Source organism: Pogona vitticeps, chromosome 1 (assembly GCF_051106095.1).
Source record: "Pogona vitticeps strain Pit_001003342236 chromosome 1, PviZW2.1, whole genome shotgun sequence".
NCBI classification, from domain to species: Eukaryota; Metazoa; Chordata; class Lepidosauria; order Squamata; family Agamidae; genus Pogona; species Pogona vitticeps.
Window position 1 is genome coordinate 217,487,785 of NC_135783.1, and position 72,089 is coordinate 217,559,873.

Below are 72,089 nucleotides of genomic sequence, written 5' to 3' on the forward strand. Positions count from 1 at the left end.
CCTCTTCCCTTCTCTTGATTCTTTCACATTATTTTATTTATTTATTTTATTAGATTTATAGTCTGCCCATCTAGACCAAAGGTCTACACTTGACCCCAGACTTCAGCTGAATACCCTTCCAATAGAGGACCGCTCTCTGCAAAGTAAAATACAGAGCTGTGCTATTTTGTCCTTTGGATTCCAAGTGGGTACAGCACACTCAAAACAGATGGGATTGTTTTCACAGCACGATTTGAAGCTGTTCTGCTTTCTACTGTGAATAGGAATAAAAGGTAAGGCAAAAGATGGCAGGTTTTCTGACCGTCTCCAGTCCTGAACCAGACCTTGTGCATAGCCTTGTTTCTCTTTCACCTCTCAGGGTCATAAGAGCTGCTTATCTACGGAGTATCCTCACCATAGCAGTGACTAAAGAGTTACCCAGAGAAGTTAACACTGAGAAGCAAGATGGAGAGCAAGATGGATTTCCTGCAGTATCACCCATTGTTCTCTGCTCTACCTTGTCCTAGGTTTTCTTGCATTGTGCTGCCTTTGGGAATGTGACACAGAAGAGGCGGTGAGGCCATGCTACAACCTCTTCCAGCTTTCAACATACAGCTTCATGACCGCTCTTCTCTTACACTCTGCAGAGCAAACAAGGCATGGGTGATTGTTATGAGCTGTACTGTCTTGACATGGCTGCCCTCCCTTTCGTCCCTCCTGTTGCACTATATTAAAGAAGCTTAATGCATAGGACAGAGAAACAACATGCCGATGTGTTGAGGCTCTTGTACATGGCCATTATTTTCATTTAATGGTCGCCACTTGGGAACAAATGGTTATTTGTCTTTTTTTTTTTTTCCTTTTCTTTTCCCCCTGTCAGTAAGGAAAGCAATTCCTGTATTCTGCTGAACTGGCACCTACCCAGCAGTGTCATTTTACACAACAAAGTCAACACAGTGTTTGTAGCACATTGATTCAGCAGATCAGAATCCAGGTCTCATTTTATGCCTGACTTGGAAGATTTCATTAAACTTTGCATGGGCTTTAAATTAAATATGAGTCAGCTGGATATGAAAATAGTAGATCCTTTTTAATTGCTTGCTGAAGAGTTGTGAAACTGGCAGCAAGCAGTACCTGTCTAGTTATGCTCCGCAAGGGGAAAACACCCATCATATTTATGATGTAATCAAGTGTAAACACGGCAACTAATGAAAGACATTAAATACCTGCAAGTTAATATTTATGAAACCTGGCCTTCCTTGAATTGCACAGGATAAAGCACCTTACTTTTAAAACCACAAGAAAAGGAGGGAAACGAACAATATGAGGCTGTGATCTTTTACCATGTCTCCTGCATAGCCTTGAACACATACATGTGTAAGGACATACCTGTACGTGTGTACTAGAACCCAGTGGTGTAGCATGGCTTGCCAGCACCTAGGGGCAAGTCCACCAGACTCAGTTGGACAGAGGCTACCTTGATGAGGCAATCTACTCCCTTCATCTCCTGGTGCTGCACTTGTGCCGTGCCAGCAGTGGCTGGATTGCCCTACTCACTAGACAATTTGGCAGGCAGGGTGGCAGGTGGGTCATAGTGGGAGGGAGGAACAGAAAGAGCGAGGATGGACAGATGGAGCTATCCAGGCCAGTGCAGCAGCAAGATGGAACGTGCAGTGTGCGTGTTTGTGTGTGTGTGTGTGTGTGTGTGTGTGTGTGTGTGTATGTGTGTGAAAGGGCAGTGGTTGCGCTCTGGTGCGATTGCCTCTCTGGCTTCCCTCATGCTACATCGCAGCTTGAACCATCATGGAAATATAGGGCGCAAGGGCAGAGCTGGGGCATGCACACAGCACATAATGTTCTATATTATATGTGCTGGGAAAAGCTTGATCATAATTGAAAGATCTGGAAAGCAGCATGCTATGATGTCCTGCAGTTAGCAAATTTAAAATCACAATTAAGAGATTAAATGCTAGCTGGTATTAAAAGGTCCTTACCACTCACATTTGGCCAGAAATGGATATGTATGTAAAAGAAGGCAGTTCTTTCTTTCTTTTTTTCTTTAGGTCAATGAAATTTTATGTTTTATTGCATTTTTGGTTTTTCTGGCTTTTCACTGCAAAGCTTAAGCATGAGGAATAGATATTATATATAGCCAGAAGAGTGATAAAGGGAGAGGATTAGTTAGGTTCGACTGGGAGCTTCTTCCCTTATGATTCCAAAAAGGAGCAGATAGCAATGGATGAAGGAGAGGGGGATTGTGGTTTACCTTTGAAGACATTGAAGGGAACCAGGATAATAGTAGGTCAATATTTGAAGTTCTGTTCATAATCAGGAACACTTAAGTTTTAGAGGCACAGAGTTGGCCACCCAAGAGAGGAAAACAGTTGCAGAGTCAGAATTTGAAAGGAATAAGTTACAATTAATATAGTAATTTGTCATTATCCATTGGATCAGTATCCACTGATTCACTTTTCATGGTCTGAAAACATTAATAATATTAAAAGAAAAAAGAAGAGAAAAAAAAACACATGTTTTCACATGTACTAGCAGAATGGGCCATTAGAGGGAGCCAGAGACAGCGCTATGAATATTTGTTAGTGAGGAATACATAGAATGCTCTGACGCCCTCTAGTGGCCAATTCTGGTAACTTATGTGAAAATAATGTTATTCCTTTTTTTTCCTATTTTACCATGATATCTATCTATCTATCTATCTATCTATCTATCTATCTATCTATCTATCTATCTATCTATCTATCTATCTATCTATCTATCTATCTATCTATCTATCTATCTATCTATCTATCTATCTATCTATCTATCTATCTATCTAGAGCATTTGCTATCTGCAGCTTTCAATATACACAATTGGGTCTGGAACCAATCCCTAGCAGATATGCAGGTCCTACTGTAGTTAAATTTGGGTGTGCAGAAGGTAATGCTACATTTCAAAAGTAATGTAGTGAATAGTTATGCAGCTGCCCATTGGTGTAACTAGCAACATTTCCTGGTTACTTTCAAGTTACTTTTTAAGGGAATTTAAAGGCATTTTAGGGACATGGTGCCGCTGCGGGCTAAACCGCAGAAGCCTGTGCTGCAGGGTCAGAAGACCAGCAGTCGTAAGATCGAATCCATGCGACGGAGTGAGCTCCCGTTGCTTGTCCCAGCTCCCGCCAACCTAGCGGTTCGAAAGCATGCAAATGCAAGTAGATAAATAGGGACCACCTCGGTGGGAAGGTAACAGTGTTCCGTGTCTAAGTCGCACTAGCCATGTGACCACGGAAGATTGTCTTCAGACAACCGCTGGCTCTATGGCTTGGAAATGGGGATGAGCACCACCCCCTAGAGTCGAACACGACTGGACTAAAAATGTCAAGGGGAACCTTTACCTTTACCTTTAAAGGCATTTTAAAGCTGTTTTGATAGGAATTCTTTTAAGTTTTATGTCATTTTCTTATGTCCTAAATAGCAAAGGAAAAGTTTAAACATCTAAAGTTTTTTAAAAGTCCATAAGAACTGCTGGATAGCTCAGTGATTTAGGTATCTGGTTGTAGAACCAGAGGTTGGGAGTTCAATTCCCCACTGTGTCTCCTTGAGAGGGGATGGACCCCATGATCCATAGGGTCCCCTTCCAGCTCTGCAGTTTTAAGATGATGACAACCATGATCTTTGCCTAGTAGAAGGAAGCAGAATGCATTTTCCTGACTTGCGGGTCATGTTGTTATGTGCTGTTAGGTTGTTTCTGGCATGCAGAATGTTTGTTGCCCACCCCCACCCCCCACCATGAGTTTGCATGGCAGAGTAGGGCTTTGAACCCAAATCTCCTGAGTCCTAGTTGGATGCTGAATCTGATTTAATACAGTATGCTTGTTCTCACAAGGGCAATATTGCATTAAATGACCTGTATGTCTGAAAAAATGATAATGGCGACGTTCATCTGGTTGATGCATAGCGATGAGCCGTGGTGGGCACGAACTGGCACAGTGGTGGTTTGTGGTTAGTCTGTGTCCATGAACCATGATGAATCATGGCAATTCTTTTCTTTAATGAACCAATTCCTGGTTCATTCAGTTTGGGCCCATCTCTAAATGAAGAGGGCTTAGCTCAGTTACACAGAAAGCCCCCCTTCATGGGCCCCAGTACTTGCTCCAGTCTTTTCTTCCCCTCTGCTGCTACCACTCTGCCCTGCTGAGTAGGACAGTAGGATGTCTGGGGCCTTCTCCCTACCCCAGTGCTTGCTGTGAGAGGCTTAGGGTGTTGTGGGAAGTCTAGTTCATTTGAGGATTCCCTATATATAGCCTAATGCAGTGGTCCTCAACCTTGGGCCTCCAGATGTTCTTGGACTTCAACTCCCATACATCCTAGCCAGCAGAGGTGGTTGTGAAGGCTCCTGGGAGTTGTAGTCCAAGAACATCTGGAGGCCCAAGGTTGGGGACCACTGGCCTAATGGGCAGCAGAACGACACTTCCCACAACACCCTCAGCCTCCCAGCAAGCGGGGGGGGGGCATGAATTAGGTCACAGACAGCATACTCAGCTGTGTATTGGCAGTGGAAGCACAAAGGGGGGGGAGGAGGTCCAGGTGGTGCTGGGGCCCATAAAAGGGGGGCTTTCTGGAGGGGAGGACATAAAGCAAAAGGAAACACCAATTATGATAAAGTTTGGCATTTGGTTTTACTTGGTTCCCCAGTCTGCCCATGAAAAGAACCATAAACTGGCCCAGTTCGCCCTTTTTTTTTTTTTTTGGTTCATGGTTCGTGTTGTGCCCATCTTTAGCAATGAGTAATACAAGAAGTTCCTTTTTAAAAGTACTGCTCTTGGACAGAAACAATATGTTGCCAGTCCAGGCAGTCGAATTGATTCACTCAGACAAAGACCGCTTCTTCCAACACCGAGTGTGTTTACAGTAAATACAGAAGTTCAGCAGTACAAACCGGCAGCAGGACGCTCAACAGAGGAGATCCAGACCTCTTCTCCCCAGGTCCACACAGTTACACACGTGCACATTTACATACAGCCAATCAGTGTGAACATTGCGTCATCCCAGACTGCATGGTTCAGCATTTCGCACGCCTGTCAAGTAGGGCTGCTGATGATCACGGGCCTTGTTCTGCCTCAGTGTGAAATTACCCTTGACATGCTTGGAATGAAGTTAGGAGGGGGAAAAAAGAACGTTGTTCATTGGAAGTAAAGAAATGTTCTGGAAAATGAGGAGAGGAAGTGGGGTCCTTCTCTCCTGCTGCTTGGTGCGGCAGCAAGCTCAGAGGCCAGCAGTGCCCCTCCTCGTGAGTTGGGTCCACCAAGCTGAAAGCCAAGAACTCATTGCAACCGTAGTCAGGACTGCTCCTGCAAGAAGACACAAGTCCCTCCCATCCTTCCGGAAGATCAGCTCCCAAAGGTCCATAGTGCGCAAGACGGTACCGCTCACAGCAGCCATTTATAGCTAATTTATTTCACCTCAGAGATTAGTAGAATCCTAAATACATGTAATTTGCTGATGGTAAACTTGCCTAGGGCTTTTTGATCTGCTGGAAAGGCTCTTCTTGTGCCCCCCCCCACTTCAGAGGCTTGTTGTGGGGTGGGGGGTTTGAGAGAGGGCCTTTCCTGCTTGGGAACTCTGCTGGAAGGGGTTCAGATTGCCCCTCCTTGCTGCCCTCCAACTGGCTGGTGAAGATCTTTTTATTTGGGCAGAACTTTGGCAACCAGCAGGCTTCTAATCAACAGCGTTTTAACAGATGTACAGGACTGGTTTCCTTCCTTCCTTGTTTCTCAGAAAAGGATAGTTAGTACAGTGGGGTCTCTACTTAAGAACGTCCCTACTTAAGAACAATCCAACTTAAGAACAGCTCCATTTGCTAAATTTTGCTTCTACTTGAGAACAGAAATCTAAGATAAGAAGAGGAAAAAAACCCTTTCCTGCCCTTTTTTTAACCTTAGGTCATCTTAGGTTAAAAAAAAATTCTCCCCCTAGTGGTAGAGTACGTATTAACCAGCTTTGCATTAGTTCCTATGGGAACTAATGCTTCAATGTATGAACGCACCTCTACATAACAAAAAAAAAAACAAAACAAAACAAAAAAACAGCCAGGACGGATTAATTGGTTTTCAATCCATTCCTATGGGAAATTTTGCTTCAACTTAAGAACGTTTCAACTTAAGAACACCATTCCAAAATGGATTAAGTTCTTAAGTAGAGGTTCCGCTGTAGTTTCTATGGACGGAAAAGAGCAGATACGGATTAAATGGTTTTCAATGCATTCCTATGGGAAATGCAGATTCAACATAAGAACATTTCAACTTGAGAACCACCTTCCAATACGGATTAAGTTCTTAAGTAGAGACCCCACTGTATTTTAATTAGGAGGTTTTCAAGTGTTTTAATTTTAACTGTCTTTTAAGATTATACTGAGTTTGATCCTGTCTTAATGTTTGTAACTTACTTGGAGTGTAGGCTGTCTTGGGTCCCAGTTGTGAGAGAAAAGTGGCATAGAAAATAGTAAGACAGGCAAGTAAATAGACAGATAGACAGGCAGGCAGGCATGGAGAACTGCCAGCCTTTGGTCTGGATAAAACCTCCTGGTGAATTTGGATCTTGCCTATGTGTATGGCTCCACCATTCCTTCTCAAGTCTTTTCTGCCCAAGTGATGCTTTCAACCCTCTCTGGCCTGGTTCCAAAAATTAATGGCTTTCTCATTTCAGGATGCCTAACAACAGATGACTATGCATAGCTGTTCAATCAGGTCCGACATGGCCTGTGCTACTTACTCTCATGTAAGCGTCCACAGTAGAAATGGGCAGAAGCCTCAGTTCGGGAGGTTGTGCCTGTTCGTACACTCGGCACCACAGATGCCTCATGTTCCCTTCCCCAACCTCCCTGGCCAATTACCCATTCACCCGTGGAGTGTTCTCCTCGTCAGCAGTTTCACCAGTCCCCAGTAAGAGCAGTGGTTTGCTTGTCTTGCCTCCTTGTCTGAGGGGGCGATCAGCCAAAAAGATGGGTCAGGGAAGCCTGTGCTCCTGCCAGAGACTAGTCAAACTGCTGAAGAGGAAGAGGAGGAGGAGACGAGAATGTGCCAGCTGGTCCCATGTGTACAAACGAGCATGAACTTCATGCCCATCTTTAGTCTACAGCAGTGGTTCTTAACGTGGGCGATAATGCCCCCCAGGGGGCGATTTCATTTTTCAGGGGGGCGGTAGAACACAAAGGGGCGGTGTGGGGGCGCTGGAGCAGAAGGGGGGCGGTGGGGGGGGGCGCTGGAGCAAGCCAAACCTGTGAAGATGGCTGCAGCCTTTTTACAGTGTGAATGAATATATATTTTCCTCCAATTTTAATTTAGTTTCAGACTTTTTGTCTTGAAATTTTTAGTTCCTGCATTTGTTTTTATGCCCTTTGTATATTTCTTTTTGCGTCTTAAAATTCACTTGCAACTAAATCATTAAATGTTACTTTTTGGGGGGCATTTCATTTTCTTGGAATTTAATTTTGTTTTCAGGGGTCATTGGATTTAAGTGTCTTAAATAAATAAATAAATAAATAAATAAATAAATAAATAAATAAATAAATAAACAAACAAACAAACAAACAAACAAACAAACAAACAAACAAACAAACAAACAAATAAATAAATATCATCGCCGTGGGGAGGGGGGCGATGATAACTTCCTCAATGGCTCAAGGGGGCGTTTCCTTCAAAAAGGTTAAGAACCACTGGTCTACAGTATTGTGCAATGGTTTGCACAGAAGTGTTGCAGTTGGTTTGCTACCAACTAAACATGCCCAGGATTGCAGCCAAATGCTTGCAGAGACTTTGCTTTTCCCATTTGGCTTTGTAAATGTCTTTCCCCTTTCTTTGTCAACAGTCTCTGGGCTTAATTAAAGCAGTAATATGTTTAGTTTTTTTTTTTAATGGATGCCTGGACTGTTTTCTCCTTGACTGATAGTACTTGCTTAATACCAGAGAAATTTTTTATGTTCTCCTTTATCCTGTATCTGCCCTGCTACAAGATACTGTTTGTTGCAGCTGGATATAATTCTTGCTGTGGTGTTCTTCATTCTCTTGTGTGGATTGCTAGTATTGTCTCAATTATACTGTGATGTTATCAGTGAATATGATAGTTGCCCAGTATTTCTACTTTCTGAAAAGTACTGTGATTCCTTGTCTTGAAGATACTTTTTCCTTGCTTTCTCAGCTGTCTGGGCTGTGAGAAGGAGATACATTTTCATTTATTTTACATTGGAGTGTCCATTTTATTTTAAGGTGACCTTCAGGCACACACTTGTTGCTTACCAGTGACATGCATAAATTAAGTTGAGCTTCTTGACTGGTGACAATCCTTAGTAAAGAAAGCTCCAAAATGGCTTCCATTTCAGGCAGAGCACATTCACAGAATCCAGCAGCATGGCAATCTAACATATTTGCCAAAATGCAGTTGCCACAGCACAGTGCCACTTCTATGTATTTCCTTTTTTCTAAACAAACATAAAAAGGGAAGTCTCAGATCCTCAACACATTTAAGTGAGAATAACAAAAATGGATAGATAGGCAGAAAAAATGAAATTAAACATCAAAATTCTTTGACAAAAAACCTATTACATATAGCTACTCAGAATGTATGATTCCCCCATTGTGGAGATCCATAGGGCTATCTTTTTGTTCAAATTTTGGAGTGTTACAGTAGGACCCACGTATCCATGGGAGCAGTATCCAATGGTTTAACTTATCCATGGTCTGAAATATTAAAAATATCAAAAGAAAAAATCCAGAAAAACTATTTTCACGTGTATTACCAGAACCAGCCACTAGAGGAATTGGAGACGGTGCTATGAATACTTATTGGAATACTTAACATAGTCTATGGGGGTCTCTAGTGGCCAGTTCTGGTCATGTGAAAATATTTTTCTAGTTTCTTTCTTTCTTTCTTTCTTTCTTTCTTTCTTTCTTTCTTTCTTTCTTTCTTTCTTTCTTTCTTTCTTTCTTTCTTTCTTTCTTTCTTTCTACCTACCTACCTACCTACCTACCTACCTACCTACCTACCTACCTACCTACCTACCTACCTATCTATCTATCTATCTATCTATCTATCTATCTATCTATCTATCTATCTATCTATCTATCTATCTATCTATCTATCTATCTATCTATCTATCTATCTATCTATCTATCTATCTATCTATCTATCTATCTATCTATCTAAAGAGTTCACTGTTATCTACAGTTTTCAGTATCCACAGGGGGCTTGGAACCAATCCCCAGTGGATATTGGGGTTCTTCTCTATTTTAGTTGGCCTTCAGTCTCTTGACTTTGATTTGAAATTTGCAAATTGCTAGGATGTATTTGTTGTTTTGTTATTTTGAAACGATGTACATCTAAATTCTATGTCATTAAGTTTTCAAAATGTTGTGTTTTTTTTTCCTTTTGTCTTTTCCTGGAGGGCTTTTCTGTTGGACATGTCAGAGCCAACTGAAGAAAACAACCTGAATTCAGTCTTACCTCTTAGGGTCCTTAGGGTGTTGTTGATCTCCCAGTATACAGATGGAGGAGACCTTTCGTCAGAGGCCGTCTCACTGTGATGGTGAAAACATTCACCATCTTTGTTCCACCACTAATGATGGGGGCTTGGGAAAAAGAATCCAAGGGTTAGTTGGAAGAGATCAATATAATCCTTAGATCCGGAGGATCTAAAGCTCTTCTGTTTTGCTGATATAGCTCCAATAAGGGGAACAAACAAACAAACAAACGGCTGTGTAGCTGGCACACTTTATTACCCCTCTTATTGATATTAGGGGGGGGTGAGATTTCAAAAGAGGAGAGTGGGAGAATATCATAAAATCACCCTGCTCATGTCAACCTCTGCACTGGTGGGTGAAACGTAGCTCTGATTAGGAAGTGGTAGTTCCGCCACAACTTCTCCCATTCTTTTAGGATGGATGGTTTTCAACATCACCAAGATAATGACAACTGCTAAGAACATTTATAGTGGGAGGGAAAAGGAGGCCAACTGAAAACTCCTTGTGAAAAAGGCTCCAGAAAATACATGGCATTATGGCTATAAATGGAAGCAATGATATGGGGTGGGAGAAGAATCAAGTGATACGTGTTTTTTTTCTGTACCAGTAACTGAAATATTTTCATTCCATAACACTATAGTAAATTTAAGCAAAATAATGTTGGAACTCAAGATATTAATTAATTTGTTAGTCTGCTAGTCACATCCTGTTTTTTTGTAGTAGAACAACAACAACAGTCCGAGCAGTTTTCAACATCAGTGAAAGAAATGTTTAAAAACCAATGGGACAACTCTTCAATCTGCCCGGATGCTCTAGCCCTATTCAGACATTACACTTGAAAGGGAGTAGGGCTGAACAGGTCCCGTGCCCAGGGTCACCATGTCTTTTGGAAGTCATACAAACCTTCATGAGTTCAATGCAAAGGTCTGCATAGGTATTTAGCTGAACATGCTTTTGTTTCTTCTGTGATTGGCACTCCTTCTTTATGAGGGCTGCCAGTCATGGAAATGCTATACCATGTTCATTTGAACATGCTTGCAGTGCTTATGCAGATCTTCCTATCTGGTAGCTGTGTAACTCTTGTTACACAAGCGAAACCAGAAGTCTTCTTAAGTTACTCTTAAAAGTACTGTAATTAGTTTCTACTTTTCATAAATGTTCATGTCTCCAAGTACACTTCTTCAGATGAATCCATACTCCATTAGTGTGAGTTCATAAAGTCAACACATTAAGAAAGACCAAGGAAAAATATCAATTAGTGTCCTTACTCAGAATTTAGTACAATTACTTCCTTGGATTATACCTCCCAGACGCCCCGCAGCTGTACTAAACTCTGTCCCAATCTGAGCCAAAATAAATCCCGAGTGAGTAGTTGATACGACAGCCGCTCTCAGACTATATGTAGCAAACTGGATGTCACTGATATTTACAATTAGAGCTTAGGAGGGAGGAAGAACAATTCCAGCAGAGATAAAGTATGTTTATTAGTTAGCTGAAATATAATTATTAGTTTAGATTTGGCTCAGTTACAGGTTAAGATATTACTCTAGGCCTTCCTCTCAGTTTCTTTCAAAACACAGCACTGTGCCAGTTCTTGCAGCAAACTGAAAGCACAAATGCCATCTATTTATTTAAGGGAGTTTTGCCCAAAGTATAAAGCAGTCTTACAAAATAGCACACATGGTGCAAAATGATATTGCACCATACAATTATGCGATATAAAGTGTATTGCTTGTGATGTAATTGACCTGTTTCCAGGCTGAAGGAAAGGGGCAGAACACAAACAGGGCTGAAGTTAAGGCCAGCTCATGACATTTTAGTGATACCCACTACAATGTGGTGTAGTGGATAGAGTGATGGACCAGGACTAAGAAGGCCTGTGTTGAAATCCTGACCAGTACTTCTGGGATCTTAAGCTTTAATTTCCTTTGGCCCTCTGGAGGGGACAAAAGCCTTCACATCTGTTGCATCTGAGGGTGACTACACAGCGAGAAAATTACAGATGCAAAGTTTCACTTGGGAAGTTGGGTTCCCCAGGGAAATTCACCTTAATTTACCTTAACTGACCACAGAGGCAGATAGGAGGAAATTGACTAAACAACTTTCTTTGCAGCTTGTTAACACAGCTCTCTTGTAGCCCTCCTGATCTGCAGGAGGCACAGCCATGAGATAACCATCTTAATAAGCTGTAAACAAGGCTTTCATGGCAATTTCCTTCTCTCTCTCTCTCTCTCTCTCTCTCTCTCTCTCTGGTGTTAATGTAGCTCTCCTGTACAGGAAAACTGCCTTAATAACTTTTAACAAGGGTCACATGGCATTTTTTTTCCATTTCCTTCCTTCCTGTGTCTAAGTGCTCTAATTCAGCAGTGCTGGAATTAACACACACACATATATATATTAAAAAAATAAATAAATCAGATTATTCTGTTCAGAGGGGATTGACAGAGAATGATCAAAGCCTGTACAATATAATTTTTATGTGTGAACTGATGTGAATGGATCTGTCCTAACAAAAAAATTAGACACTACAGATCAGAGGAAAAAACTATACATGCAGGGGGCCTTCAGTGCTAATTTGCATTTGCTCTAAATTGGCCCAAAGCCCTCTAAACTGTACTAACGTAGCATTTCGCACATTATATGTCAATAGAACACTATGCTATGCTATGTTTGTTTGTCTGTGAGTAGATTTTAAGGCCAATAGTCTGCTTGGGCTCTTCTCCTCCTGACAAACATTCAACTACCAGAAAATAATACTTATCTCTCACTTTTTTGTCACAGATGCATGAATAAAGCATGAAAGATATTATTGTAACATCATCATGTTCTGATTATACAGCTGACTGACAAATACTGTATATGTCAGACTTGGATTTGTGTTTAATGCAGCTTTTGATAATTGCCTAGATTGAGTAAGAGAACTTCTCTGGTTATCTGCCCTTTTATTTGCACAACAAGGTTAGGAATAACACTGCAGCTAAAGCCAGACTTATTGGCTCCAAGGTCAGCAACTGAAGGAGGAAGTGCTATGTAATGGTTAGAACACACACACATGCATGCACGCACACGCGCGTGTGCACAAACACAGAGCACGTGCCTGAGAGAGATATCATCACAGGATCAACTCTCTTCACAATATATGGCGCTTAATGAAATGAAGAGTTTCTTTTAAGGGTGACTTTGCTTTAGGCACTAAAGCTATAATAAAGGAAGCGTTTGTACAAAAAAGCCCTGTGTAAGTCACCTTCCCGGAGGTGGCTGAGGAATGGGTTTTAAATTTCACTTTAAGTTGCCGTGTCAGAATCCCATGATTTAATTCAATTTCTGTTGTCCTAGACGAGTTGAAGGGTAGTTCCTGGGAAAAAGAGGATTGCAAACTCATCACGTCTTCACAAGAGATGGTGCCTAAATAAGCGCCAACTTAGACCCCCAAGAGCAACCAGACTGGTTAGATGTCAGTCTGGGAGAGACAAAAGGAAGTCGGTTTTGAGATAACCTGTAACTGATTTAGCAGAGAGTGGTAAACCACTTCTGAGTGCTCTACAACTAGAAAAGCCTGAAAACGTTCCCCATAATCTATTTGATGGCTTCTTCTTCGAAGATATAATAAGGTAAAGATATAACTTTAAAAAGGGAATCAATGTTACCCCTGCTGGCATGATGGAACTTCCATGTTCAGAGGTAGAAACTGAAGATGTTTCTTTTGGGGTTGACAGTGGGTGGCTGGCTTTCAGATTCTGGGAGATGTCTTCTGAAACAAAAACAATTATAAGGTCTGTTCAGTGGTTTATATCACTAAATACTAGTTTCAGGGAAAAACCAGAAGAAAAACATTGCACCCTTTTGGGAGGCTTTGTCTAAATAGTTCAAGGTGGTAGCTTAGTTTTCCTCCCCCCTGTTTTTTCTTCAAACAACACTTTGTTAAAGAAGCCCTCCTTCAGTCCTACTGTGTTGGATAATTATTGGCCAATCTCCAATATTCCTTTTTTTTTGGCCAAGGTTTTGGAACATGTAAAACAGTGTATAATCTGTCTGCCCCTTCCATTCCTTTACATCATGGGCAAAATAAAGTGTGGGTCTCTGTTGCTCCCATTTATCTACGAAGAGAATAATCAGAGACTTCTAAATTAGAGGGATGATACAGAGGGAGGTAATTTCAAAATGAAAGCAAAAAGCAGGTCTTCAGCTTCCAAGGCATAGGGAGTCTCAAGATCTGTGAGTCACGTCTTAGAGCTCTCAAACTGTTTCCCCAGATTTAGAATGTAATGCTCCAATGTATTGTGGTAGAAGACTTACAGTAAGGAAGTCTCTTTAAAGACCAGTTTTGGCCAACCTTTCCTCGCTAATGCACCAATAAAAATGATGTCCTCTATATGCCCCAATGGGCAAATGGTGTAACCAGAGATGATCTGAGCCTATCCACAGGTGCAGTTAATTTGAAGATTTATTAAAATCACAGCAGATAAACAGAGTATATAAGATCAATTAAATGAAGACACAATATAAAAGAAACCAGAGGAAAATCAATGAATTTCTAACACAAAACAATGCAATGCTGAAGTGCAAAGCAGAACAGCCTGTATTAAAGTATAAGATACAATTATCGTTATGCAGAATTAGCCATAGTTAGCCCTTTATGAAAAAACTGTATTTGCCTCTAAACTTCCACCAGCCCTCTAGTTGAGCTCACTATGTTCCAGCTGTTTGACCTAAAGATTGAGAAAGAAGGACATATAGCTATCTGTTCCAAAGAACAGGTTTCCTGAAGGTTCAAATGAATGCGAAAGATAATTGATCCAGGAAAATTCAGATGGGAAAAATCAGAAGGAAAAAAAAGCAACAAAAAAGTAGTGAAATCACATGTGGGTGCTGGTGTGGGTGTAAAGAATAGATAATTAAGGGAGTAAGGGAGGTGTAGAATCTCTCAGAAGGAATTGTCGACATCATTGTAAAAACTGAGGCTTCTCTCAGAATCAAAGCAAACTAAGGCCCCCAAACAGTCAAAATTTCAAAAGTAAAAATTACAAGGAAAAAAAAAACCCTGAAAATTATTTGCATGTGAGCATGGATGAGTCTGAACCTCCTTGTCCTAAGCAACAATTGTTCTTTTCTCTCCACTGATTCTCTAATTTTCCTGTGTTCTGGTTGGCTTCCTTACCTTCACCTCTAAAATTCATTTTTGTGTTGGTAGAAGGCAAGCTTGGAGAAAAAGTGCATTGGACCACTTTTCTTTATTCCCAGAAGGTAAATCACCCCTTTGTCCTGTGGCACATCTTATCATTGTTATGCCCTGGGCCTGGAGCCATTAAAGGTATCCAACCTTGTCTTCTAGCTCCACCAAAGCCTTGTTGCCACAACAATCATGTACCTGTCCTCTTTTTTTTTCTCATTCCAGACTGGAAGGAATCCTCTGCCCCTTTTTACCAGCAGGAAGCAGTCTGTCATCTGTATGAAACAAATCAAAGATTTCTTTGATGCCATTGCATAGGCAAGCTGTTCCACAGGTTGGCAATCCAATTCATAAGCAATATATCTCCAGGCCAGTTCAGTCTACATGTCCACAGGCCTTTTGCCCAGTGTGCCCTTATATCTAATATTTGAACCTGATTAACAATGGCGTCTCAGCTCCAGAGGTTCTTGGATGATGACAATGATCTAGATCAATTTCATTTTGGCTTCAGCCCAGCTCTGGAACAGAGACAGCTTTGATTGCCTTGGTGGATGACCTGTACTGGGAACTGGACAGGGGGAGTGTGTCCCTGTTGGTTCTGCTGGAGCTCTCAGCAGCTTTTAGTACCAAGAATAAAGCTCTCTTAAGGCATTTTTACAATACTAAAAATGAGTTCATATGGAAACTGAGCCAGGTTTCAGCATGAAACCTGTATTGTGGAACAATTTAAACAGGAACAAAAATCCCACCCTATTTTGTAAACATATGGACATCAATCATTTTCTAAAGAACTGTTCTACTATAAATTCAGACTCGTCCTTCTGAAATTTCCATTTCTTACCATAATAAATTATAATGCTGCGATGGTGAGGGACACCCTGAACCATTTGCACTATGGAACGATTATAAATGATACAACTACAGCTGTTTAGTCATTCCAGGAACATATAAGTAATGAAGATACTGAATATGGTGCAGTGGCTAAAGTGATGGTCTAGGAATCAGGAGGTCTGTGTTCAAATCTCCGTTTGTCTGTGGACACTCACTGGAGGAGTGGAACTGGAAAACCCAATCCTTAAATAATTACTCTGGAAGCCCTATTAGGGTGCTATACTTTGGTTCTGACTTGGCAGCATGTAACACACATAGATTATGAAATAATGGCTGAAATCCCGTTAGTTAAGGTAGTAAGTTGCAACTAGAATAGGCCCATTGAATCAGTGTAACTTACATATGAGTTGACTGACTGAATCTCCAGTGATTCAATAGGCCTACTTTAGTCTAACTTATTACACTAACAGAATTTCAGCCTGTGTGTTTATAATTGGCCTGATGAGAGCCGCTAGGCCACACCTTTAAAACAAATAGATGAACCAACCAACAAAATCCTGCCTTTAAAAGTTAATTTCCAAGTGCTATCTTCGAATGTGGAATATATAATACCATTATTTCACAAATGACTAAGTACTACAGTACCTGACTTCTTCCTGAATTATACATAGTAAAAGAATTGCATAGATATAATGTTGAGATGACTCAGTTGTACATCTGGGGAAGGCTGTGCATGGGTGCCCCAATTATGTTGAGAGGCTGATTTGGTGCTTTGGATTGGATGCCAATTCATTCTGGAATGGTCTGGGATTCTCTGTGACACCCTACCCAGGTTGGCTGAGAAATTCAGATCACTGAAGACTTCCCTTAGAAAACCAAAGTATGTATAACCTTTTGGTTTTCACTAATGTATGTCAAATGTAGAGACATCACAGAACCTAAAGAAACTAATGGTGAGGAACATCCACCCTGCTAAACTTCAGGGGTGTTTGTGTTGCACGCATTTTCAGTGTCTGCTCCTCCACCTCCTCTTCCATGCACTTCTTAAAAGAATGTTCAGGATGCTCAGTCTAACCCATTCATGCCCATCCACCCCACTTTTGTCCTTTTGCTGGATTGGAGCACACGTGCATAGCCCTCCCCAGCAGAAGTACACTGGTCAGCAGATACTGGTGGCACCTTCTCAGAGCACCTTTGGAGCCCCCCCCCCCCCAAATATACAGTCCAGGAATTGCACCAAACAAAGAGACAGTTAAAAACATGCGCTCAAAGAACGTGGAGGAGAAGTGAAAGTACTGCATTGAAAGACAGCACAGTGGACACTGGGTACAAGGCAGGCAGGCAGGCAGGCAGGCAGCAGTGTTTGGCAGAGAGGGGTGGGCGAAGACATGCCGCTAAATCAAGGATCATTTCCCCCAGGCTGACAGAGTCTCCTTCCTGGTGGTGAGCATCATGGTACAGTTTTGCTATCGTTCAGATTTCAGAGTTTACATACAGTTGCACTGAATAGTGCAACAAAGACCAAATGCAATGGTCAGTGTATTTGACTTGAAAGGCATTGGGGTGGAGGGGCACTGGATGGACAATAGGGGTTGACAGAGGCAAACGAGCAAAGAGGTAGCAGCACGCAGGTAAGCAATTCTAACTCAAGGACCCTTCTTGACTGGCATAAGCCTTCTTCCCTAATAGCATCTGCAAAGTTCACAGCTGAAATACTATGATGATGAACACAACAAGGATCACCGAGTCACCCAATAACATCATCTCATCAAGACATTTGGTGATCTGGGCAGGTGCCAGAGACTTCTGTCTTGAGACCCTCTACTGGAAGCTAAATGTGTGCTTTTGTTCTCACAAAACTATACGACTTGGGCAACAAAATTTAGAAATAATAGTGCTTGTTGTTCAGAACGCCACTCACAACATGAATTAAATGTGCAATACAAAATGCTAAATGTTCTTTGGAAATGCTTCCTGCTGAACTTAGATCAATATGCAGTTGCATGGAGGTGCTCTCAGTACACACAAGGACACCAGCAATAAGCAAGTGAGTGGGAAATATTTTTTTAAAAATAAACCCTACTAAGGGAATAAATCAAACTTCTAACACCAACTAGGGGCAATGAGATGGAGGTGGGGGGGGGAATAGCTTAAATTTCATCCACACAAGCTCACACAATATAAATAGATTTTACCACTGAGATAAACAAATTAGAAAAGCAGAGGAAGTATTAGGTTCAGCACTACTGAATTCACAGCAAGAAGTCAAAAGGTATGTTAATGATGTAGAATAAGCTTAGACCACAATCAGTGGGGTGAGGAATATTGTAAAGCCAAAATATTGCTCCTGTGACGTGGATGGATACAGATGGACATAAGCCATTCAAGTAAAAAGCCCCCTATGTGATTTAATGGAAGATGTAGATGGCCATTTAATTTTGTTTTATTTATTTATTTACTGTGCTTTTAGGCTGCCTTTCTTTTGATAGTGGGGCTCAAGGTGTCTCACAGTTACTAAAACAGACAGCTTCCAAAAAAGAGCAAATTTTAAAAACGGTTAAACAAGGAAATATTAAAATAATTGTATGAAAAGGGGATTAAGAAACATAAAAGCATTTTAGAAAGATATATTAGCAACAAACATAGGGCAACCAGTTTATTTATTTGGGTCCTTTTAAGGAGAAAGATGGGGGTATATATTCTTACCCCATCTTTCTCCTTAAAAGGACCCAAAGTGGCTTACATCATTAAAAGGGCAATATTTAAAAGCTAAAAACAAGAAGTATACAAATATTAAAAAAAGAATTAAACAATATTAAAAATGCTAAATAAAACCAACACTAAAAACACATTAAAAAACAACAGAGCACAACAATCCAATTTGAGCCCCCTCTCATGTAAACATTAGATACTAAATACATGTTGGAATAAAAATGTTTTCAACAGCTGCTGAAAAGGGTGGATGGGTGGGGGGTCAGCCTAGAAGGCAGGATTCTCCAGACAATTGCTGCAGACAGTCATGCTAGGAAAGGTTGGAGGCATCAGGAAAAGAGGAAGACCAAATACAAGATGGACTGACTCCCTAAGGAAGCGACAGGCTTGAGTTTACAAGAGCTCAACGGGGTGTCGAGGACAGGACGTTCTGGAGAACATAGAGTCGCCATAAATTGGAGGGGACTTGACGGCCCATAACATCAGCAGCAATGGCCTGTCAGATAGCCTGGGCTCAAGCCATAAGGAGCTTTATATGCCCTTTATAAACGGACAGGTAGCCAGTGAAGCTGCTGTAATAGGTTTTATGTTGTCTTTGTAACCAGCTCTGCTCAATAGTTTGACTGCATTATTTTGAAGTTTCCAAACATTCTCAAAGACAGCCCCACATACAGCATGTAGCAGTAATCTAAATGGGATGTACTGTAGCCAAATCGGATGTTTGTTTAGGATCACAGGCTAAGTGGCAACAACAAGTCTGATTATTCCATTGAAGAGTAATCTTGCCAATCAGATTACAGTACTTTTGGACTCTTTCAAAACTTTCTCATGCTTTCTGAGACAGAAAATGAATCCTTGACAAACTCATTTACTGACACTGTCACTCATAAGTGTGTCTGCCTGGCCATCCTCTCCTTCAAAGTGACTGAACACCCTGCAGCATCTAAACCAGAACAAACAGCTTTGCTAGGCAGTCTAAAAATAGCTTGACAAGTTCAACTATCATAGTTTAAACCTTTGAGCGCTTGCCACATTAACGCATCTTGCAACTGTGAAGTTTTCTCCAGTGCACTAGGTCATAGATTTGTAGATCTCCAAATGGTAAACATTCTGTGGACTCATTACCATCAAAGTCTATTCCAAAACTCAATAAGTTGAAAAATTTACTAATGGGTTTGTTTCAATGGTGCAGCCAGATCAATAATGTAAGATATGTGCCACTTGTGCAATATTCTAGTGTATTGGGTTGGATTCAGGACCCGTCTTCTGTCAGTGAAAAGACTCTACTTGTACTTGTGGAAGGCCTTTGTGACAGATTTTTTTATTTTTTGAGAGGGAGGTGGAAGGTGTCCTCACATCTATCCAGCAAAGTTCTCTGATCCTCTGTGTAGCATTTTCAGAGATCTAGAAGGGCTTTGGAAAGGCTGAGTGCATTTGCCTAAGTCTAGATACAGCAGATCAACCACATGCAAAATAAATAGCATATTTTGTTCAGCAACAACATACCGAAACATATCTTGTTCTTTGTCCTAGAAACAACTCATAGCATTTCTGTGACAGCCAAACCTACCTGGCAGAAAGCTATTTGCTCCAACTATAGCCTGCAGTTTTAAGTAATTAACATCTTGATAGTTCCATTCCTCTATCAATGATGCATTGTCACTTCGTCTATCGTCTGTATCCTCATTCAGTCATCATGACCCTTGCTACCATGGGATATATATAAAAACAGATGGCACAGTATGAGCATTCCATGTGTCTAGGAAGTGGGTTTTGTTCCATGAAAACGCACATTGAAATAAATCTGTTAAGTTACAAGATTTATTTATTTATTTGTTCATTCGTTAATTTGCTTCTTTGTTATACTTGTATACTGCCTGAAAGCACTGCTCTGGGCAGTTGACAATCAAGAGAAACATATGCCAACACAAAACACCACAAGAAAACATTACACAAATGTAATTGAAAATTAACAAACCATCAATATTTTTCTAAACTAAAAACCTAAAACTTAAACATTTAAAGGTTAAGATGTAAAAGATGCAGAAACAGGCGAATTAAATACCACCATCAACAGAAACAAATATACCAAAACCCTCAGGGGAAGATATTGTACTTTTTTTTTACAGAGCAAGGTCTTTAACAGCCTCTTAAAAGTTGAATGGGAGGGGGCTTGGTGAAGCTCTAAACAAGAGCCCATTCTATATGGAAGATGCCACAGCTGAGAAGTCTTTCTTATCAAGGTTTTCTTTGCCTTTCCCAGTGTGGCGTCCTGTAAGAGCAAAGCCTGTGAGGATGGAGGATTTCAGCTTTAAAGTTAAATGTGCACAGATTTACTAGGGGTACTTATTATGACAGCCAACAGGATTTTGGACTTTTTAAAAAAAGAATTGTACCTGTTTTTTGAACAACACTATAAGCCTTGCTGCATTCAAGTTCCTGGGAGAAAGGTAGGGTATAAATAAAGTAAAGTTGGAAGAAAAACGTTTCATTTTGTTCCTCATCAGCCTGTTTTCAATCATTTTCAAAATACAGTGGACCCTCTACTTACGGAATTAATCCGTATTGGAACGGTGGCTGCAGGTCGAAAAGTCTGTAGGTCGAATCTCCATTGACCTACAATGCATTGAAAACCGATTAATCCGTAACTGGACGTTTTTGTTCCATTTTTTTTCCATTTTGGCTTTTTTCTGGTCTGTAAGTTGATTCTCCGGCTGCAAGTCGAATCTAAATTTTGCAGCCAGAGAAGTCTGTAACTCGAAAAGTCTGTAAGTCGAGGGTCCACTGTACCTGGTAGCAACTTTGATTGTTTCCTGCTGTTAGACACCTGAAATACTTTGTTCTTTCTCAGTGGTTCCCAGCTTTGGGTAAACCAGGTGTTCTTGGACTGCATTTCTGAGAAACCCTGGCCAACACACCCTGGTGATGAAGGCTTCTAGGAACTGCAGTCCAAGAACGTCTGGCTTACTCAGGGTTGGGAACCACAGTTCTAACTCATTAAGCCCAGCTCCTGTAATCAGTGACACTTTCATCCATTTGAAAAAAAGATGCAGAATAAAATTTTGTCAGTATCTGAATTGAAAAATCAACCAGAGCAGTGAATTTTTTTAAAAAAAATCTGCACTCATTCAAATTGAAATAACCCTTTACAATCAGAATAGCAAGCTAATGGTAGAGCGGATATGGCAACATGGCTCCGTTTCAAAGGTCTGCCATTTTGAATATGTTGGCCTGAACTTTCACAAGTTTCCCCCCTAAATTGACAATATGTTACGTTGAAACTTCTACAAATCCCTGTTGATATCCTGAACAGCTGCGCCCCACCTCAAGTGACACCTACTGAATTCTAGCAAAAGCATCTCTATAAACATCGAGTTTATTAATCAATGCCTATAGTCGGCATAGTTTTTCTCTTTTACCACAAGGAAGATAGGAATCTATTTCCTGTAAATGTGACACTTTCACAAGTTAACCTTTTAAGTCCATTTTGTCCCCATGCCACATGAATTTGCAATCTTACAAGAAGATTTTCCACACAAAAAAAATCATATTCAAATATTCACTTTCTTTGAAAATATGCATACTAGTGTTCTTTTCAGAGGACAGAACTACCTTGGAACATTCAGGAAGTGCCTCCTGCATTCCAGCCAGAGCTTGAAAACTTAGGTTTCTTGGACTACACCTCCCAGATTTCCAAAGTGAGCTTACATGCCTATGCCCTGATTGCTTCAGTGAGAGCAGTATATTACATGGTGACATGGAAGAGGGACTTTTCTGTTATGGCATTTCAGTAATAGCGTACTGTTCCCTTGGAGGCCCAGCAGGTGCTGAATCTGGCCTCATTTTGATGCCAAGTTCGGACTGAGCTGTTCACCCAAAATTCTGAGACCTAGTGAGCATGGCATGACTCTGACCCACTGGGTTGCGAGTTTCTATACATTGCTTTATTCTGTCTTATGCTCAGAATTGTCTAATAATTTTAATGTTGTTTTATTTCTTAGTATTTGTTAATATTCTACTATGTTCTTGGTTCTACCATTTAGCATGGACTCATGGACCTCACCAAGCTGCAAAAAAGGCAAAACTTTTAAAAGTTGGGTTTATTGCAGGTTGCTGAGAATTCCTTGGATCCAGAAGGTGACCCAACTGAGCAGTACTAAAGGGAAGGAGGGGCGGAAAGAAATCATAAAACATATAAAATACAGAAAACTAAAATAGTTTTGTCACGTTATAAGTCAAAGTAAAATAAATGAGCAAAGAAATGTAAGAAGGGGAAGTGCTTGTCGTTGAAGAACCTGGGAGACTGGTTTGGCTGCAACATCGCCATCATCTAAAATCAGAATGGCTGAGATGATGTCCAGCCTCTAAAAGGACAGGAACAACAATAAGTTGTTTTATCATCCATAGAACACCCCAACATATCTAGATCTAGGATAGAGTGTACATATTTTAGCAAATAAAAGGTTAGAAAATAGCTGAATTCTAATAAAATCCATGTTCACCCTAGGAAGTGTAGACCAGGTCTGTTCCTATGCAAATTCACAGAGACTGAATTCCCTGATCACGCATACTCAGGAGAGGTGAGGCCATCAGTACAGTGAGTGCACTAAACATCCTTAACTGCCAAGTTTGCTTTGAAAAGAGGGAGAGACTGGAGCAGCCAGAGTGAACAGAGGTTATCCTGACAGTTCATGGGTAACATCACCAGAGAACACCCTTCCAGCACTTTCTAGTCACTAGTACTTTAAGACTTAGGTAAGGCCCTTCCTATTCAATGTGACAATTGTTGTTGGGCAGGGCAGAAAATTAGCCTTCCAAGTACAGAACTGTTGCGGTTTGTCATGTCACTTGTCCCGCCATGTCAGATGCAACATGGCTTACTCTGTGGGAAAATGTGATATGACTAATGTTTTATTTACATGGAAGATAGCTTTACTCAGATGAGGAGAGGAAGAGTTATAGTTCACCCCCCCAAAAAAAATCACCTAAAAACTGTGAGTTACCTCTTGAGTAGGGGAAAAATAATAGAAAAAACTCGTGTATGTCCTGTCCTTAACATTAAAATTCAAAGAAGGTATGACCTCCTTGCCTGCTATAGTAACTTGCGATAAATGGCAACAGTTTCATCCCCCCCTCTGAGACTTTCTTCTGTAAAGCTGTTACAGAGAATCACAACAGGAAAATTACATATTTTTTGCTCTTTATTAATGAGTCATTGTAGGGAGACGTTCTACAAACCATAACTTCTTCAGCTACTTGCCATCTTGCAAATTCTGATTCATGTTCAAGTTCTGAAATATGTGAAGGTTATTTCAAATATGACAATTCATTGCTATTAAATTATTTAGGAAGAATACTTCGGCTAATACTACTGCTGTTTCTGGTATTACAACTATTAAACAGTAATGAATTTTAGCAGTATGTTTCTTGCCATGCTATCTGATACTCTGCTGCCACGAAAGATATTCATGTACTGTATTTATTATATTTATAAACCGGTGTTTCTCTAGGAAAGTCGGAGTGGCCATTTTGATTCACAGTAAATTTAGGGTGCTTAAGCTGAGGGCTGGAATGGCTGGAGTCTGCTTTGAGAAGCACACCAACAATTATTCTTGCCATGCTAACTGATATCCCAAGTACCCTAAGTGATACTCAGTTTTTTTGTTACTTCATACATGTATTCATATACAGTATGCTGCTGTTCCCCAGGTTGCTCACCTCAAAGTTACTGTGAATCAAAATGGCCACTTCGACATTCTTGGAGAAAGGCCAGGATATGAGGTAACAAATAGTGAGCATCATTTAGGTATCAGTTAGCAGGGCAAGAAATATTACAAAGCAGGGTCCATGTTCTTTTGTTGCTACACAGATACATTTATTTCTTTTTAATATTTTACACAGAATTCAGAGTAGTGTGTGTACTAGGAACATCTTAAGAGATCGGCCTGGGTGCACTGTTGCAGCAGAGCTTAAAATGTGGCTTCTCTATGATTTTTATGTTAATACATGTTTAATAAGAAACACTTGAGAAATATCTTGGCTTGATTAAGTGTAAATCCACCGAGAGAATGAAGATTCATAGCTTTGGTGCTTACAATAATCCAGATGTAGTGTTAAACAGTTCAATTCTTTTGAATCTGAGGGTAAGAACAGATGTTGTGGAAAGCCGGTGATTTGAAAAGAAAAACAATTAAGAATCACCAGCGCATGCTTGTCACAGCAAGAGCTTCTTTCACTTCCAGGAGTATGCAAATAAGCCTGCATTGTTTAATGGTTCTTCATTAGGATGTAAGCATGGGATTTCTTTGAAATTGTGTTTTTTGCTATTATGATGGGCTCTCTCCAATGCCTGTTTATAGCTTTGTGCATACAGTATAGTGGCTGAGGAGGCTGAGTAGCTCAGTGAGGCAGAAAACCTGACGGCAGAGCCAGAGGTCAGGAGTTTGATTCCGTACTATGCCTTGTAGGAGAAAAGCCAGCCTGTGAGCTCTTGGCCAAGCTATGTGGTCCTCAGATGAACTAGAGAACTCCCCAAAGAAGGGAAAAATAAACCACTGCTTTATTTTTGCAAAGGGTCACCATAAGCCACAATCAACCTGACCGTTTGTAATTACTACAATTTTTTCTTGGGGCTACTGGGTCAACATAAGAGTCATCACAACACACACACACACACACACACACACACACACACACACACACAAACACACACACACACACACACACACACGTAGTAAAGGGTTGGGGAGTGGAGTACAGTAGGGAAATATTCTGAGAAGATCTGCAGAGATGGAGCCACCAGCCACTCAGCATGGAAAGAGGGGAAAGTGTAGTGAAGTTCAATGGCAGTTGTGACCAGATTGATTGTGTTGACTGACTGAATGGCGTTTTGAAGGCCTCAGGTGCCTCTTCTATCTAGCCCTCACTGACAGTTGCAGCAGATGGGCAGGCCGTGTGCTTAGACAAGGTGACGGCTTTCATTTGGATGTTTTGCTTTTGTTCTCTTGAGTTTCGCCGCCCCATCTGCCTCTCTTTCGCAATCCATGCATCTTTATTTCCATTTGATGACTCCTAATTGAAAATAATCCTCTGAGTGAGGAAACGGACAGGTTGGGATCTGGTAGCAGTTCTGTTTCCCAACCTCCTGTTTGTTTTTCATTCTGCCAGGACCATCATTCACGAACTTCAGACGTTTACTGGCAAGCTCCCTTGCTGTTTTGGTGGCAGAGCTTCTATCAGTCATGCAAAGACCAGCATCCATCCGTGGCTTCTGCTCTTTTACCGCCATCTCAATGGCTGCAGCAGCAAAGCGCTCAACAATGATAAATCAAAAGCATTCATTTGTACTAGGTCACAAATAATATTTTTTGTTCTGTTTAAAGTTGGGGCTCTTTCACAATAGAAAACCTAAGAATCTGCCTATAAGCTGGTTACTGCTGAAACTTCTGTCAAAGTCCCAAAGCAAGCCCACTGTGAACTGGGCTGGTTGTGGCTTGGAATTTGCATGTCTACCCAGAAGTAAGTCTGACTAAATGTAGCCCTATATACCAAGGCTACAGGCCACTGGCATCTCCCCTCAGTTCTAAGCCTCTACCCCATCTTTAAAATCACTGCAGCACCATCAGAATTTAGCAGTGTCATGGCTGGTCCTGAAAAACACCACTTTTTCTTTAAGAATAAGGTGCAGGGGAAGGATATACAGTACCTTGTTTAAGAGAATAATAGTTTCCTGAAAGTATAGTTACATTTAGAAACAAATTGCATGCTCTGTTTCTCCTTGTTTTGAATGCATCACAGAATTTTGGTTGGAGCATAGAACCTCTTATGGACCTGCCACATCTGTTGGAATTTTATTTGCAACCTCAGATCCTGCCTGTAGTTTGACTGGGAGGGATTTTTCTCAGCTGGGATGATTATCTGTCCAACACTGAACAATTGTTTCTTCCAGCCTTTGGAATTCAAAGAGAGACTGCCTCTCTGCTGAGTGTTTCTTTCCCTTTTTTCCCCTCTGTTAGTGTTAGTTGTCTGTTTGCTATTGCTCTGTTCAACCGTTTATTAAATATGTGTGCAGTAAAGAAAGCAGCATGCACAAATCTGTAACTTCAATTATTTTTTATTCTTTTTCCTACAAATGTCTCAGATTGAGACACGTGCCAATTAATGAGAGAGGGGTTGAGTTTCTGAGGAACTTGTAGCTATTCTCCTCTGTGGACATCTGGACTTCTGTAGTAGTTGTTGTTATATGCGGTCAAGTCACCACCAACGTATGGTGACTACGTTGAATGAGCGATCTCCAAAATCTCCATTCCTCAACTGCTATGCTCAGCTCTTGCAAATTCAAGGTTGTGACTTCCTTTAGGGAATCATTTCATCTCATATTTGGTCTTCCTCTTTTCCTGTTGCATTCTACCTTTCCCAGCATGATTGTCTTTTCCAGAGAATCCTGCCTTCTCATGATGCACCCAGTGTATGAAAACCTGTTTCAACCTTTTTTGCTTTTAGGGATAGTTCAGGCTAAAAGTTGTGTAGTTCTTCTGTAGTCACGACTTTGATCGTCTTAATATTCAACTAAGTCCTGATTTGGCATTTCTTTTTTCCACTTTAATTAGAAGTTGTTTCAGGTCATTGCTGCTTTCTGCCAGTAAGAGGATGTCATCTTAACATATTAATAGTTCTTCCACTCATTTTCACTCCTTTTTCATCTTAATCTAGTCTGATATTCCTTATGATATGTTCTGGATACAAATTGAACAGATCAGGGGATTAAACACACCCTTGTCTGACACCTTTGCCTATAGGAAACCATTCTGTCTCTCCATATTCAAGCCTAACGGTAGCTTCTTTTCCACAATACAGGTTACATATCAGGAGAATCAAGTGCTGAGGCACACCCATTTGCTGCCCTTCTGAGTCTCAGTCTTCTTCTGATTTCCTTGTTGCAGTATCCATTTGGATTGATGATTGAACCAAAGTATACAAAATCTCTGATTATTTCAGTTTCTTCATTGCCAGTACTGAAGTTGTTTAGTATTGGCAACGAAGTCATTTCAAGTCATTGCTGCTTTCTACCAGTATGACAGAACCTGCATATCTTATTGATGCTTGTTCCACCAATTTTGATTCCTCTTTCATCTGAATTTAGTCTGGCTTCCCCAATGGTATATTCTGCATACAGATGGAACTGATAAGACGATAAAATGCACCCTTGTCTGACTGATCCTTTTGCCTTTAGAAAACCATTCTGTCTCTCAATTTGTAGCTTTCCGTCCACAGTACAAGTTATGCATCAGGACAATCAAGTGCTGAGGCACATCCATTTCTTTCAGAAGAACCCATAGTTTCTCATGAGCTGCACAATCAAAGGCTTTGCTGTAGTCTATAAAGCATGGATTGATCTTATTCTGAAATTCTTTGGTGCTTTCCAGTAGCTAGCGGATATTTGCAATATAATCTCAAGTGGCTTTTCCTTTTCAGAATCCAGCTGGAATGTCAGGTATTTCTTGCTCCATATAAGGTAAAAGCCTTTATTGCAACACCTTGAACATTGCTTCTACTGTGTAACAAAAGGGAATTTAACTAGAAACTCCAAACTCTGCAACAACACCATCACAAAAGAGATATAAGATGATGGTATGGTAGTTGTAACAAGCTATGATTCCTGATGGATTGGAGATTTCCGATGTGACAGCCTATCCTTGGGAAGCTGTGTACCTCTGCTATTCACATTCACCTACTAAAAAATCCCATTGAATTCAACAGAGCTTACTTCTGAATAGATATATAATGATTTCCACTGTCAGTCACAGCTAAGAGTGAAGAGCAGCCAAAATATACTGTAGTTGAGTACCAGAATTTGTAAACATCCACTCTGAGGAAACTCAAAAGGTGACATTGTCTCCTATGTTATTCATAATAGGAGTCTTTCATTCATATTCAAAGAAAGCCAGATTTCCATGTGCTTGCACTGGTTGCAATTTTGTGTGGGTGGGGAAAAGATGCACCTCTTAATTTCTGACTACCGTATAACCTTACACACCCAAAATTCATCTCTATGTTCTGTTAATTTTAATTTTTCATACTACCACCCCTGCTGCTTGCTCCATTATTTTCCCACATGGCACCAAAATATACTGTATACAAGCATGGGTTAGATTTCCTTCAACAACAGGTGCTTATCCCACTCCTCACCCCTCCCAGGTTTCACACACACCTGACAAAGCAGTGCACATATTTAACTGCCTTAGCATATAACCCGAAATGCCTCCCCCAACTCTTGTCTTGCCTCTGTTTGCTTTTAGTCAAGTGCCTTTTTTTTGCTTCAGGAGAAGCACCAGCTGCACTTCAAACAGCTTGGCTTTTTCAGACTTGTCTTTTATTGCTCCTCCCCCTCCTTTATTTTACAGCTTTGTGCTGCAAGCCAATTGAAGATAAACTTGTTTTCTTTATATTGCCAATTCCAGCATTCTTCTAGGTATCATAAAAGAACCTATTAGTCTTGTTCAGACTTCTGAGTCTAAACATCTCTGCAGCAATGTTTGAGAGGTGCTTTTGCAGCCAATTCAGGGTGTTGCAGCTGAGCCTAAAAACTTCATTCTGTACCAAACCAGCCTTTTCAGCATTGTTTTTAGGCTGACTGTGTGGTAACAGACTTCTCATAGCGTGCCACTTCAGCCTAGGGCTGTGCGCTTTATTTGACCCAAGCCAGGTCTATTAACTAAATTAAAAGGTTCAGTTTGAAGCAGAATGGCCAGAATCAGTTCTGGGGGAAAATGGGAGAAATGACAAGCTAATTTGCATCCAGAGCAGAAATCAAACCAGATGGGCACAAATCACCTCAGCCTTTTCTTTTTTTAAAAGGCAAAGTATAAACATGCTACCTGCAAACCCCTAAAACATATCTGAAATGTGATGTGTTTATCATGTCACCACAATGGACATCAATGAAAAGTGAAAAACAAGATGGGCATTTTGGTTTTTCAATGCAAGTCAATGGGGATTTGCAAATCATGTTGGGTTTTTGTGATTTCTTTTTTTCCCCCCAAAAAAATTATTAACTGTGAAAATGCACAGTATCTCCCCATAATCTGGACCAGCATAGAGAAAACTTTGAAGATTTTCGTTTTCATAAATGAGAATGAAGTAAGAGAGGATTTGTGTCCTTAAGTTAGTGAGACAGTTTCTGTTCTGTAGCTGAGGAGAAGACAAACAGCAGGCTTGCAGATATTGTTCTGGGGTGCAGTTTGGACAACCAAAAGCTTTACACTTTTTCTACAGACTTAATCACTTTCACATCGAATTGTTTAATGTAGTGGTTCCCAACCTTGGGTCTCCAGATATTCTTGGACTAAAACTCTTATAAGTCTTCACCACTAGCTGTGCTGACCTGGATTTCTGGGAGTTGTAGTCCAAGAACACACCCACTCATAGAATCATAGAATCACAGAGTTGGAAGAGACCAGAGGGGCCATCGAGTTCAACCCCCTGCCATGCCGGAACTCCATCAAAGCACTCCTGACAGATGGCCATCAACCCTCTGCTTAAAAACCCCCAAAGAAGGATACTCTACCACAGTCTGAGGCAGCAGATTCCACTGGAATCTCTTTTCCTGTAGCTTGAAACCATTGCTCCTTGTCCTAGTGTCTGGAGCCATGGAAAACAAACCTGTCGCTTCCTCGACACGACATCCCTTCAAATATTTAAAAATGGTTATCATGTCCACTCTGATGGCAGAAAGTGAGGAGGAATTAAGAACCTCTTAATGAGGGTGAAAGAGGAGAGCAGGAAAAATGGTCTGAAGCTCAACATTAATAAAACTAAGATCATGGCCATTGGTCCCATCATCTCCTGTCAAATAGAAGGGGAAGATATGGAGGCAGTGACAGATTTTACCTTCTTGGGCTCCATGATCACTGCAGATGGTGACAGCAGCCACAAAATTAAAAGACGCCTGCTTCTTGGGAGGAAAGCGATGACGAACCTCGACATCATCTTAAAAAGCAGAGACATCACCTTGCCAACAAAAGTCCGCATAGCCCAAGCTATGATTTTTCCAGTAGCTATGTATGGAAGTGAGAGCTGGACCATAAAGAAGGCTGACCACCGAAGAATTGATGCTTTTGAACTGTGGTGCTGGAGGAGACTCTTGAGAGCCCCTGGATGGCAAAGAGAACAAACCTATCCATTTTGAAGGAAATCAACCCTGAGTGCTCACTGGAAGGACAGATCCTGAAGCTGAGGCTCCAATACTTTGGCCATCTCATGAGAAGACTCCCTGAAAAAGACCCTGATGTTGGGAAAGTGTGAAGAGAAGAGGAGAAGGGGACGACAGAGGATGAGATGGTTGGACAGTGTCATGGAAGCTACCAACATTAATTTGACTCAACTCCGGGAGGCAGTGGAAGATAGGAGGGCCTGGCGTGCTCTGGTCCATGGGGTCACGAAGAGTCAAACATGACTTAACAACTAAACAACAACATCACATCCTCTTCTTAACCTTCCCAGCTCCCTAAGCTGCTCCTCATAGGACATGGCTTCCAGACCTTTGACCATTTTGGTCACCCTCCTTTGGTCACGTTCCAGGTTGTCAACATCCTTCTTGAATTGAGGTGCCCAGAACTGGACACAATACTGAAGGTGAGGTCTGACCAAAGCAGAATAGAATGGTACTATCATTTCCCTTGATCTAGACACCATATTCCTATTGATGCAACCAAGAATTGCATTGGCTTTCTTGGCAGCCACATCACACTGCTGACTCATGTTCAGTTTGTGATCCACCAAGACTCCTAGATCCCTTTCACAGGTACTGTTGTCTAGCCAAGTGTCTTCCATCCTATATCTGTGCAGTTCATTTTATGCCTAGGTGTAGGACCTTATATTTCTCCCTTTTGAAATTCGTTTTGTTAGTTTTGGCCCAGGAATCTAATCTGTCAAGGTCATTTTGAATTTTAATCCTGTACTCTGGGAATTAGCAACCCCTCCCAATTTGGTATCGTCTGTAAATTTAATCAGCATACTCTCTGTTCCTTCATCCAAGTCATTAATAAAGATATTGAATAGCACAGGGCCCAGAACAGAAGAACCCTGAGGCACCCCACTATTTATCTCTGTCCAGGATGAAGAGAAGCCATTGGTGAGCAACCTTTTGGTTTAGTCAGTCAACTAATTACAAATCCACTGAACAACAGCACAATCTAGCCCACATTTTACTAGCTTCCTTGCAAGAATACCGTGGGGAACTTCATCAAAGGCCTTACTGAAATCAAGATATGCTACATCCACAGCGTTCCCTTCATCTACCAAGCTTGTAATTCTATCAAAAAAAGAGATCAGATTAGTCTGGCATGACTTGTTTTTGAGAAACCCGTGTTGACTTTTAGTGATGACAGCATTGCTTTCTAAGTAATAACAAACTTTCTGTTTAATGATTTGCTCTAGAATTTTTTGGGAATTGATGTCAGGCTGACTGGGTGATAATTATTATCTTCTTCCCCCCCCTTTTGAAGATAGGGACTACATTTCCCCTCCGCTATTCTGTGGGGACTTCTCCTGTTCTCCAAGAATTCTCAAATATTATTTCCAATGGTTCTGAAATTACTTGTGCCAGTTCTTTTAATATCCTTGGATTTAATTCGTCTGGCCCTGGAGACCTGAATTCATTTAGAGTAGCCAGATATTCCTCTACTACTACTCTATCTATTCTGTGCTGCATTTCTCCCACTACATCACCTGTTCTTCACCCCTCAGATTGAGCACTATTTTCCTTTTTGGAGAAAACTGAGGCAAAGAAGGTGTTGAGAAGTTCAGCCTTTTCCCTGTCCTCTGTTAGTAGTTGGCCATCTTCTCCATGCGATGACCCTATTATTTCCTTGTTTTTCCTTTTGCTGTGGGCATACCTTTAAAAAGCCCTTTTTATTGTTTTTAATCTGTCTGGCAAGCCTGAGTTCATTTTGCACTTTTGCTTTTCTTACCTTCCCCCTACCTATACTGGCTATTTGCTTGTATTCCTCTTTGGTGTTTTCCTAATTTTTCCATTTCTTGTACATGTTTTTTTAACACTTAGTTCAGCTGAAAGTTCTCTAGTCAACCATTCTGGTTTCTTTAGACATTTCCTGTTTTTCCTTCTTACTGGAACAGTTTTAGATTGTGCCTTAAGTATCTCCCTTTTAAGAAATTCCCATCCATCCTGAGCTCCCTTCTCTTTCAGTATCTTTGTCCATGGAATTACAGCCAATAATTCCCTAAGTTTACTGAAATTGACCTTCTTAAAGTGTAGAATGCACTTGGCTTCCCCTTCCCACTGTATAACAAATTCCAAGAGAGCGTGGTCACTCCCACCTAAGGATCCCACCACTTTGACCCCATTAACAAGGTCATCCCTGTTGGTTATGATCAGATCTAAAATAGCTGATCCCCTTGTTGCTTCTTCCACCTTCTGGACCATGACATTGTGTGCAAAGCAAGTGAGGAATTTGCTGGACCTTATGTTTTTGGCAGAGTTTGACTGCCAACATATATCAGGATAGTTGAAATCTCCCATTACTACTGCATCTCTCCCTTTTGAATGTGTGGCCATCTGCTCCAGGAAGGCATAATCTAACTCCTTGGGCTGGCTTGGGGATCTGTAGTATACCCCCACAATGACATCCCTCTTGATTCTCTCCCCCTTAATTCTTACCCAGATGCTCTCAACCTGGCTTCCTGGATTTAAATCCATTCTACTCACAGAAGGTGGCTTAACTGCCAGTTGAAGTGAAGTTCATTGATGGTAGTGCTAAACCCGCAGATAAAATTTATGATGATATCTAGAGGCAGAGTTGTTACAAGAAAGAGTCTTGCGGCACCTTAAAAGTTAACATATTCATCACTCCATAAGCAAATATACACTGATGTTTATCTTCTGTGATGTTGGCAAAAAAGGTTTGACTTCATATATACCCTGATGGGATTGGAGCTGTCAGTGATTGACCAAGAAAGAGATTGTGTGATTGAGGTGGATAGCCGGATGGAAGTGTCAGAAGGAGATTTCTATGTTAGGGATATTAGAAAAGAGTTCAAAAATAAAACTGGGAATATTGTAGGCCCCTTATGTAAATAAATGGTATAGCTGTGTTTGGAATATTGTATATATCGTTTCGGGGCACCACACTTTAGGCTAAAGAATACTATAGAGCTGAAAAAGATGCAGAGGACAGTGGGGTGGAACAACGGCCTTATAAGGAAAAGCTGCACCATTTGGGGCTATTCAGATTAAAATAAAAGGCAAGTAAGGGGAGATATAGTAAAAGTGCACAAAATAATGCATGGTGTAGAGAACGGGATTTGTTAAAATTTAACAAGGAGCCTCATGGTGCACTGGTTAAAATGCAATACTGCAGCCAAAACTCTGCTCATGACTTGGATTTAATCTCAGGTAGCCAGCTCGAGGTTCACTCAGCCTTTCATCCTTTTGAGGTTGGTAAATTGAGTACCCAGTTTACGGGGAGGGGGAGAGTGTGTATCCTGCATAATTAAATTTTAAACCACCCAGAGAGTGCTTTAAGTGCTATGAAGTGGTATATAAGGTATATATTCATCCTCCTTGATGAAGAATGGGTTGATCAGTGCTGAAACCATGACAGATATACAGTATATTCCCTCAGAACCAGAGAAACTGAAAGCTGGAGTAAATGAACTTTTAATCTCATTCGTCATAGCTGTCCTCATATGCCCATGCATCTGAGGAAGCAGATTGAAGCCAGCCAAAATTTGCTTCTGAGTGTCTCAGAACTCATACATTTGTTTCTGCCGCAAGATTTCTGAGACACTGTTTACAGTGTCTCTGAACTCTTACTATGTTTTATTATGATGCTGCCCTTGGAAATAAGGGCCAGTGTGGTACAGTAGGTAGTGTTGGACTGGGATTTGGGAGACCGCTCAGCTGCAGAAGCTCACTGAGAGTGGGAGGTGGCAATGATAATCTATCCCCTGATGATCTCATGTATCGTACTTAGAGGCATTCAAGGGCTATATGGACTGCCCAAGGTTTCACAGACTGACTCTTCTCCTGGGAATCAAACTCTCAGTTCATAATGCTCAGCCTCAAAATGGCTGCCACAAATAAGTAGCCTGTCACAAAATGGTAGTTCCATGCAAGGCAAAATTGTGAAACTGAGGGCCAAATTAGCTATTAAGAGAAATGTAGATTCCCCATAAATAGCCTATTACTCTCCCCTAACAGGATATCCTCAGCAAGATACACATACATCAGCGGATTTGAAAATGAAGTGTGTCTTTACCTTGCAGTGATCAGTCAATTACAAACCAATGCACACTAAATGCAGGATATATAGGTGAGGAAAATCAGGTTATGACAAGCAGATGTACCTACGGAGCAGGGGGAGGGATCTCTGCATAAGAAGTTTTTAAAATGCCAGCTAATTTGATTCAAGAAAACAAGAACCTAACTACAAGGCAAAGGTAGACTCTGATGTCCAAAAGGTAGAATCTGATGTCCTAGACATGAAACCAGTCTTCTCAAGCTGCAGTTTTTTGTTTCAGTAGAATATCCTTTTCAAGACAAAACCAATTACTCTTCTCAAAGCATCTCTAAACAATTTCTTCTAAAATTAATTAATTTTCAAATTAATAGGGCAATTACTTTCACATCATTTCCCTTCATTACTTACCCAGATTGTGCCCTACATTTGTTCCTTTTCAATTTACTTTAAGTTTGATCATATTCCCTCCAGCCAAACTGCCCCAAATCTCTTTCTCTATCTCTCTTTCTGTCTCTCTTTCTGCCAGTCATGTTGCTCTTTATCTCTCTGCCATCCAATGCATCCTATGTGGGATGAAAGGCTCTCTGAGAAAATTAAGATGGCGGGCATCTAGAGTGTCAGCTATGGTCTACAGGGATGCTTTTTAAAATGGGTTGCAAGGCAAGTGGTATGTCAGTCTTGGAAGATCTACAACAGGCCTCTGCTTGCACCACTTTGGGGGTACTCAGTGTAAACTGACTGGCACTGGCTCGCCAGAGTATCGGAACAGGGACTTTCCTAACTATACATTTATACGAATGATAAGCCACTCTGCCGTTCCATGCATATATACAGTACTATACTTTTAACAACTTATCAAGACTTTTGCAACTAGGAGCTTACATCTTTTAAATGCTACAGTATTGAAATCCATCCATCCATCCATCCATCCATCCATCCATCCATCCATCCATCCATCCATCCATCCATCCATCCATCCATCCATCCATCCATCCATCCATCCATCCATCCATCCATCCATCTATCTATCTATCTATCTATCTATCTATCTATCTATCTATCTATCTATCTATCTATCTATCTATCTATCTATCTATCTATCTATCTATCTATCTATCTATCTATCTATCTATCTATCTATCTATCTATCTATCTATCTATCTGTCTATCTATCTGTCTATCTATCTGTCTATCTATCTGGTTATTTGGTTATTTGGTTATTTGGTTATTTGGTTATTTGGTTATTTAGTTATTACACCACCAATTGTGAAAAAACATTCTTAGGCAGTGTACAAATGGCTAGGGTATCATATCACAATCAACAACAAAATCAGCAATTAAACATATTAATAAGCAATAACATAGTTACTAACATAGTAATAAAGAACAAGTGGCATACTATTCTCTGCTGACCTGAAGATAATGAAATTAAAATTAAAATCCCAGACTAGCATCCTAACCATCTAAACCTAGAATAATATGGCAAATGCTATGACAAGTGCTCATGGGTTTTCAGGTGCAAGACCCTTAAAAGCTGTCCCGAAGAGTTCAAGTTTTTAGCATCTTTCTGAAAGTAAGAAGGGATGGGACTTGGCAAACCACCAAAGGTAGCTAGTTCCACAATAAGGGGGCCACAGCAGAAAATGCCTGGTTTCTAGTTGTGGATTTTCTGGTCTTCCCTTGGTATTGGCACTTTCAATGACAAATGTTGCGAGGAGCAAAGGGGATGAGTAGATTGTTTCAGGGACAGCCATTCTGTTGGATACTGAGGTCTAAAGTCATTTAGGGCTTTATAGGTCTAATTCTGCCCCTTGAATTGAGCATGGAAGCAAACAGGGAAGTGCAAGTGAACCAAATTGGGGTACCTGTAATTAGTCTGGCCACAGTACTCTGAATCTGCTGAAGTGTCCATGCTGTTTTCAAGGATTGCTGTATGTACAGAGCATTACAGTAATCTGTTTTTGAGATTGCCAAGTCAAGTACTACTGGTTTTCAGGACTTTCTGTATAGATAGGGGTGCATCTGGGCATTCAGCTGAAGTTGATGAAAGGTGCTCCTGATCACAGATGAAATCTAAGCTTCCATTAATAGGGCCAAGGCCATGAACAATGGCAACCTGCATACCTGGTCTTTTAGGGGGAGGGTAACTCTACCGAAATTAGGTGAAAAAATATATCTTGCCAAGCAGTTGAGCCAATCAACAGGATAACGGCTAACTTCCATCTTGTTGGAATTGAGTTTGAGTTGATTGACCTTATCCAGTATATAATAGTGGATAAGAAGCTATGTAGAATTTGAATAGCATCACCTGCAGATGAAGAAAAGGAGAGACACAGCAAGGGCAACTATTTACACCATCCCCCCCCTCCCAAAATCTGGAGTCCTCCAAATCAGCATGTTTGATGGGGATATTAGTCTGTGGAAAGCTGTTTTTCATCAATCAGTATTTGCTCTTTCTAAACTGATTTTGTAGATCTCCACTTCTTGTTCCTTGCTCTTCTCTCACATACCTGGCTTCCCCCCGCCCCTGCCTTGACTCTTTCTTTGATTCTGCTGTCTCCTAGCCATCCTCACCTTGTCTGCTCACATAAGCTCATGCTCTGACAACTATTTCTATGATTCCATAGAATCACAGAATGACAGAGTGGGAAGAGACCCCAGCTAGCTCAACACCCAGCTGAGCCCAGAAATGACCAGCCTCCATTTGTATTTACTCCCTATCTTGTCATTTCCCTTTTGGTAGCACCTCCTGTTCTAGAAATTTCAGAGATTCATTCACATCTGCCTCCTGCTGTTTTCATAATGTTTTGCTACTCTGTTTTGTGAATACCAGAAACTCTCCTTCCCACTTATTTTATTCTGTAGCTGTAAGATACAGAAGTCTGTTGTGGTGGCTACGATTGACGCTGCTTGAATGCATAGTATCATGTTTTTGGGATGCTTTGTTCATCAAGAATACCTAGAACAGTACTTTAAAATCAATGCTACGAGTCCCTTGACTGCGAACTATCTGAATATTTATTTGTTAAGAGTGACCAGGCAGCTGAGCATTTGTATCTCTGAGCCTCATGTAAACTGCTTCCCTCTGCACATCCATTGTTTAAAAATGAATGAAAGAAACTTATGTGTCGGCTCAGGTGACAATTACTGACTCTTGATCATCATTATCCAGCTTGTTTACAGCTTATGATGCCAAATCTTAGAAGACAAGAAATATTATGTGTTTGTCCAAAATGATGGCTTTTATACGAGCAGGGCTTTTAGCCAGAGCAGGCACCATCTTTTTGTTTCTGTCCCTTGTCTGCTTAAGCATTTAGAATGAGAATAACGAGGCTGAGAAGACAAAAATGTTATGGCACCTTAACGACTAACTGCTATATTTTAATGCTAGCTTTTATGGACAAATCCACTTCCCCTGACTTGTCCACAAAAGCTCACATTAAAATACAGTAGTATTATCTCTATTTTTTTATCTCTATTTTATTATCTCTATTTTTTGCCTTCACACTTTCCCAACATCAGGGGCTTTTCCAGGGAGTCTTCTCTTCTCATGAGATGGCCAAAGTAATGGAGCCTCAGCTTCAGGATCTGTCCTTCCAGTGAGCACTCAGGGTTGATTTCCTGTGCTGTACTGAAAGACAAACATGTTTTACTAAGGACTACCACTTTCATGAAAATATAAGGAGACCCGTGAGAAACTGTTATGGCATATCCTTACTTCTTAGCAGGGCTTCTCCTGATCAGGACTTCTTTCAGCCCTGTGTTCCAAGATATTGTAAGTTGTAACGATGATATTTGAGGCAGGCAGACAGGAAGGAGTGAGTGTGTCAGAGCTGGTTTCTCAGCAAAGCCAGGAGAGTAGTTCTGGAGCATCATCTCTCCCTGTGCAAAAGGTGTATGTCATGTGAAAATGATAAAAGAGACAATGTAAGAGAGTTGGTAGATAAGAAGGTATTACAAGAATAATAATGAATGTTTACTACTTAGAGAAATATTAGTCAAGCATCTTTGTGTGAATAGTAGTCATTTAATGCAACTGCAGTAGTTGAGAAGATAGTAGCATACATGGTTTTCAAACTATGTAGAACGCTTCCCATTAGCTTCACCTTGGAAGAGGTGTTCTTTCTTGGGACCTGTCCAGACAGGAGGATTTGGAGTGGCCTAGTTTGCACTTCAAGAGTTCTTATCTTCAGTGTGATCTATTTTATCTCTCAATTGAGCAGCCCTTCCATTCACACTGAAGATATTTATTCTCGCACAAGAAGGATACATAAAAGTCTTTGGACCACTAATATACTTACAGGTAAGGAAACAGCAGTGGAGGACAGTTGCAGTGTGATAAGAAAACATTGGGGTGAAGTCGGGGGAAACAAAAAGGAGATAACTCCTCCTTGTGGGGCTGGAGCCCATAGAGTTGGCATAGCCCTCTGCCCCACCTTTTCTCACAGACATCATTCAGCTGGATGTAATGCCCTCCCCCTGTTAGTTAAAGTAAGTGGTGTATCAAAACAGCAATGCATCAACTTAGCATGTTATTAGAATTCCTCTGCATCAGTTAGCAAAATATTTCCAAAGTTCTCTGTACTTCCTTTTAATCTCATAGCCCATGTATTACATCACAGAATCGTCACCTCAGGTAATGCCACCCACTACTCTATTTGGATGGAAGCTATCAGTCCATACAGGCTGGACAATGAGCTAATTAGGATCAGGCTGAATCATAGCAAAAAGAATATGTGCCCTACCACTGTGCCAGAAAGGTGTGCAATGGCTCTTAAAGGGGCGAGATGGATCGATCTAAAAAGAAACACCTGTGGGCACTGTTGTTTGGTTTGAACCAAACCATATGAACAGCAATCCATATACTGATCTATATGTTAGTCTGGACAGGCCTTTGGAGGGTGGGAGGCATAGCTTCTTTCTAATATTCTAATCATTGCTTATGGTTGGTATAAAGCCTTGCATTAACAACAATTACTTAAAAAAAAACCAATCTGTTTTCCAATCAGTTGGTGGCACCTTTTAAATCGGTCAGAAGGTTTTCAATCAGGTGATCCTACCCATTAATTGACTAACCATTGCATTCCTGTTTAAAACAGTGGCATGCTCTGACAGGCTGCAGTGGAACATTTAATATGCAGCAGCCAGCCTTCAGAAATGGAAACATGGATTTAAAAAAACACATCATATTCCATTATGAATTCCCCAGAGCCAGCTAGTCTCCCAGTTAAAATGATTTATATTTTCTGTGGCTTCCGTAGTGAACAGACCAACCTATCATTGTTTTCTCCCCTTAATTACTTCCAGTCTTATTTAATACAAAGATAAGCATTGCTTTTAGATTTCAGGGAAAAGCTTATTTCTGAATTATCTCTTCACAAAGAGATATGACTAAAAAAAGGGGGGGGCGGTTTGGGGAAAAAATCAATTTAACTATTTAATGTCAATGTAGTAAACATATGTTTAGACTGTAAACTCCTCTAGTGTAGAAATCTATTTTTCTCTATCAATTTTGTTTTTGTGAAGCGGCATGCAAATTTATGGAGTTGGGGAAAATATGCTTAAAAAGCCATCCTAATAGTGCACTGTTAATTGCTGGAAGGGGGTTCAGTATAGCTACACTCCTCCCAATACCAATGTGGAGCTTCTCATTGAGGTCGCATACGCTGAAAGCTACAGGTGACAGTTCTTCTGCTGGTGGAAAGCTCCCAGAACAAGGTGTTCCAGGGCCCATAGCAACAAACAACAGTGGAGACTGTGCTTTTAATCCTTTTTGGCAACCTTTTTATTATGGCACTGGCTGGATAGCTCAGCGGTTTATGTATCTGGCTGCAGAGTCAGAGGTTGGGAATTCAGTTCCCCACTGTGCCTCCTGTGAATAGAGCCAGCCTGTGGAGCCTGGGCAAGCTACACAGTCCCAGGGCACCCCCAGGAGTAAATCATATCTGAGTATCTCTCCTGGGAAAACCCTCAAAAAGGGTCTCCATAAGTCAGAATTCACTTGATGGCACATGATTATTATTATTTTATTATGGCTAATATTCAGTGATGTTGTGGTTCTCCTTCTCAGTCATGTCACCTCCCGAAAGGCTGAAATCTTTACTTAACAATTTTTACCTCAGTATACTATTCAGAGGGTTGGTGAACACTGTGGTTTCACACACACATTTGGGTGGCATTAAATTTTTGTGGACTATGAATGATCTTGGAATACATTTTCTAGGAAGAAACCTTTATCAATATACAACCATTCATGGGGGGCAGATATTTGTGAATAACCCCTTGCGGTATGCAGGATCTGTCTCTTAGGAGAGAAACCTAAACAACAACTTTTTCTCTTTTGGGAGAAATGTCACTAGCTTTCTTAGACATCTGAATGTTTGGGAAAAGATGTAGTCCAAGGTGTTATATTGCTTTTGACCACTTGCTTTGTTTATTTATACAGTGGCTTTTTTTTTAATTTAAAAAAACAGTTTTGACTGAAGTTGTTCACCAAAGAAGCCTTTCTGTTCTCAGCTTTGATGTCTCTATGTTTCTATATTTTAAAAAGCAGGGACATTTTCCAAAAAGAGAAAAACTCTTTGATTTTAAATTAGAAAGTTATATCTGTAGCTATGCAACCATATCAAAAAAGAAAAAAGAAAAGAAAAAAGACCCCCCCCCATAACAAAGCAAAACAAAAAACAATCCCTCCACCCCCCAGCCCCCCAAAAAACTACAACCAGGGAAATACAGGCTACAATTTTCATCCCCTTTCCTCACTGAAAATAGACATTTTTGTGGCTTAATTTCCATCCCAAGAAAACAGTACTGTGTAAACCCACTAGCCACTCTGTTCTCTACAATGGAACATCACTATAGTGACATGGAATGAAATGAAACACAGGTTGATACATAGTTATATAGACTAGAATCCTGTTCACATAAGGGCAAGTACATAAGCATTTCTCCCTCTCTGATCGGTTCTCTTTCACACAAATTGACAGGATTTATTGTGTAACTGGTCATGCTGTCATTTGTGCAACCGGTTGTGTTAAAGAGGCCACACAGTTCCGCTTACATGAACTTAGAAGTTCTGTAGAACTTTAGTCATAATCTTTACAAGTTCAGTTTATATGTATTTGGGGGAAGGAAGTCTTGTTGTGTTTAATGGGCTTGGTCCTAGGTAAGCTAAGGGTCAGTAGTTCCCAACCTTGAGTCCCCAGATGTTCTTGGACTACAACTCCCAGAAATTTTGACCAGCATAGTGAAGAAGAATTCTGGGAATTTTAGTCCAAGAACGTCTGGGGACCCAAGTTTGGGAACCACTGGGTTAAGGAATCAAAGAATGGAATTCACAGCTTACTTAAGTGGAAGTTAAGGTACAAACAGATGAATCAACATGCCCACATTTTAAGTAAGAGGGGTCATGAATTCTTTATCTAGTGAGTACAACCACAACCACATTTTTTTCAAACTGAACATTTTTCATTGGGGCAATTATTACATGCCCTAATGCATTTAATATAACAGCGCATGTGTTTGTTAAAACTGCCTTTGCAATCTGCCTTGGGATAAAAATGAAATTATATAGGTTACAAAGGTATTAATATCTCATATTATTTATATATAAAATTATTTATAATAATATTTCATATAAAGGTAAAGGTTCCCCTTGACAATTTTTGTCCAGTCGTGTTCGACTCTAGGGGGCGGTGCTCATCCCCGTTTCCAAGCCATAGAGCCAGCGTTTTTGTCTGAAGACAATCTTCCGTGGTCACATGGCCAGTGCGACTTAGACACGGAACGCTGTTACCTTCCCACCGAGGTGGTCCCTATTAATCTACTCGCATTTGCATGCTTTCGAACCACTAGTTTGGTGTATTTCATATACAAAATAATAAATAACAATAATCCATGACACCTTGCAAAGGTTCGAGAATAATGCTGAGGGGGGGGGAGGAGAAAACATGGTCCCCTCCATTGCAATCTTAGGCAGCTCTAAGTGTGTTGTCCAGACTGTGAATGTGACAGGTTATCTGCCTCCCTTTCCCAACCTCCCCAGCACCACCTAGGACTGATTGGTAAAGTAGCACTTTAGGCTGACTGGTAATAAAGAAGCAGAACAAGAAGGGGGAGAGCGGAGTCCTTGAATTTGACACTCAGCCTAATAGCACTCAGACAGGTGACTGGGCCAGCACACAGATAATTTGGCTACCGTCCACTGTGGGAAAGACATTTTATGCTTCTATTTAATTTAAATTAGTTCCAAATTTATATCTATCTATATATAAACAGGAAATGCAAACTTGGTGCAAATTTGCACCTTTTTTAGTTCTCCTTATGTGGCAATTCATATATGGCCAGAAGGACAAGCAGAGGATGGTTGCTACCATTGTGGCCTCTTGGTAAGTTTTCAGTGGTACTTGTTTGGATTCTGTTGGAAACATAATGTTGGAATGGAGGAACTACAGTCCTATGCAGCAAGGCAACCTATCTCTTGAGGATGGTGTGTGTGTGTGTGTGTGTGTGTGTGTGAGAGAGAGAGAGAGAGAGAGAGAGAGAGAGAAAGAGAGAGAGAGAGAGAGAGAGAGAGAGAGATCACAAAGATCTGTTAAATATTCAGTAGAAATTTCTGTTTTTAACTTAGGTTAATGATGACTCAAAGGGAAAAGTCAATCCTTATTTGCAATTCCTCAAAGGATGCAGAACACATGTACGCACACCCCCTGCCAAAGGGAAACCATGTGATAATTTTTATCATCATGTAGCTGGGAGCTTTTCACCAAACTCTGCTCCTGAAACTTATTTCTTGAGAATACTGCACACATTCTCTATGTGTTCAGTTAATGGGCCAATGCATGTTCCTGATGCTAAGCAATTTGTTGTCACAGGCTATAGTGGCTATTCCTCTGTTGCCCTGCTACAGCTAAAACAACAACAACAACAACTTGTCTCCTTGTTGCATTGCATCAAATTTGCCATTTTTTCATTCCGCTGAGATTCTCCCCCCCCAAGGCATTGAGGAAGCCAACCTGGAATGGGAAGTCATATAATTACTAAACTATGAAAATTGCCATCGACATTCCCATTGAGATTACATTGTTGATAATAGGTTTCTTTCCTTTAAAGCCCTTTGAAGTCAGACTTTTGTTCCTGATGTGAAGTGACAGATACAGACAAGAACAGGAGAGTCTTTGAGCTATTCTCATTCTCATGTAAAGTAGCAGTGAAATTCTGAAAGGATTCTGTGTTATAATCCAGATTCGTTCACATGTTTCAGATTTTACTTCTTAATGCTAAACTGATGGTAAATTTTATACCCTAGTTCCAAAGATAGTCTAACAGCACACCCTGGCCAAAATCCTCTTGCAGTCTTAAGTAAGATAACCGGGGCACCCCTGCCCCAACCCCCCCAAACAGGCAGGTACACTTTAATACAAGTAACAATTTTATTGGATAAAGATAAGTAGTAAGTTGCAGGTAAAAAGGGCCACCACTTGGGTTGGTTGCAGTAGCACGGTATTGGTGCATCATAAGGAGCAAATCCCTGGAACAGACAACCTGCCTGTTTTCTGATGTCCACCCATCCCACTGGGTAACCACAGAGTTGTTAACCAACATTATGCATCCCTCTGGGTGTGAATCCACTACAGTGGGGAAAGACCCCTTGGTATTAACTGTGGGGAACTTTGGCAGCCCACATAAGCTGGAACTGCCCCTGCTAGTTCCTCCCCTACCATGCCCCCACACTTGCAACAGAGGATGAGGATATCACTTCCGTGGGATAGGGCCAAATGCCCATGTCCCTCTCTGCAGATCTGTTCCTATTATTATTATTATTATTATTATTATTATTATTATTATTATTATTATTATTATTATTATTATTATTATTATTATTATTATTATTATTATTATTATTATTATTATTATTATTATTATTATTATTATTATTATTATTATTAATTGTATTTATACCCTGCCTATCTAGTCATTTCGACCACTCTAGACGGCTTACAACATAAAACATAACAAGTTCAAGAAACATTTATAACAATTAATTAATTAAATAATTTCGCAATGGGAAAAATACAAAATAAATCAAATAAAGAGAGAAAAAAGGAAAGAGGACAGGAATTAACCGGAAGGGAAGGCCTGCCTATACATCCACGTTTTAGTTGGTTCTTAAAAGTACCCAGCGAGGGTGCAGCGCGAATCTCCGGAGGTAGGTTATTCCAGAGGCGAGGAGCCACCACCGAGAAGGCCCGGTTTCTAGTTCTTTCCTTCCGGGCCTCCCTCGGCGTCAGGCTCCTCAGCCTCACCTCCTGGCTCACGCGGGTGACATGGGTAGAGCTAGTTGGGAGTAAGCGTTCTGCCAAGTATCGAGGTCCTAAACCGTTTAGGGCTTTATATGTAAGCATTAACACTTTGAAGTCAGTGAGGAAACGGATGGGCAGCCAGTGCAGCATGGCCAGAGTAGGAGAGATATGTTGATATTTTCTCATTCCAGTAAGGAGTCTGGCCGCCGCATTCTGCACCACTTGAAGTTTCCGCATCAGCTTCAAAGGAAGCCCCACGTAGAGCACGTTACAGTAGTATGCATCAAATTGCTATTAAAGGCAGTTGGGGCCCTGCTGCCCCTGCCAGCCCTATGCTAAACTTATCGCCACTGCAGCCTCTCCAAGATAACTGTTCAAGTGCTGCCCACTGCCCAAGATTGGATGCCCAGCAGTGCTTCCCTGGAACCTCACCACCATGCAAAGGTGCCTGGGAAGAAGATTCCTGGCACAAACTGGGCCCTTGGTAAGCATGTGGAGTGACCTTGGCTTGTGTAATGTGAGCATAATGCAAACGGTATGACTTTTGGAAGCAAATTGCCTCAAGTCAAGAAATCGTGGGAGGCATTATCTGTTGTATACTGAATCATACAATTCGTCCACCCAAAGTCAGAAGAAAATGTGTGTTACGCCAGTGCAACTTTGCAAGAGGATTTCATCCACTATTTGAAGTCATTATTATTTATAGCTGATTTTTAATGTTTACATTGTTGCTGGTTTTGTTACTTTGGCATGTTATGTTCCAGTTTAGAAGTTTCTTTAATACATAAATACTTAACATAAAAATGAAAGTGACACAAATAATATCCTATATCTTGCCTTTCTCGATAGTAAAAGACATATAAGATGATGTATTCTGCCTACCCATCTGTTGGGGCTGGAGGGGCACATACGAAATCTTGAGAATGTGGGGAGGATCTGCCCATTCACAGCATGGTTGGTGTGATGGAGGAATGTCACAAAGCCCTCGCTTTTCAAAAGGCAAATTGGGGAGATGAAAAGAGAAAAAAGCAACTTGCCAAAGAATGTAAGTATGAGGGGGGGAAATTGGAATCTGAGCTTCAAAAACAAAGCCAGGTTTTTGCTTTTGTATATGTAGTTTGTTGCTCCTTTCACAGAAAGCAAATGGAAAAGGCTCAAAACAGAGTAAGTAATGCAAAGGTGAGGTCTTTGCAATAAATTCTGACTCACGTATTTGTCCTCACAAAGCAACATCCACCCACCAGAAGGTATACTGTGATGTTGAAAGAAACACACACAAACAAATGGAGGCAAAATGCTCACTTCCACCAAGGAAATGCACAAAAAACTTCCCAAAACAGGAGAACAAAGAAGGTACAAGGCCAGCTTATGCAGGTTCACCAAAACCTGCATATACATTCATTCATATGCATACATTCACATCTCTCTCTCTCTCTCTCTCTCTCTCTCTCTCTCTCTCTCACACACACACACACACACACACACACACACACACACACACACAACCAGGTGAAACAGACATGACACACTGACACATCCTACACATGTACATGAAATCCAGGTAAAATTTGCTACATACACATGTGCGTATATACATCACACATATACTCCTCCATTGTCTACATTCAAACAAACAAGCCAACATGAATATCTATGAGCCTAACTGCACAAATAAAAGCGAACCACACATACACACATGAGAAGCAAAACACAATGTCACTTCATACCATCCCTTACAGACTCTCCTCCTGGATGTCCTGTCTGAAAATGAAACATCAGTCTGCAGCCACCTGGCAAGTTCATTTTCTGCCAGTTTTAGTTTCCAGAAATGCCTCTGAGGCTACATGGGACCCAGTGATATTCTTGGACATTAAGCCAGTGTTAAGGACCAGTATTTCCTTTTTAAAAAAACAGCATGCTTGCAGTCCAACCTTTTTAAAACATCACTTTCATCTCAAAACCTTTTCAAAATAGAAGAGGACCAGAAAGCCTGGACAATGCCAGGAAAATGTCCATTGGCACATCAGTACTCATAGGCAGTATAGTGGGAACCCCCCAGTGTTACAGGATTCCCACTGCAAGAAGCGATCGGAACTGTAGCATCAGCATCAGTATACAGAAGCACCGGTTCCTACATCATGCCCTTTCCAGTCATGCTGCCCTGTGCCAAGTCATCTAAGTAGAAATGATTGGCAGGATGGGCAAGCTGCACAATCCCAGGGCACTCCCAGAAGAAGAGAAAGGTAAACCACTTCTAAGTGCCCTCTGCCTAGAAACCCCTGGGAACAGGTCACTATGAGTCAGAATTTGATTGACAGCATGTAATTATTGTTATTACTAAAACTTTTTCTGAAAAGAACTGCTCCTTGCATTGTTCTCTTTTCCTGCTCTCACCCTTTTATTCCAATTCAGATTGTTAAAGTCCCATTGTCCTCATTATCATTCATCACTTGCCTAGGTAAAGAGCTGCATGAGGAACCCTCAAGGCTATTTTTGTTTCTTCCCGGCTCCCCTTCAACCAAATCCTTAGACTCTACCACCCCCCAAAAATGTCTTATTGCTGCCAATTGAAGTTTCAAGAATTCTGATTCACCTTTGAAATATGTAACTGGGAACATTGAACATTCAAAACCACCCCATTTTCTCCAAAGAGGAAATGAATATTTGGCCATTCCCAGGGCTGTTATTTCTTTTTGACATTGTTGTCTGTTTTGGCTGCTTCTAGAAACTGCCTAGGAGAAAATTTTTCTTGAGATGGCTCAAATTGACCTCCGCAGACTTAGCAGTGTCTGTTTATTGCTGCACCTGCCATTCATGCACACAGGAAGGTGAATTAATTACATAGCTTTTCTCTTTTCTTTATTAGTCCATTGACATCTAATGTTGGATAGAGGCTTTCCTTTTTTTGCTTCCACAAATTTCTGTTTTGCGCTATTCTAATTCATGCCAGTCCTGCTGATCTTGTAAAATTCATCCGTCCATCCAATTTGTGGTCTTCCTCTGTAGTTTCTCTAATTCCTTGGAATAAACAAATTATGTAGTGATGGAGTATGAAATTAATAAAACCACATTTTCATCCTTTCATCCTTGTCTAGGCAGCAGTCTTATTGTCTTACAGCATGACAGAGAGAAGGAAATCTGTTTGGACTGGACTAAAGGAGGATAAATCAGAAGTGCCAAGCTTTTGATGTCCTTTTCCATTGATTTATATCTGTCTAGATTTTTCTAGGTTTGCCACCTAGATTGAATTCCTCTAAAGGAGTTATGGAGAGATTGTCCACTTCCATGCTGAGACTGAAGAAGCAATGCTTTCTGAGAGCAGACTAAATTCATTTTATGTGCTTCTCAATCCCAGAAGAACTTCCTGAAGTGCTCCAAGAACAAATGAATAAACGAACAAACAAACAAGCAAAGTATGTTGAAGTACACCTAAGCAGACTTGAAGGGGAGCAAGAAGTACTGAGCCCTCCCTTCGGTCAGACTGCATGATATTCATTGCCTCTTGATGTCTAGTGGCTTGTTAAGACTAGCAAAGGAGAAGCTATTCTACTGTGACCCACTTAATATTAAAATACTCTTCATGGTAAAGCAGACAGGTTTGTACTGCTGATCCAATGTATGGAGTAAGAAGTGTACCAAATACAGTGGTGCCTCGCTTAACGATTGCCTCGTTTAGCGATGAATTCGCATAACGATGTTTTTTTAGAAAATAATATGCATCGCATAACGATGTTTCCTATGGGTGATTTTCGCTTAGCGAAGTTTGGGACCATGCTTCGCATAACGAATGCGATTTTAGGTCCCCTGCTTCACTTAACGATGTTTTTTTTTCAATTAAAAAAGTGTCTTAGAAGGGTCAAAAACGGTTCTAAATGCTTGGATTCGTTAGAGGCCCCCTTAAGTCATGTGCAAACCTGATTTGGCTTTGATCTGACTTTTCGTTAATTTTTTGTGAATTATTTTTTTTTGGCCCATAGGAACCAATGGACCTGTCAAAATCTGACAGCTCCATGCTTTCCTATGGGGGAGAAAACAATTCACAAAAAATTAACGAAAGTTCAGATCAAAGCCAAATCAGGTTTGCACATGACTTAGGGGGTCCTCTAACGAACCGAAGAATTTAGAACAGTTGCTGAGTCTTCATTAATTTTTTGTGAATTTTTTCTTCCCCCATAGGAAATAATGGAGCTGTCAGATTTTGACAGCTGTCAAAAGTTGGGGGGAAAAAATTCACCATAAATTAATGCAAAGTCAGATCAAAGCCAAATTAACTTTTGCATCTGTTTTAGAGGGTGCAGAAGCTAATCCAAGCATTTAAAACCATTTTTGACCCTTTTATGACACACTTAATTTTGCAAAAATTGACTTCGCAAAGCCATTGAAATGTATTGAGTCAGCTTCAATACATTCCAATGGAGGATACATTGTTTCGCTTAGCGATGTTTCCTATGGGTTTTTTCGCTTAACAACGGCAATCTGTTCCAATTGGAACGGATTAACCGGTTTCCAATGCATTCCTATGGGAAATGGTGTTTCGCATAGCGATGGTTTCACATAGCGATTTTTTTTGAACCAATTAACATCGCTATCTTCACCATCCCATTGCAAAAGTATCATCATAGTACTACCATTCCTGCCCTTGTCCATCTCCCTAAATTCTGATATTTGAAGCAGATTGTGTCACCTAGCTATATGGTTGAGATTGACCTCCAGAGACTGACTCAGAGCCTGAGAAATTTTACCTTTTTAGCTGACGACCTGCAGAGTCTCTTAGCCAGCCTGAACATAGCTGTGCTGGCTACAGGATTCTGGAAGTCATTGTCCAGTGTTGCTGAAGCTAGTTCTTATAACTAGTGCTCTAGTTTTGCCCCGTCCTGTATACAGGCTTGTCCTCTTGTTTCCCTTTTCAGTACCATGAAATTGAGCAAGCCAGCATATTTCCTATTTTGTGGACAAAGCTATCTTCCCTTCTTTTTTTTTTCCTTTTTTATATATTTATTTAGAAACAGGGATAAAGGGTACAAAAAGAAAGAGGGGATAGAGAAGGAAAAATGATTTTGGGGGATAGGAGAGCATAAAGTATAACATCATCCAATCAATTCATATTACTAATACATATCAACTTTTTGCTTTTTCACAGTTTGATTACCCTCCTGCTTTTATCTTATCATTTAATTTTAATTTTATTCTATGTTATTCCAACATTGTCTGGTAGCTGCTGCCATTTATACAATACATCCCATCGTTCAGTTTCTTTTTGAATTGAACAGTCTTTCAGCCCATCTGACAGAATATCCATTTTTTTCACTTCCCATATTTTCACCATAAGATTGTCTGGTTTCAGTATCTCTGCCTCCTTAAGATTTTTGTCATAATGCTTTTTAATTTTGGAAGCTGCATGGGTCACTGGATAACTCTCTACTGCATTCATATTACCTGGTGTCATGTCTAATACAGACGATTCTAAAGTTTGTACAACTTCATTTAAGTTTTGTTTGGCATCTACTGTCCCCTCTTTCATCCCTTTCATCAAATCTTCTATTTTGCTAAGACCTGCATTCACTCGCTGGAACCCTGTTAATATTAGCCTTTGTATATTAATCTGCCATTCCTTTTCTATTTCTTGCACCACTATTCCAGAACTTTGGGATTGAACAGACCAAGTCTCCATTTGTTCTTTTGAATTTTTGGGGTCTATCTCAGGCTTTGGGGTTTGTATAAATACCACAATAATCACCCCCTAGAAATCCTTCCACAGTTTCCACAATTTTATCAACAATTCAAACCCCTCATCATAATCCTCCCCTTAGATCTCCCTCCAATCTTTATCCAAATATTGTAATATAAAAATCAACTTTTAGCCCAGCAAATACAATATCAAATAGAACCGTGACGCAGTTATTTCTTCTTCTCCTGGGTTCAGCAAGCTTCTGTTATTAGACACACGTGATCTGCAGTCCGACAAACAAAACAACAATCATAAAGTCTCAAACTGTCCAGTAGATTGTCCTTGGAGCTCGTCTTGTGATCTTCATTAACCCCTTAATGCTCCTTAGTCCAGTCGGCCACGTCAGCTCCTTCTCCCGAAAACCACCAGATTCTACTATTTATAGTTCCCAAAGTCCAGAGAAGGCAAAGAGTAACGTATCCCAGCCACACTGCATCCACCGAAGTCTCTTAAATCCAGTCAGACGGTGTTGCTGTCTGGGATTCTTCTCCAGAAACATAAGATTTATTTTTCCATCTCAGACTCTCGGCTTTAGAATCAGCCTGGTGTTTTAAGAGTTCACTTGGAGAAGCTTAGTTTCGCTTTTGAGTCAGACTGATAAGATAAACCCGCCGCTGCATTTATTCTTTCAGCCAAATATTTTCATTCTTATTTCAGCTTAATGAGGCTGTTTCATAAATCAGAGGCTTCAGCTTACTTACTTGTTTTATATTATTAGTTTATATTGATTGCTCTCCTCTCCCCCGGTAAAGGGTTCCTCGCGGCTCAGTGCCAAAAAATGGCGCCCGCTCCAGTCCGTGCACGGTGATTTCTTCAGAAGAAAAAAGTCCGGGTCTGCCTCCCTTTCTTCTCCTTCTGCTGCTCACCATCTGCTTCAGAGAGACTTCTTCTAGACTCTCCTTTGATCCCCATTTCAAAAGAGGGATCCCGGGCCGGAGGGTTCCAGTTTTTTCCAGAGAGCTCTTCTCTGGAGTTGCTGGCAGCACCGCAACAAAGCCCCGCCTCGACAAAGCTATCTTCCCTTCAAAGGGTTATCTAGTCTAATTCCAGTTTAAAGATAAAGACACGTAAGAAGGGAGAGCCTTGAAGAAATCTTCAAGTTGCTATCAACAGTCAATACTGACCAGATCACTGTCTCCTAGTATGGACAGATAGTTCCTATTTATTTCTCTTTCAATTCTAGCAATTTATTCTGCATTTACATCTATACATATACAGTAATTAGCATATGTAATTTTAATGCAAATCAGTTGTCTTCTGTTGCCCAATTTTTTGGTTATGTATCTTCTCTTTGTGGGGGAGCTGACATTTAATTGGCCATTCTTAAATGCATCATCTGAAGCTTCTTGCAGCCATGGTGTGCACGAGAGAAATTGGATCTGTCTCCTAGTTATTTATTATTTATTTATTTCTTCAATTGTTATACTGCCTGATTAATGCAAGGCACTACTCTGGTTGGTTAACAAATAAATTAAACAATATATGACAGTGAAAAGAAACAGTGAACAATCAGATGAAATAATGAAAACAAAAACAAATCCATCAACAAAGTGGATTGATGTGAAGACACAGTTGGTGCCTTTGCTACAATACTAGGACTCTTCCTGCTCATCCTGCATGCCACTGGAATATCCTAAACACATCTGGTCTCATCAGATTTCAGAAGCTAAGCAAGGTTGAGCCTAGCTAGTTCTTGAATCAGAGACTACCAGGCAATAAATCTCCAGTTAGGGCTGGGAAAGAATCCTGACTGAACTCTTAGGGAGCTACTGCCAGAGACAGTGACAATATTGGGCAAGATCAGCTTGTGGCCTGACTTGGTATAAAGCAGCTTGCTATGCTCATCTGGTGTAGCAGATGAACAGCAAAATCTAGTATTGGATTGATCCAGCGTGCTTTTTCCTTCATTCATTCATGCTTGCCTTGCTTTCCCACATTGTGGGACCATTTTAGAAATATGTTGCTTTGACCGTCATCTCTAGCCCATGAAGCTCTACCAGTGTGTGCTGGTCCTCTTGAGTTCTTAAGTCATTTCATGATGAATGGGAGAGAATGGTCCAATGAGACTATTTTGTTTACATAGCATATGAGCCTGGAAGCTTGCCAGTGGAAAAGTCCCACACATTTCATGTTGCATTAAAGAAACACTAGGGTGTGTGTGCATCAGATAAAAGAGGTGGAGCCTTCATGCAGAGGACTAGAACTTGCCCAAACAAGTAAATTACACCTACTGTGTCCCACTTTCCCAAAAGAGAGAAATTTGTAATTATAAAAGGAAAGCTCTTTTTTTTGTTCTTCAAGAGTTGGCCTTGGGCAGCTCCAATTCATTCCTTCATTCTGGGATCTCAACACTCCCTTTTATATTTTTGCTTCTCATAGGAAACATTTTATACTATCCATATGATACGACGTTTGAGTTAATGAGTCGAGCATAGTGGCAAACTGATTACACCCACTAGCTTTAATTGAAGGTTCTCTGCTTTTATGTAAATGATTTTGGCAACAGCAGCATATGTTCCACCTCCTCTTAAAAAAAGTGTGGCTGATCCCTCTTCCAGTTGTCTAGGTGGTCCCTAACTCTGTTACAAATGTTAAGAGCGGGAATGTGCACTATGTATAAAAATCCATATCCTTATCATTTTAGTTCTCCATAGATGCTGAAAAGAATAAAACTCAAGTGTAGACAGTTTGGAGGAACTTTAATATCTATATGATGTATTCAGATGAACTTGGGAAAATCAGATTGGTATTGATAACACGGAGGAGACTTCATGGAATTACTGTGGCACAGGAAACAGTAACACCTCTATTCCAGTTTACTGATTATTTATAATTTGATATCGAATAGAGGTTGCAATTCAACAAAATACTGTATGCTAAACTAGTTTCTATACATCTTAGTGCTTATGTGCATAATTCTACATACATCTTTCTCTCTCTCTCTCTTTTACAATGTGGGTTGCCCCCAAATTTACAATTTTTCACTCAAACAATTTGTGAAAACCTCTAATCTTGATTCGTCCCCAGCTTCTGTCTCATTAGCAGTAACACAGATCCAGTTTGAAACATCTTTTTCGCGCGGAAGCTGTTGAGCCTAACTCAGTGGAACATGGTGAAAGGAATCTGTTCCAGAATTGTGGCCAAAATGTGCTAAAGGAAGCTCATTATTACACCAAGGTATACCACTGAGAGTTCTGCAGTATGCAGTTGACTGAGAAGGAAGCAGCAACATCATGTTATGCCATCTACTGCAGAGTCCTGTGAGAAAAATTAATCTACAGCATTAACTTTTTGCTGAATGCAAACATTGAAATGATCTTCATACAGAGGCCCATGAGAATGTCTTCAATACTTTTCGGAATGATGTATCATAAAATTTATAAAAGCTTCAGCAATAGGCTCCTAATGAAAGAAGTCACGACTCACTAAGATCACTGGGACCCTGCTTCCCATAATTCTCAGCACTGAAGAAAAGGAAGTTCTCAAGATGTGAGGCATTTTCAATGCAAGTGCTGCCAGGATGGAAGGAAACAGATGTGTGGTCTCTTGTTGAGGTCTAGGCCTCACATCGTTTTCATGAAGTACAAAACATGCATGTTTTCAGCAATCCACAGAAGGCAAAAATGGTTATCCTTCATGTTGGGTATTTGGAATTGTTTTGCACAAAATGTGAACAATTATTTTCTGCTGGTTAGGAGTTCTTGTGTTTGATGTTAATTTTTTTTTTCTTATCAGATCTAATTATGTGATCATGTCTGGCAACCAAATCTGATATTTTTGCATAGGGGAAAACCTCTCCTCATGATCAGAAATTAATAACACTCTGGAGGTTACTGCCAGCAAGTATATTTCAGATCAGTCCTACTTATTTTGATGGGACTTACTCCCAGGTAAATTCATATACAATTGTACCTGGAGATTTGGAGCTTGGGATGTACAGGTGTCCCTATTTTATATTTCAGCTATGAAATAACGTATTACTCTGAAGTAAGCTTCTACTTACTGCAAGGAGAACAAACCTATCCATTTTGAAGGAAATCAACCCTGTGTGCTCACTGGAAGCACAGATCCTGAAGCTGAGGCTCCAATACTTTGGCCATCTCATGAGAAGAGAAGACTCCCTGGAAAAGACCCTGATGTTGGGAAAGTGTGAAGGCAAGAGGAGAAGGGGACGACAGAGGACGAGATGAGTGGACAGTGTCATTGAAGCAACCAACATGAATTTGACCCAACTCCAGGAAGCAGTGGAAGACAGGAGGGCCTGGTGTGCTCTGGTCCATGGGGTCACGAAGAGTCAGACATGACTTAATGACTAAACAACAACAGCAACAAGCTTCGACACTTTCAGCTTGTCAATGCATTGCAAAGACATTCAGCAGAGATTAAAATATGTTCTCTAAATATTGTTATTATGTCTTGACAATGGTTTGATTAATCTGGTCATTCATTTTGGGCCATCTTTATGATAGTGATGATAAACTTGCAGAATCAAAAGGAACATTGCCATTGGAAAGAGGCCATTTTAATTCCTTATAAAAGGAACTTCCGATTCAGTTTGGATATTTGGTCCATCCAGATTCTAGCCATTTAATTAATTAGCAAACTTTGCATTAATTTGAACTAAAAGATTTTATCTTTAACCTCCAGAATCCTTAAATACGAACACATTAATCAAAAGGCAGCATTTTGAACTTTTATGATTTATATCAACTGAAAATTTTAAAACAAAGGGATAAATCCTTCTAAAGTCTAATACTTATTCTCCAAGGTAAAGAATAGTCAAGTGAATTTAAGTATACTTCAATAAATGTAGTACATTGGAGACAAACATGTGTCTATTCTGCCCCCCAAAACATGTGTCTATTCTGCCCCCATTACATGTCTGTCATATAAGGAGTTCATTCTCTCTGTTGTGTTGCTATGGCTATTTGGACATGGGTGGATACCTGCACATGTGGTGGTATTTTGTATTGTAGCTAGCTTCTGGTTACAAAATTGAGAGGAAATCCTCACCATTATTTATAGTACAATTGATCTTCCATTCCAGTCAATTTGGGGCGAGGTGAATGATAATGGAGTGTTCCAAAACATATGGCCTATGGACATTTGTTTTATTTATTTATTTATTGCTCGGCACTGGTCAGATTCTACCTGATACTTGTTAGTTACAAGGCTGGTTTGATTATATATGGCACTGGACTGTCCTATACAGAATGACCCATTAGACTTGCCTGATACTTTCTATACTTCCGGTGTCCAAAACAGGCCCAGTGATGTGGAGATGTTTCACAAAGGGACATGGCCTCCTGCTCAATGTATGCTCATTTCTTATTTTATGTGGTATTCATGTTATCTTTGTGTCTCCTTGGTGAACACTATAAAAAGGATTGCCAAACGGAGTCTGACATGTATCTATATATCTATCAGAAATTTGCTTGTCTGTTTTAATTGAATAATCCCTTCCAAAAAATAACTTTTTGGGAAAATTTAGCTGCAGTGTTAGGGATCCTTTTCTCTTCTTTTGGAGGATAGGGTGCTATTGGCCTTCTAATGCTGGTCCACTGATTAGATCATCTGCTGAAAAATATAGAAATTCAGAATATGCAATTTTAGGACATTCAGGTGAGGGTCCCATTTTGTACACATGCTCCTGGAATAAGCACTCTTAGTGGCTCTAGCCATTTCCCTCCCTGCGGAACTTCTGCATGATGCAACGGGATGTTCTCCTCCTCCCCTTAGCCCTCCCTCATAACTTGGAACTCTGCTTTGGAAGATTTCCCAGCTCTTCAGAGCACATGCTAATGCTGTGCAAGAACTGAGTGGGTGGGCAGGCAGTCCCTTCCTGTTCTTGTTGATTGCCTTCTTTCATCAGTATGTGCAAACATGTTGATTCTGGAAATTGTCTAAACCAGTTATCCCTAAATTTGAGCCCCCAGATGTTCTTGGCCCAAAACTCTCAGAAACCTTCACCACTAGCTATGCTGGTCAGGATTTCTGGGAGTTGTAGTCCAAGAATGTCTGTGGACCCAAGGTTGGGAATCACTGCTCTGTAGAAATGAGTAGTGGAGAGCAATGTGGGGTGGACCAGTAAGCCTGTCAAAGACAGGAGGACTGAAGGTTCTTAATATCTGAGTGAACTTCAAAGAGGGCAGATGGAGCCACAGCCAGGCAAACGTTTTACTGGGCAGGAATCATGGAATGAAAAAGTATAAGGATAGAAACATAAAGCTGGGAGTTGCAGCATTTAGTCAGGCCGACTGCGTTCTGGTAACATCACTCTTCTGAAATCGTACTTTTGGAATCCTGGAGATGTTTAACTATAGTGAAAATGTGGGAACTCAAAATGGAGGTAAACATTTATTGTCTAGAAATAACAGGATTATATATACACTTCTAAAGTACATATCTTTGTTTGAATTATGCCCCGGATCTTCCTAGAAAGGGGAGGATTTGGTGTCTAAAAATCAATTTGATTATGAAACTGGAGAGGAATCAAATATCTCTTTATTTCCCTTGGCACAAACGTTTGGATCACTTTTTGGTCAACCTTAACTTGATAGCATCCTAGACAAGGTCAACACAAATGATCACTGTCTAACACCACCGGGAAAAATAAGAGTAGAATTCCATTAAACTGTAGATATTAGTTTTAGGACAAAATAATCCATCTTCAGAGCCTAAGGTAGGATGTAGACATCATTTTTTATGGGCCTGGAAAAAAATTCTCCCTTTTAAAGCTTAGAGCTTACTTTTTTGGAAAGTACTGGCAGGATGCGATTCTTTCCCTCATTTCTGAGACACAGTGGTCAGTGATCAAATGCATCAGCAATCATTCACTTCCGCCAAGAAATGGAAGATTAAATTTACATTAGTTTTACCAGGCTCAGGCACACATCTATCTTTTATTGTGAATTAGGTAGGTTTTTATCTCTGTGTGAGTAATGGGGAAAGAAAAAGGACTGGCAGCTTCTTCAGCACATCAGCACTTTTGAAATCTATCATAATGGAAGGTTGATAATCTGTATAATTGATATATTTACTTTGCATGGCATAGCTGTAGCCTGCATCTAATTTTAAGGTGCAGAATAGATACAAGACCACAGGTAATGGGTTTATTTTGTCTACTGTTCTGCTCCTACTGCTTCCACTGAATGCTTCTGAAATGTGCAATGCCCATGACTCAGTTATGCATTCTGCTAGCTTGTAATGCTCACCCAGAACATTGGGTGAGAGCATTAGGGATGTAAGAAGAGCCCTGCTGGATCAGGCCAAGGGCCCATCTAGCCCAGCTTCCTGTATCTCACTGTGGCCCCACCAGATGCCTCTGGGAGCTCACCAGACATTGAGATACCTGTCTCCTGATACCCCTCCTCTGCATCTGGCATTTGGAGAAACCTCAGATTCTTCTCCAGTTCTGATTTAATCCAAGCCAGAAAAGGATGCATCTCTCAAGCTGTCTCCCTTTGTTATAGCCTCTAAACAGTTCCCTCAAAACCCCACTTATCAACTATTTGGTACTGTGAGGGCCAAAAGCATCCTCTCTTCACTGCTATCTTAGTGTACGGTGCCACGCTGCAAAACACAAGACACCTCCTTTGCCCCTCTGGTAAAACAATTCCTTGGTTATGCTGGGGGGGGCACATTTGCTGCAGATGAGTACTTCAGAGCTATTATACACTTGTGTACTTAGTTTGTGCTTTTTTATTGAGATCACTCTGCTGTATTGGGGGGAAGAATCCAATGTGGTCAAGGAAAGACAACCAAAGCTGCCAGTTGTGAGACAAGAACCCCAGAAGGGGTGTGTGTGTGTGTGTGTGTGTGTGTGTGTGTGTGTGTGTGTGTGTGTGTGTGTGTGTGTGTGTGTGTGTGTGTGTGTGTGTGTGTGTGTGTGTGTGAGAGAGAGAGAGAGAGAGAGAGAGAGAGAGAGAGAGAGAGAGGGGGGGGGTATATGCATTTCTTCCATTGATTGAATCAAAGAGATTTTTGTCCCGTAGATACATGCGATGGACTACCTGGGTGCTAAATCACCGAAGAGCTAGCAGTTTCAAGAAGGATTCTGTAAATTGATTCGCTCAGTGCTTTAGTGAGAAATAGCTTGAAATAGTCATATACTAAAGAAAGGCCAGCTGCTTGAAGTTCTGCATAGGTCTGCTTCACTACATTTTTTCCCTTTCCACTCCTCTGTCTGCTGGCTTTGCAGCATTCAAGAATCAAGAGAACTATCTTGAACTCAAGGAAGTAGCCAGGAATCTATTTGATCAGCAGCCTCTGTGAACAGAGCACTGCAGATCCCATATCAAGCACAACAATTTTGACATTTTTAAAAAGGTTTTCTGGTAATTTTCAGTCTGTTCTGCCTCTTGCCTCTTCCCTTGATTCTTCTCCCTGGTTGTTATTTTCTGTAGGGATCCAGAAAAGGCCAGTTTTAAGACTATTTTTATAATGCATTGTGAGGACTCTGGGTTTCCCTAGCAAAGGGATCTCTGAAGGCCTTTTCTTGGGATGTTTCTTGACAATGAGGCACATCCAAATATACTCAGTTTTGGTTTCACAACGAAAAACTGAAGAGTTCCTACAACCAATTTCCCCCCCCTCATATCCATGATCAATAGAGTGCCAGGTCAGCAGCATCCCATTCTTTATAATTTCAGAGCCAAAACCTAAAATCAAAGAGTAAACTCTTGTGATGTCACAGAGGTGGCCCCTTGTGGTCACAGAAGGGGGTGCAGGCAAGGGTTGTGGGACAAATTTCTTCCCCCCCCCCCCCCTTAGCCTTGGCACTACTGCTGGTAAGGCTTATACAACAAGGAGGCTCATTGTAATGCTGATGCTACACCCCCTTCCATGTCCCTAGTGGTCACTGCAACAAAAAACAAAGAACAAGCGGAGGAAACTAGAAGGAAAGCTGGTGAGTGTGGGCGGTTAGGCTGATCATGCCATTCGAAGCAACAAACTTTCATGCTGGGGCACTGAGAGCTGGTGGAAGCTGGCAATAAATGGAGAGAGTTGCTCTAGATATAAGCAGAAGATGAGGTCTTTTGAGGTCCTCCTTGCTCTGAAAGAAGGTCATTGCAACCTCTATGTTCAACTTTTCCTTTCCTACATCTATCAGTTTAGCAGCTTGCTTCTCCCACTAACTTTCCTTATGAGCACTGATTCCTGATTATTGCTTTCCCTTTACCCTGGTGCTTCTTCCTTTCCTTATTTGGCAAACATTAAGTTCCCTGGTCCATTTTTCTCTGTCTCTATTTGGGCAGTTTATTTATTTATTTATTCGATTTTTACCCTGCCCCTCTAGACAACGTCTACAGTGGGGTCTCTACTTAAGAACGTCCCTACTTAAGAACAATCCAACTTAAGAACAGCTCCATTTGCTAAATTTTGCTTCTACTTGAGAACAGAAATCCAAGATAAGAACAGGAAAAAAAACCTTTCCTGCTCTTTTTTTAACCTTAGGTCATCTTAGGTTAAAAAAAATTCTCCCCCTAGTGGTAGAGTACGTATTAACCAGCTTTGCATTAGTTCCTATGGGAAGTAATGCTTCAATGTACGAACGCACCTCTACATAACAAAAAAACAGCCAGAACGAATTAATTGGTTTTCAGTCCATTCCTATGGGAAATTTTGCTTCAACTTAAGAACGTTTCAACTTAAGAACACCATTCCAAAACGGATTAAGTTCTTAAGTAGAGGTTCCACTGTAGTTTCTATGGACGGAAAAGAGCAGATACGGATTAAATGGTTTTCAATGCATTCCTATGGGAAATGCAGATTCAACATAAGAACTTTTCAACTTGAGAACCACCTTCCAATACGGATTAAGTTCTTAAGTAGAGACCCCACTGTACTCGTTTGAAGCAACATAGTAGTTCATGAGTTAGGGAAACAGCTATTTGGATCAAGCCATTTTTTTTAACGTGTGTGTTTTATGTGTGCACTGTAAATAAGATCTGTACTCTTTGTGTTTGTGTTGAAACTAAAAACGGGTGCACCACACTTTAGAACAGAGTGGTGCACCAGTTTTAGTTTCTCCCCATATTGTTGAATAGATTTACTGTGTTCGTGCCACCACTCTGGAAAATATTGTTTCTGCTCCCATCTTACCACACGTGTGTGTGTGTGTGTGTGTGTGTGTGTGTGTGTGCGTGTGTGTGTGTGTGTGTGTGTGTGTGTGTGTGTGTGTGTGTGCGCGCGCGCTTGTGTGACACATGCTAGGCCATTAAAGTGGGAGGGAAGTTAGCCCTTCTTCTCTTCCATTTTCTGGCAGCTTTCTATTCCTAGGTGATATTACCTAGGTAATGCTATCAGGCATTCCTGGAATATGAAGTGAGCGGATTTGGAAAGGAAGGAGCCTTGGTGAAAGCTATAATAGAGATGGAGTTCAGATTGGCTTGTTCTTTAATTTTTTGAGGGGGATCATTTCATTCTGAGATAGCTGGTAGAGGTGGGGAGTTTGCCGACCTATCATATGACTGCTACAGATATATACAGTACTGTGTATAATGATGGTTTTCTTAATCTTTCAGGGACATCATGTACATAAATTGAAGAATCCTTCTCCCAGTCTGGTAAAGAAGACAGCAGCAGCCTCACTTGCTAAAGGCCTGTCACGCTTGATTGGCAGGATGGGAGAGCTCCAGTCCTTTCCTACTCACTCACTCTACTGTTCCACACACCCACTCATCACACCCCTTCCTGGAACAGGAGGTTGGCCTTACACTACCTCTCATGACAACACTGTTCTTTAAGTTGGTTAGGGATGCAAGCCAGTTTAATAGGGAGCATGTGGAACAAGGGCCACTCTTTCTTGTAATCCCTTGTTGATCAAACTGTTCTCTGTTAGGGAAGATGGTGTTGTTTTGCCTCAATTACAACAGTGTCAGCAAGGACTATACCTGAATTTTCTACACAGGAATGAATCACAACCTTTTCTTTACAATGGTGAACATTGTGGTTTCTTTGGCATAAACGCTTAGGGTGTGGCTAGGCAGTCCAGATGGGTTGCGTCCGACTGGACTAAGCAAGGTTGCTTGGAGGTGCAGGATGCCATTTGGGGCCATTGGCATCGACACACAAGGATAGAGTAGTTTGGGGAGAGAAACCACACTACACCTAAAACAACCTTATATAGCCCTTTCTGGACTGTAAAGGGAAGGAAAAAACGACCAAAAGATCCCTCCTTCCTTTCCATCTCACCCTCCATGGAAGAATCTGTGAAAGCTGCTATTTTTTTAAAAAAATTGTAAATAGCATGGTGCTGAGTTGGCTTGCCACTCAAGTTATACAGAGCTGGACTTTAAAGGTAGAAAAACTCACCTCTCTGCATCGTCTTCTTTCCCCCCCTCTGCAGGAGAGCATAAGAAAGCTGGATTTATATAAAAAATAATAATTAACAAGTGGCATACTGCCGCTCTTGGGGACCCACTTTAGTTTAATACCAGCTATTACCCATGCTGCAACAGAACCAAAACAGAGCAATCCTACCCATGCTAAGAAAACAATCGCCCCTGCCAGGAACCCAAAAAGGTAGGGGAAGACAAGCATACAGGGCGGGCTGGTGGCCGATTACCAAAACAACATGTGATCACAGGAAAATGGATTGAACCAGCCCATTCCCAAAGTATTCCAAACCATGGGATAAAGAGCAGTCTGCTTGTACTCTCTGTTTCGTTCTGCTAAGGACCAGGTCAGGATCAAATCTTCTCTTATCTTCATAGTTCCTCTCCACCTCCTAGAATTTTGGTTATATGCAGAATGTGATGGACACCTAGGAGGTTGGAGCCTAGAACTTTGGAAAATCGCTTCTTAGAGTTAAATTAAGTTTTATTATAGGGTCATAGACCTGAAAATTTAAAGATAAAAACATAATACAAGATATACAGAGCAAGTAAGTTGTTAGAACATATTGACAGTATAAAACTTGAGTGAGGTGGTTGTCTTAATATAACATTTAACGAATTCTTAAAACTGAGGATAAAAACTTAGCCACTGACTGTGGCTTCTTAGTGTTGAGAATAATGAATACCACCTTAAAAGGTTACAGGGCTTGATTCTCAACTTAAATGTTGCCATTCTCATGATGGACACAAAGCTTCAGGTGAAAGACAATCCAGCCCACTTCATGAGGTTCGAGAAACATCGGGATGTGTATATACTAGAGATGAGGGTATTTGTATTTGTATACAAATAGGAATATCCCCACACAGCTGGAGTTAACAAGGGGCCAGCCCCAGGGGCCAGACCGTCCACTTACATGTCCGCTACTGCCATTGGCCCCACTCATCCTTCCAGTCACTACCGAGGGCTGCTATCTTCCCAGTCGTCTAGCCACTCCTGGCAGAGGGAGGGAGGACGAGTCTCCCTGCAAGGCTGCCGAGTAGCTAGCCAAGCAGCACTCTGGAATGATTGGAAGGAAGGGGTTGCTGGTGGATGTGTGAGTGGATGATGGTCTGGCCCCAGGGGCCGGACCCTTCAGCTGCACGGGGATATTCGTGTTTGTATACAAATACTCCCATCTCTAGTATATACGGTTGCTTTGCTTTATTTCCTAGCAATGAATTTGATTGTAGGCTGAAACAAAATGAATAACCTGGCTGTCGCACAGCATAAAATGGTACCAGTGCTTCTGAGAGCCTGGAAGCAGGTTGGAAGTCTCACTTTGAGGTCATGCAGTGTGACCTGCCCGAGGGGGGGGGGACCTGATGAGAGCCATGGTTCCTTTGTCCTTGTCTCCATCTACACCCATTCTGTCCCCTTTTACTCAGCCATGCAAGTTACAGGTCCTCCTAGGGCATGGTTAACGTACATGGCTCACACAACGAGATGGCTTACATGGTAGAAAGTGAGGCCTCCCCAGGCCTTCCCTTCCCTATAATGGCCCTTTGTGCTACAAGTGCACATACGGGAAGGCAAGAGGAAAGAAAGAGGGAGTGCTCCCTAAGGAGCCTTGGGGGAATGCTTTGCCACATGTTTGCACTGTATCAGGCCCTATTTTGAAAACCTGTCCATCTCTAATCTTAATGTCAAACATTTCAACACAGTTGGCTTATAAATGGTGTGCTTTGCAAATGTGTTAACTTTTATGGAGAAGCACATGCAGACTATGCTCCAAAATCAATACAGTAAATTCTTCATTGCATTCCAAGCTTTATTATTGCTTTTGACACATCTTCAGGTGAGACAAAGTGCCTGTTTCTTTCCATGCTTTGCAAATCCCCTTAATCACATCATGCTACATAATATTTCTAATAAATTGAATTTATAGTTCCCTTACTTTTGTTTAATGAACAGCGTGTGGGGTGATTTTTAAAGGAGAATCTTAGATTTCACTCATTATATTCAATGTCTGATTGCAATAAGAACATGGTGTTTTTTTATTTTTTTGCATTCCACGTGGCTAGTAAAGCTATTGCAGCTGTAATTATCACAACTACACTTTCTTGCAAAATTCATAATGATCCTTTCTTGGTTTTTATGTATAACACATGCCTACACATCTGAGGTGCCGTGCACTCTGCTGAGAGAGGAGAAATGAATGTGAGCTCATGTTATTCTATGTAGGGAGTAGATAGCAAACACAGATAGGATCATGAATTTTTATTGCTGTACAGTGATGACACTGCACAGAAATGAAAGCCACATGGAGGACCTCCTCTGATGAAGGGATGACACTTCTACACTCCCTTGAACCTGCTGATCTCACCTGATTTTGGAAGCAAAGCAAGTTTGGGGGCGGTCAGTACTTGGATGGGAGATGATCAGAGCAAAATAAATGTTCTGTTAGGAAAGGAGAACATGTTTAACAAGCAGAAGATCACCCGTTCAATCCTCATTGCCTTTAGCTAAAGCTAAACTGCAAGTACTTAGAGATTCCTGTCCTTCTAGATGGAGGGAAGCAGCTGCTACTGTGGGCAATGTCTGTAGATGCCATTGAGACAGAAGCAGGGCCGACAGAGGTTGCTGAGGATGGCTCAGTGTAGAGTTTTGCTGGCACAAGGGACTCAGCCGGTAGAAGATAGGTCAGTGGTTTCTGATTCATAGAACTCTGTGCCAAACTGAGGTGCTTTATCCAGTCAACACTATTAGTACTCTTTCATCCTTGCAAATCAATACCTGCGTTAGAGTGACTGTAATAGATACCTGATGATTAATGCAAAGATAGGAAAGTTTCAGCCCATCTGACGTTGGCAAACTATAGCTTCTATAGTTAGCCTTGAGCAAGTTGGTTGGGGCTGATGGGGAACTGTATCCATCCTCTCATCTGTGTACATGGGGATACCAATCCTGGAGGACAAACTGTGACCTCCATGCCCCAGCCCAGCTCTAGTAGCTACATAAAAATATGGGCCTAGAATGGGGTGGACACATGCAGCCCCTCTGGTTTGCTTTTGTAGCCTCCAGTCCCATTGGTGTTCCCAGGGGTGGGGTTCCACATTGCTCCCAAAAAACCCAGTGGGGACCACATCCCCAACCCTTGGATGTTGGTCCACATCTGGTGTAAAGAGACTGGAAAACCAAGCCCTTGATGGCTCAAAGGCTGAACAGGGTCAAGGGACCTCTTCGGACTGTGTTGTGTTTAACTTCTTATGATCTTTCTTGGCTTGCAAGGGCTAGGTGGGGACTCCGCCACCTCCTCAGACTTAGGCTCAGCCTCCTGGTTTCCTGGAGACCTGAAGGGCCAGACAGCTTCTTTACCCTATCAGGCTCTGGAGTGTCAAGTCTGCTTGAACGTGTCATCACCAAAGGACTCTTCTGCTGAGGTCATGATACTGTTTGCAGCCATTTTTTAAAAAGGGAAAGGAAAATGCCCAAATGAGAGGTCCATTTGTTTTCTTGGGGGAGTGCTAGGGTAACTTAGGATCTGGGATACATTAGTAACTTACCCCACAGGCTAAGAAGTGAAAAATGCTGCTCCCGAGCACTCAGGGAACAGAAAACAGAAAATTTGTTTTTTTTAAAAAATGTTGGGAAAAATGGGGAGGAGGTCTTGGTGATGCTTGGGGGGCCACAAAATGCCTTTGAGGGGGCTACACTTTACCAACCCCTGTTTTAAGTGGAGAATCACTAAATAGAACTGCATAAAATTACAAGGCGCTAACTGCTGCCTGTCCAACAACAGAAGGAGCTGCCAGTTACGTCAATCGAGTTTTGACTTCTGTGTAGAATGATCAAATGTGGGCCTACCACAGATTTTACCAGCAGAGCAACTAGGCAAACAAACCACACACAACAGAAACAGAAAGTAACAGATACTGTACAAGTCTCACTCTTTTAATTTAACTTATACAATATGTATTATTCCTAAGCTCCTTCCTTTAAGTGATAAGATAGAAAAAAAATAGAAAGAGGGTCCTCTATTTGAACATCTGTCGGAGAAGTAGCTGTCTGTTTGTAGGTGCGCTCCATTTAAGGGGCTGTCCAGCCCAAAGCAAGTTTAAAAAAATCACAAAAAGGGAGATCACCTTCCACCATATTACCCACCAACATTTAGCCCTCAGATCCCTTGGTCATGGTGTTTCTCTCTCCCAGTGTTGAGATATTATTAGTTCTTCTTGAAGCATAGTAATTATTTCAAAAAGTATATACTTGCTGTTTATGTATACAAATTCTAAACATGTATATAGCACTGCATAGATTTTTATGTTAATTAGCACCTTCCATTTTGGAGATGTTTAAGTGGTCATCCTGCAGCTTGGCTGCATCCCATCAACATTCCTTTAAATAATTTCCTGAAAAGCTTGACATGTGATTAAACCTTCCTGAACTATTTAATCACAGCATACATTTCTATCCCTCCCCTGTTCAGCCAACAGGACTCTCTCAGAGGATTGTGATGCTTCTTTTCATTTTGTCCCGGTTTTTTCTTTTTGTTTGTTTGTTTTGACATGACTGCCCTCATCACGTTTGGAATGACGAATTTTAATCATCATTGTTTTGGACTGTGACTTTTGGACAATGCATCCAAGTTGCTCAATAAAATCAGAATGGGGCATTTTCCCCCCTGATTTCTCCCTCTGCTTTTCTGTGTGAGTCCATCAGAAAGTCCTGTGATAATTTGTCTCTCCTTGGGAGACAAGATTGTACCACATCAGTATCCTCTTTTGCCCTTCTCTTAGGTATTGTGTTTCCTCTGGTATAGTGATGCATCTTTGCACTTATGAAAGGCAGGGTAATGGCTCTGGTTTTAATCTCACAATGATCCTGTTGAGTTAGACTAAAAGATTGCTGTCCTGAGGTCACCAGGAAAGTTCCTATGGCTGATGAAACATTTGCAAATGGGTTTCTTCGGTCCTAATCTGACTTCTAACTGTTGCATCACCCTGCCTTTTGTAAATGTAAAGACAGTTTGTTCATCATTAATATTTCTTTTCTGAAATTATTCAGGAGATACAGAATGAATTTAAACATTGTCTTTCAAAATGCACTGAATCCTTCCTTTTCTCTCTCTATTGAATGAGATGATGACACTTGAGATCCAAATGGGCTCCCAGGCTGGTGTCATCAAATGATGCCTATTCAGTGGAGTTTTCACTAGAGGTTTGGAATCGCTGGCACGTAATATCTTTGGCAGGATAATGGAAAGAACAAACAGAATATCTGGGCAGGAGAAGTATCGCCCTGTGTACCATGATCTGAAGGAGGTGACGATTTTGACAGCAGCAGCACCTGCTCCCACTTTTTTCTCGGAGTCATTCCAATAATAACATTTCAAGTGCAGTGTAAACTTGCTTTCCAGAGCGAAAAAGGGTCCCATGCCGACCTGAATTCCAGCTCACTTTCCTTCTCGTGATTTGCAACTTTTTTCCCCCCTAAGGATACATGCTCACACTTTCAATGCAGCCTATTTTATGTGCAGAGGCATTTGGAATTGCAGCTGAATGAGCTAAAGAAGACATTGTGGGCAGTAAAAGGTGCATTGGTAGGAAAAGAATGATGTCTGGGTCAGCAGAGACAAAGTGGATGAAAAGCAAAAAAGCATACATTGTGACATTATTCAAATCGGTCCTGGAAACTGTAAGCCCAGGTGGCCTTTCAGAAGAAGGAGAAGGAGAAGGGGAAGTTTTGGAATTAATAGGATGCAAGTGTAATCTAGGGCTCCAAATGTCTTAACAAAAGATGCCCCTTGACAACAGTCTGGCTGGCATATTTGTGTCTCTATTTTGCATCCTCTTAAAAGAGAAGCCCTTTAAGCACCAAAGCCGGCTGGCTCTTGAAGCACTTGGGCTGCAAGGTCACAGCCAGCTTTAATTATCAAAATTTTAAAGACATTGTTTCAACTTTCAATGGCTTTTCTGGCCTAGTATACTCATGCAGCAGGCTGAGATGTGCTGATTTTTCTGAGATTCTCTTTCACAAAAAAAGCTTTCTGAAAGAACAAAATGAGAACGTTAAGGATGGGGCTAAATTATTATTTCCTTGATGTGTTGTTTTCCTTTTAAAACTCAAGGCTGTTTGAAAGATCGTCTCCTCTCATACAGGCCTACAAGGTTCTGAGCTTTTCTGAGATGGACACTCTCTGGTTCCATCCCCTTCATGGAGACAATTGATGGGAACATGAGACAGAACCTTCTTAATGGCTGCTCCTGAACTCTGAACTTCCTTCCAAGGGAAGTGTAGGCTGGTACCATCCCTGTCTTCTGTGTAGGCAGTGATCAAACCACTGCTAAGCAGGAAGCTTCAGCAGTGTGGCTCGCCTTTGCCTCCCTCCCCGGATGATGTGAGATTCCTAGTCTCACGGGAATCATCGTTGACGAGAGGGGGGAACATTAGGTTATTGAAAGACATTCCCCCTTCTCCCCACCCTTCCTTTCCTGGTACCAGTGAAGGATAGAGCTCTGCTTCTTGGCTCTGTTGTGAGCTGCGTCATCAATCGAGGCCTGTGAGTTACAGCGATTAGGAGTATTGGGGGGTAGCATCGGCTCGCTCCCGTGGTTCGATTGCTAATCTTGTTGTTTTGGGTTTTTAATGTTAGCACTTTTTGAATTCCTTTTGCCTAGCCTGGTCTTAATTTAATATTAATTCATTTATTTATCGTTAAACAATTGTATTAATTGGTAGCAGCAAGAAAGGGGGGAGCTGCGGTAATTCGACCACTCTTTAAAAAGCCTAACCTGGACCCAAGGCTGGTGGTTAACTACCGACCAGTGGCAAACCTCCCTTATTTGGGCAAAGTGTCGGAGCAGGTTGTGGCTGGGCAACTCCAGGCACTGCTGGATGAAATGGATTTTCTGGATCCATTTCAATTGGGTTTCAGGTCAGGTTTTGGTACGGAGACTGCCTTGGTCGCCCTGTACGATGACCTTTGCTGGGAGAGAGACAGGGGGAGTGTGACCCTGTTGATACTCCTGGACCTCTCAGTGGCTTTCAATACTATTGACCATGGTGTCCTTCTGGATAGGCTGGCTGGGTTGGGAGTAGGGGGCACTGTTTTACGGTGGTTCTGCTCCTTCCTGGCTGACCATGTCCAGAAGGTGGTGCTGGGGGACAGTTGCTCTGCCCTATGTCATGGGGTTCCTCAGGGCACAATACTGTCCCCCATGCTGTTTAACATCTACATGGAACCGCTGGGAGAGGTCATCAGGAGGTTTGGGCTTAGGAGTCAGCAATATGCTGACGACACTCGGCTCTACCTCTTATCTTTCACCAATCCAGGTGAGGTGGTTTCTGTGCTGATTTCATGTCTGGACCTGATAATGGACTGGATGAGGGTTAATAAATTGAAACTCAATCCAGACAAGACGGAAGTGCTGTTAGTGGGTGCTTCGCCAGACAGGTTGGAGGGCCATTTCCCTGCCCTGAATGGGGTTACACTCCCCCTAAGGGACTGGGTCCGCAGCCTGGGGGTGTTCCTGGACCCCAGTCTAACTCTGGAAGCCCAGGTGTGCTCAGTGGCCAGGGGCGCCTTCCTTCAGCTGCGGAAATTGTACCAGCTACGGCCCTACCTGGATGAGCGGAGCCTCATGACAATTATACATGCACTGGTAACATCTCGTATAGATTACTGCAATGCACTCTATGTGGGGCTGCCTTTGAAGATGGTCCGGTGACTGCAACTGGTCCAGAATCGAGCTGCGCGGCTGGTGAGTGGTGGGGCTGCTAGAGAACACATCAGACCGATTCTGTTTATGTTACATTGGTTACCAGTTGCTGCCCAGGCACAATTCAAAGTGTTTGTTTTGACATATAAAGCCCTAAACGGCTTGGGCCCTGGATACCTGAAGGACCACCTCCTTCCATATGAGCCTACCCGGCAGTTAAGATCTAGCCAGGGGGCCCTTTTGAAAGAGCCATCCCTCAAGGAGGTAAGAGGGATGGCTTGTAGACAAAGGGCCTTTTCGGCAGCTGCCCCCAGACTATGGAATGCCCTCCCAACTGAGATTCGTCTGGCACCGACGTTAATGACATTTTCGCACCAGGTCAAAACTTTCCTGTTCCAGAAGGCTTTTAATTGAACTAACATCAACTGTGGGTCCTGATGGCAATTTTTAGAGTATCTATTTTAATTGTATTGTAATCATTTTATCTTTTATTGTATTTTAATTGTATTTTAATTGTTGTAAGCCGCCCAGAGACCTTTGGGTAGAGTGGGCGGCATATAAGTTAAATAAATAAATAAATAAAATATTATTTTGACTCAATAAGTGTAATTCCAGGGAAATACTGAAGTAATAAAGTTCATTGTAATCATAGATTAGCCAATTAGTGACATTCCGTTAGTTAAAACAATCAATAACAATTAAGTTGATCCAAATAAGTGCTTCTGAATACTCGGTTCAGGAGTGCATTGCTTTATGCAGGTTGCAGCTGGGAGTTATCAGCTGGTCCCCCTCTTCTATAGTTAGTGTACAGGGGGATTATAATCTGAATTGGCATTGTAGTTGGTGAGACGTGTAGTGCTTTTTGACTGGTTTTAGAGCTAGATTCATAATGGCATCACACAAAGGTCAGAGTAACCCTTTTTGTGTCCTTGGTACCAGGGCCAAGCCTATTGAACCACCTTTCCCACTCGACACACAGATTTCAGGTTCCACGCAAAAAAACAGGAAAACACCAGTTCCACAAGTGTCTCCACCTCAGTCTTCATCAGATGAGGAATCCTGGCCTCTATGGCAGCAGCTCCAGGAGAAAATTTCCACTCTTGAGACTGAACGGCTGGCGAGGCAGATCCCACAGTCTTGTGAGGCTTAGCCACGATGTTCAGATAGGGAGGCCAAGAGCCACCAGAGGACAAAACTTAAAGTGGTAGCCGATGATCTAATGTCTCAATTCGCTGTTCTTGAAGCTGAGCAGCAGTCAGCAGGGACGTCTAGATCTGATGCAGAAGGGGCAACAGCAACGTCATGGTCATGGTATACTGACAAAAGGCAGAGACCTTCAACCATGGCAGCATTTAGTTCTGGAGGAAGCTGTGGACATTGATGATCTAGAGCAGATATATGGCAGGGATGACGTAAGCCTGGAGATACCTTCAGCTGGTGAGTCAGTCACTACACCAGGCACTTCATCACCAATCCCTGCCTGGTCTTGGGCTGGCAGGGGGCAATTTAATTCCCCCTGTTCTACACCTTATGACACAGAGGGTTTCAGGGCCCTGAACGCTTCATGGCCCTGTTCTAGCATGCAATTTGGGGGATGGGCTGTACCATATCCCCAGGTTTCGCTTCCACCAATGATAAGCACTGCAGCTGGTGTAGGGGTTTGGCCATACCCGTCTGTTCCAGACATGGGTTACAATACCATACCACGGCAAGCATTGCCATTTGGCGATTACTCACTGCCTTTAGGTGATCATCTCACCCTGGCCACATGAGAGAAAATCTGAAAGGATGATATGTGGATCTATTCTAGTTGTTAAATAGAAAAGTGGGAAAAAAGGACTTAGATAAGGAGGATGAAAAGGACAAGGAATGGCGTAGGAGAAAGAAACCAGACAAGACATGGTCCAATTGGCAACCAGGATTTTTAATTTATGCTGGGGTGGTTGTAAAGGCCCAACCATGGTGGGCACAATCCCTTTTTCAATATTTGTATTTAATATACCGTGCCTACATAGATTTCGCAGGGCAGGCTTGGCTTAACTATGATGAATCCTTTCATATGCGCAGCACGATTTATCCGAATCTCAGATGGGATGAGCCCCAGCTGGGTCTTTGGCTGCAGTCTATGACGCTGGCTAGATCTAATCTGGGGGATAGGTTTGATAGTGGGCATTTGAATAGAAAGGTTGCCCAGACGCAAAATCCCCGTGTAGGAGCAGGGCAAGTGGTTCAACTCCACCTGCTTTGCTGGGACTACAATGGCAGTTGCACCAGAAAAACCATGCTGTTTCAGGCATGAGTGTGCAGCATGTGGGAGCCAGCACCCCAAAATGCTATGTGTTTGAGCAGGGGCCCAACGTCAGACTAGGGGTGCAGGAGGAGGCAAACAACCCAGCAGTGGCAGGGGTAACCCCAGAAAAGGGCCCCAGTCCAATTAGGGTTGTAGTCTTGGAAGATTGGCTACATGATTACCCCTGCAGGGCAGATGCTATTTATTTGTTGGACAATTTTAGGTTTGGCTTTAGGATCCCAGCTATTGGTGAGTGCAAAGCATTTTTTGCGT

General features: G+C 41.3%; 1 long non-coding RNA gene across 1 annotated transcript; it reads left to right on the plus strand.

Annotated features, from left to right (window-relative positions):
- Window positions 1-7,211: 7,211 nt before the first annotated feature.
- Window positions 7,212-58,430, plus strand: LOC144583305 (uncharacterized). The gene is made up of 2 exons (XR_013537018.1): window positions 7,212-20,651; window positions 45,611-58,430. It is a non-coding gene; the product is annotated as an uncharacterized LOC144583305 (long non-coding RNA).
- The last annotated feature ends 13,659 nt before the right edge of the window (window positions 58,431-72,089 follow it).